At 50.6% G+C, this 70354-nt stretch overlaps 2 long non-coding RNA genes and 1 pseudogene across 4 annotated transcripts in view; 1 reads left to right on the top strand and 2 right to left on the bottom strand.

Moving 5' to 3' along the window:
* Positions 1–1310: 1310 nt before the first annotated feature.
* Positions 1311–27757, bottom strand: LOC143684506 (uncharacterized). 3 transcript variants are annotated; one of them, XR_013176056.1, is made up of 6 exons: positions 24100–27757; positions 21482–23702; positions 18553–21315; positions 6613–6744; positions 6347–6498; positions 1314–5052 (listed from the first exon to the last, which is right to left on the bottom strand). It is a non-coding gene; the product is annotated as an uncharacterized LOC143684506 (long non-coding RNA). The 3 variants fall into 3 exon arrangements; XR_013176055.1 differs by having other exon boundaries at positions 1311–5052; positions 21482–27757; XR_013176057.1 differs by lacking the exons at positions 1314–5052; positions 6347–6498; positions 6613–6744 and adding an exon at positions 8582–15586 and having other exon boundaries at positions 21482–27757.
* A 12-nt stretch (positions 27758–27769) lies between these two features.
* Positions 27770–31132, bottom strand: LOC143684505 (small ribosomal subunit protein eS6 pseudogene; annotated as a pseudogene).
* Positions 31133–64507: 33375 nt separating this feature from the next.
* LOC143684507 (uncharacterized) overlaps positions 64508–70354 on the top strand; it is a 14292-nt gene continuing 8445 nt past the window's right edge. Inside the window, exon 1 of the long non-coding RNA XR_013176058.1 lies at positions 64508–70354. This exon is cut by the window's right edge and continues 4116 nt beyond it. This is a non-coding gene — a long non-coding RNA (uncharacterized LOC143684507).

Consider the following 70354-nt stretch of genomic DNA (forward strand, 5'->3'; position numbering starts at 1 on the left):
TTCCAAGTACACAAATTTTCTGAACACAGGACACAAAAATGTTGCCCGAAGGGTGGAAAATTTTTGATATTTCAGAATATATTAAAATGTCAAACTTCTCATCAAAGAGATCATTAAGAGTAAAAAGGCAAGACATGAGGTGGAAGAAGATATTTTAAATACATACAACAAACAAAGGACTGGAATCCAGAATATGTAAAGACTTCCTATAAATCAATAAGGAAAAGACAGACAATTCAATAAAAAGAATTGGCAAGCCGAACAGGCACTTCACAAAAGACAATGCCCAATTGACCGATAAACATAAGAAAATGTGCTCAACATCATTAGTCATCAGAGAACTGCAAGTTGACATATAAAATACCACAACCCACCTGCCGGAATGGCTGAAAGGAGAGAGAGATCTTTGGAGAGGGTGGGAAGCAACGGGAGCTCAGAAGCTGCTGATGGAAGTCTAAATTGGTATGGCCAAGAGGGAAAATCATTTGGCAGCATCTGTTAAACCCTAACACATGCAGGCCCTGAGATGCAACAGTTCCACTCGCAGATACATACCCATCAAGAATGGGTACAAATGTCCACAGAGCTCCATGTTGTAAAATTTCCAAAGCATCACTATTTTCGATATCCCAAAGCTGGAACCAACTCAACGCCCATCAACAGTAGGACACATCTACATTGTGGCGCAATCATAGGCTGGACTACTACTCAGCAGTGAGAATAAATGAACCATAAATGTACATAAAAACATGGATGAATCTCACAAACACTGTTGAGTGGAAAAAGACAGACGCAAAAGTGTCTGTACGATTCCGCACATACGGTGTTGAAAAGCTTGCCAAACTGATCAATGCCGTTAGAGGTCTGATTGTGGTTAACCTTTCAGGAGGTCGGGATTGGAAAAGGGCATGAGGGGGGCTTTTGAGAGGCCATTAATGTTTCTTGATCTGGATACCCATTTTTACAAACACGTGTAATTTGTGAAAATGAATTGGGCAATTAATTTCTTTTTGGGGGGGGGGAATGGGCAGGCTCCGAGAATCGAACTGGATCTCCAGCATGGCAGGCAAGAATTCTGCCACTGAGCCACTGGTGCACCGCCCAGCAATTTACTTCTAATCTGCACACTTTTCTAGATTTTCGTATCCACTAATAGAACTTATGGGAAGAAAAAAAAAAAAGGACCCTGAAGATGTAGATTTCTACGGGCCACCCCTGGAGATCCTGATTCACCCAGTCTTGGGCAGAACCTAGGAAGCAGCATTTTAGCAAATTGCCAGGGGAATTTGCTGCAGCTGGCGCCTGAGAATTGCACTTTAAAAGCCTGGCCCTGCCTGGGGGTGGGGCATGGGAGGTAGTAGGAGGTTAGCCGTGCTTGGCAGCCACCCGGTCATCTCCAGGTGCTAGGGGGATGGCTCAGGGTCCTGAGCAGCGGATGGGGAGGTGGAAGGGCAAGGTGGAGGGCTGGTCAGGAGGCTGGGGAAGCTGCTCCTCTCTGGAGCTCCCTTAAGAAAAGACAGCGCCTGAACTCTCAGGCAATACTGGCTAGAGGATAGGGTGTGCCAGTCTTTCTCTGGGTGAGGCATGGGAGGCATCCCTGGGCCTCTGTTTCCCTTGTTTGGCATGGGAAGGTGTCTTTACAGCCTCAGAGGCAGTTTCTAGCCTGGGCTCCACTTCACAGTCCTACCCCTGGATAACTGTGGGCCTTGGGTTGTTCACCCACAAAACGAGGAGTTGGGACTAGATGACCTCTGCACCTATGGCTTATATTTTATCGCTGAGCAGCTCAGCCCTCCCCAGCTGACCACGAGCTCCTGTCTCATTTGCCTTTGATCCCGGCACTCCCCTTGGGTGCCTGGCACAGGCATAGCCCAAGGAAGCCTCTCTGGATCCCCCTGCCCTGTGATATGCTGGGATTATGGTCCCTTCCTTTCTTGGGGTTAATGCAAGGACACTTGGGTCTCCAGATGTGGGGGGTGTGTGTGGACAAGCCACCATGCCCTCCCACCTCTGGCGACACTGTCCTTCCTGCTGGACCAGGGGGTCCAAGGAGGCACCCCCGCCCCCCAAGCTCGGATGGTTTGGCTGTCTCTGCTGAGTTCATTAGAGGGTGAGTTATTAACTCCTGGCTTGGGCAGGGCAGCCGGGGCCCTGGGCACCCCCTGGAGCCGACAGGGGCAGGCCTGTGCTAATTGAAGGCTTAATTAATTTTCCCAGTGGAGGCTGCAGCCGGTGCCTTCCCTCTGCCATCTGGCCATTTGTCTTCTCCTGGTGGGATCACCCTCTGCCTGCCCGGGGAGCCCTGGCTGCTCCTCTGTCTGGGAAAAAACTGCCCTCCTCCCAGCTCATACCTCTGCCCTCCTCCCTCCTTCCTCTCCACCCAGGGGCTCCTTCCTTGGCCCCTCTTCCAGGTGCCCCAGGGGGTGCTTCTCACTCCTCAGGCGTCAGGATTACTTCTAGTCTTGGACATTTCCACACAGGCCCTGGGGCTTTACCAGGTTGACACTGAGTGGCCCAGCAGAATGTTCCTGAATGGGTGGGGCTGGACTCTGGCCTCCCTGGTCATTCCTGAGCTCAGTACACGGATGTGCGCAACCCCCCACTATTGGTGAGAACAAGGCACCCCTCAGGCCACATCCAAGAACTCAGTGAGGGCTCCTGAGGGATTTGCTGGCCATCCCTAGCCAGGTGGGGGAGAGAAGGGGCTGCCTGGAGGCGACCTGTCCCCAAGACAGGTGATGCAGACAGAGAGAGGGAGCGACAGCCAGAAAGCTCTTACAGGGAGCCTGCCCTGAGGGTAGGGCCCTGCATCCTTCATCAGATTTTAATGCACAGCAACAACCTGAGGTAGCGGTATGGTCCCATTTTACAGATCCATATCCCACTGCGGGTAAGGGGGGATGCCAGGGCTGGCCGCTCTGCAGTCCACACAGCCTCGGGTCGAAGGCACCTGTGAGTTTGAATTGGCCAATGTGGGGCCCAGCCACGCTTCCAGCACTTCTCCAGGGAGAAGAACTGGAAACTGGTGTTCTGCAGCCTGTGTCCTTATGCGATTTCCTCCTTTATTTCTTCTTCCATACCAGAATCCGCTGCCCGGGCCCTCCCAGAGTGGGAAGAGGGTGGTATGGAGCAGTGGTGAGAGCAGAGGAGAGAGGCTGTCAGGAGACGTGGGCACTTGCCTTGCTCTGCTTCTGGCCTGATGAGGGACCTTGGGTTTTCCCCTTGGGCTTCCATCTCCTCATCTGCCCTCTCCAGCAGCTGTGAAACTCCCATACGTCATGCACGGTAAGTCCGAGAAATGTTGCAGACCCAGGACCAAGTAGAGATGAACCCCGGAACGTCCCAGGCAGGTCTTTGCCAGAGGGCAGGTGTGGGACACTCACATGCAGGGGCCAGAGCTGGGCTGGGCAGGGCTGCGGTTAGGGTCGGTTTAGGGACTTAGATTTGATTTGGGATTGAGGAAGAACTAGGATTTTTGTGAAATTCAAGATTAGGAATGAAGCTTCAGTCCAGGGTTGGAATTCATGAATCAAATGCTGCTCAGTTAAGGGGTGAGGCTAGGCTTGGGTGGGGTTGGGGTTTGCATTAGGATTGCTGCTTTAAAGGCCAAGATTGGAAATGGGGCGGCCCTGAGAGGAATGGGACGCGGGAACTGGAGTGTGAGCTCTGTCCAGCTCTGCCCTGACCCACTGTGGTGTCTTGGGTCATTTTGCCACTCCCAGCCTTGGCCTCCTCATCTGTGCAAAGGGAGTCACAGCTCTTGCCCTGCGCCCTTGGCTCTGACGAACACCAACCACCGTGCTACTGAGCGGGTCCCACACGTTAGACTCCCTGCTCCTGTTCTCCATGTGTGATTATGACAAGCAAGGGAGAGCACTGATGCACAATTACTATTAAAAGCTACAAGCGACCAAAAGCTAGAAGATATGTGAGTGTCTGTTTGTGTTGGGATTAGGCCTCTCCTGTTCGCAATATGAGATTAACCCCTTCCAGCTCTGGCTCCCAAATAACATGACGTTTGTCCTTGGGGGGATTATGGTTGTAGAACTGAGGCAGAGGAGACAGGACTGAAACTGGGTGCCCCCACTCTCTCGAGGGATGGTGTGGAGTGCCCCTCCCCCAACTACCCCTGCCCGCCCCCCACTACCCTGGCACTTCTTGGAGGCTTCTAGAGATCCTTCCAGTGCCAGCTATTAAATAGGAACATCTGGATATCCAGGCCCCAGAGTGCCTGGCACAATCCCATAAGTGTGCTTGGCTGGCTGGTTTCAGCCACGTGGTCCCCTCTGCTGGCCCAGCCTCTAGCCACAGGGCCCTGGACTCCAGAAGAGAGCGTAGGGAGCTGGGCTGGGCGCCCATTTCTTCTTTCAGGCACCTGGCATGCTAATCAGAGACCTCTTGAGCTGGCCTCTTAATGCCACCCCTGAGAGTGACCCTGACAAAAGCCACAAAAAGAAGCAGGAGCCTTATTTCTGGTCCTGAGTCCAAGGTCTGGGGTACACCATGCCTACCCATCCCCCAACCCCCTTCCTGCACAAAGTTTCAGATGCGCTCCTTCTTCCTGCGGGGAGGGATCACTGTCGGTGTGGCCCAAAGGTGGACACGGGGCACTGACCTGGCCCTGGCCCTGTCTGGAAGCCTTGGCATCCTTTCCATCTGCTCTGGGTGAGTTGACACTGCGACTGGCAGTGGTGGCTTCTAGGAGTCCACCCTCAGGGCCGGCAGAGGCCTCCCTGCTGGTCCGTGAATGGGCCACACACCCTCCCCTGCTCTGCCTTTGCACTCGCAGCTGACTCTTCCTAGGATGCTGTCGCTCCAGATCCACTCTCAGGGGCCCCAGGGACAGACGCTCAGGGGTACCAAGGTCAAGTCTCTGTCAACCAGATGTGGGTTCTGTGGACCAGAGTGAATCGAGTATCTGCTCTGTGCCTGGGCAGGGATACAGACCTTGGCCGCCACTTGCCCCTGTCACCTCGGTCTTCACATCTGTGATGGCAGTGAGTCACTAAGCCCATTCTGGTTCTCACATTCTGGGTCAAGAGCAGCTGGGATCTGGCCAGAGAAACAGACACAGGATGAGAAGAGGGAGGAACGGCGTGGTTTGTAAGAGGGCAACTCGAGGCCTATGGGGTGGGAGGTAGGCTCAGGAAACACATGGCCCGGCCTTACCACTGTGTCAGGCATCTCTCTCCTCTCCTGCAGATGAGTTGCCATAAGTCTGGGGAGCCTGGGTGTGTCCTGAGTGGACACTAGTGGGTGCTGGTCTCCTTGTGAACTTGGCTGAATTTGCACCCTGGGAAGGGGGAGATGCCAGGAGGTGCAGGTCCAAGCCCTGCTTTTGGGATAGGGCAGGCCCAGGTGACTGGCCAAGCTGCTGGTGGGGGACAAGCCGCAGGCTTCCTGTTCTAGCGACTCCTCACCATGGCCCCTGAGAAGGGTCTTGGCTCATTCCAGCTGCCTGGAAGCATCAGCCTTGGATCTCCTGGCTGGGCATGAAGGACCCTGGGGCTCAAGGGGATAGAGACAGGGTGAGGGAAGATATGGGGCGGTGAGGCTAGGGTTAAGCAACCATCATGGGCAGTGGGTGTCTTGCTTCCACCTTGTGCTGGGGTGTTAGTATTTGAATGCCACTTTTCAACACCTCCTTGCAATACTGAGTGCCTAGGCAAGGGCCTGTCCCCCACGTCTGCAGGGGACTTGCTGGTTTGGGGAGAACATGCTGGGCCTAGCAGATCTTTTATACCCCACATCCCAAATTGGGGATTATTTTTCCTTTTGTTTTTGGCATGAGCAGGCTCCAGGAATCAAACCCCGGTCTCCGGCAGGGCAGGCGAGAATTCTGTCACTGAGCCACCATTGCCAGCCTGCAAATTAAAGATCTTTTTCAAATCAAGCTGGGGCTCATGAACTGAGAAGGGGTTTTTGCTCTGCTCTTGGGATGAAGCAGGCCAGAAGACAGAATCTGAGTTCTCAATGTTGGCATTTCCAGGACATTTAAAGACTTCTGGGAGCAAGGGATGGGATATTTAGGGACACGCCTGTCCTTGCAGATGCAGTATCCCGGACTCTGGCTTCCAGCCCCAAGGGGGAGGGCCTTACGGCTGGGACCAGAACCTTCAGTCTCCAGGGATGGGGGAGAGAGGGGGTTCAGGGTGGCCCCTAGCCCCACAGAGGAACATCAGGCACACATGGCAGCTGAAGTGAGCCCCTGCTGTGGCCCTGACGTCGGAGCCACACTGCCAGTGGCTCTGCTATGGGGGAGCCCGTGGAACTCCAAGGGACCCCCTGTAGCCTCCTGCCACAGCACCCTGTCTGCTGGCCCTAGTCTGGTGTTTGAATGTCTTACTTGAGTCCCTCTTCGTGTGGAATTCTCCCCTCCCTCTGGAGCCTGATGGTTCAGTCGTATCATTCTGGCCTGAAGGCCATAGCCGCTACATCTCTCACACTGAGCCACTGGGTCCCTTAGAGCCGAGCATTTGGGCGCCTCAGTTTCCTCATCTGCAAAATGGAGAGAATAAGAAAGCAGCTTCCTAGGGTGACTGTAAGGACCACAGGAAATAAGGTAGGCAAGGCCTTTAGCAAGTACCAGGAGCATCATCAAATGCCCAATACCTGTTAGTTTTAACTTTTGGCTGATGTGATGGTGGAGAAAAGCACAGAAATTGAAGTCGGAAGAATCTGGGTTCAATTGAAACTTGTTGGCTGTGTGACCTTGGCCAAGTCTGTTAACTTCAGTTTGCTTATCTGTAAAATAGATTTTTAAAAACAACTTACTTTCTAAGGTCCTTGGGAGAATTGAAGGGCTCATTTATGCAACTCGGCTCTGCATTTAGCACACAGCTGATGCTCAGTGTCAAGTTCTCCTACCCACCTCCTCTTCCCAGAATCTGAACATCACCTCACCTGGGCAGGTCTGGTCCCAGTCTCTACGGGTTGTTTTGAAATCAGATGAGACAACAGGTGGAAAAGCTCTTTGTACAGGGGTCTGCATGTGTGAGGACTTACAGCCCAAGAGGACAGGCCTGCCACCCGACAGAGCCCTACAGAAGCAGAGTCCTCAGCCTACCTCCCCATCCGAGCCAGGCTGGAGGCTGCTCCCAGCAGCGCTCTTACCTCTCCATCCTAAATGCCATTTCCCCCGTCTGAGCTATAGCCACTGCCTGCTGTCTGGGGCGGCTGGAAATTTCTCAGATGTCGCTTTGATTTATGGCCCTAGTTAATTCTCGAGGAGGCCCGTGAGATGCGCTGAGCGCTGGAATCTCAGTGGGATAAATCATTTAACAGGTGGTTAAATATTCCTTAAGGTCTGGGGAGCACAGGCAGGGTATAGACGGAGGGGCAGGGGCTGCTTCCGTTGGTAGAGATTTGGCAAATTTCTAAATGGCAGAAGAGAAGACAACGCAGCCACAGCAGAGCCGGTGGGGCCAATGTGTCCTAAGCCAAGGCTGGAGGCAGCCACGGGGGTGACCCTCCCTACCCACGGGCTCAGAAGTCTGGGGTGCTGAGGCAGTGCAGGGTGGTGGGCCAGGGGCAGGCAGCAGAGGCACCATGCTGTATGCTAGCACAGTCAGGGCTCCCTGCCAGCTGGGTACTCCAGAAGAGGTCCACGGGGCCTCAGAAGCTTCTGGCTGGAAGGGAGAACTCTGATGCCGCCAAACAGCCGGTCTTGGAGAGCAGGCAATGGGAGGCAAACTGGACAGTGCGTGCCCTGCCTGGTGGCATTCAAATAAGAAATCAGAGTGAGCTGCCAACCAAAACAGGGCTGAGCTGGTGGTTTGGAACCCCAGAATTACTCCTATATAATCCCTGTACCTCAGTTCTGCATGGAGATTTATGGTTTCAAGGTATATTGTCATCCTTGATAAAATTTAACTCTCACTACAGGTTCCAAGATCAGCAGGGCAAGGGGCATTTTCACATTATACAGAAGAGGAAATAGCTCAGAGACGCTAAAATCCTGCCTAAGGTGGCATAGCTGGTTAGAAGTCAAATGAAGTCCAGGCGAGGGGATGGGAAAATGCAGTGCAGCAAAAGGGGGGTGGGAGGGTCACAGATAAGGGGTTTTACACATAAGGAGACTGAGGTTCTGAGAAGTGAGGAGACTCGCCCCAGGGCAGGGACTCTGTGAAAGAGAACTGGAAGTAACCCAGGTGGGAGATGTCTGCGGCAGCCTCATCTCCCTCCCCAGTTCCCTGTGCTCACATCTCCCTCTGGGTCGTCCCTACCACTCGGCCCCCCAGATGTCCCATGCAGCCCAGGTTCTGGTGTGGGCTGGAGTGAGGCATCACTAGATCCTACAGGAGGACAAATTCCTCTGGAGCCAGGGCCGAGGTCAGGTGGCTGGGGAAGGGCTGGCGAGGCCTGAGGCCTGGGCTTTGGACCAGCCCTGGGCTCAGCCTGGGCTGCAAGGGCCAAAGGAACCATTCTCAGGGAAGCAGGCCTGCTTGAGGGCCTCTACGGGCTGCTGGGGGTGCAGTCTGTGCCTCCCAGAGGGTCTCTCTGGCCTACAGCTCTCTAACCAGGCCAGAAATACTTGAGCACAGCTCCAGTGGGCACAGGCCCCATGTGGGTCCGCATACAGGCTGCAAGGGAGGAGGTTAACGTTTTGGTGAGTAAACGGGACCAAGGCTGATGAGGAGCCCTGGGCCTACATTAAAATTGCCCCTCAGGAGGTTCTAGGGCTTGGTGAGGTAGTTGAGGAAGCCGCAGCTGCCGGGGGACGACACTTGCTTTGTCAAGACAGAGCCTACTCTTGGCTCTGACCAAACCCTCCTGGGGGCCTTGGAGCTGCCACTGACCCGCGCTGGGCAGGTAGGGGCTGGATGATCTTCAGGGCAGCGTGTGTGTGTGTGTGTGTGTGTGTGTGTGTGTGTATCTGTCTGTCTGTCTGTCTGTGAGGGGTTGGCAGGCAAATGCGACACTGTAAAGGTCAGGCCCTGCCTCTCCAGCCAGGTGTGGCCCACCCGTGCTTTGCTGTTGGCGTTGTGGTATGGTTTGGGAGTTTATCGTGCCTGGGGTTATTTTTCATGGCAGGGCAACGTCTTGGTCCCTGCATTCCCTGGGGGTTACCTGGCCCCAGGCTGGCCCCTGGTAGTTTAAAGGAGATAATACATGTCAGAGCACGCAGCCTTGTCCAGAAGTGTTGTCAGGACTAGCGAGGGCCAGGGAGGAGCCAAAAGTCCAGGGAGTCCCCCAAAGAGCCTGGCCAAGTCCCACCTGGGGCTGGGCCAAGGCAGCGGGTGGGAGTGAGAGGGCCAGGTCCTTCTGGGTATGCTGTGAAATGGCGCCTGGGGCTGCCCCACCCCCACAAATGCTGATCTGGGGGCCCCCATCCTCTGAGATGTCCCATCACTCTCACAAATGGCGGATGAATAATTCACAAGCGGCTTTGGCTTTATGAAGCATTCATTTGTCCTGGGCCTCCAGGGTAATTAACTCTGGAGCCAGCACCAAGGAACATCATCAACAGCCCATTAGCAGCTCTCCGCCCTCAGTCCCTTGATAAACTGCCTGCCTGGGCCCCTGGGGGTCAGGCTGGGCTGCAGAGGGCGATCCAGTTGTGCAGGGCTTTGCTCCCATGGCCTGGGGCACAGGGCAGACTGTTGCTCATGGATTTTGCAGTAAGCTAGACAGTTGGATAGACTCTTAGAGGGGCTTCCAGAGGAAAGAGCTGAGGTTAAGGAGGATTTGTGGCCTCTGGAGCTGGTGGGGACTTTTGAGATCTTTCTCCTTGTATAGCTGAAGGGCGTGGGTCCAGCTGGAATGGGGAGGTTGCTGGCTCCAAATCATATAGCTAGTTGGGGTGATAGGGGGTGCCAGGCAGATGGGGAAGTCCCAGTCTAGTGCTCCTCTCATTAATTAGGAATGTCTCCAATTCAGGGCCCAAGAGAGAGCATGGAGGAGGGGACCCCTGGGAAGGGGATCCGGTCTAGAGGTTGGTGAGTGAGGTGCAGCAGAAGTTCCTACCATGTCCCCAACCAGGAGCTGGGGCTCCTTCCTAGTCATTTCTGGGCCCCCCATAGGGCTGGGCAATCACGTGCTGTCTCTCTTTGTTGTTCTCTGTTGGGAGACATCCATGGTTTCTTTAATCTGCCATCTGCTGCTTTGGGGCTCTCAGGGAGACTGAGCCCTCTGCAGCCTGACTAGCAGTTCTGTCTCCCCTCCCCAAACGCCAAGGAGCACTAGCTCATCTTGAAGCATGGGCTGTGACAGAAGACAGGAAGAGCTGAGCCTTCAAACAACCTTTGCTTTGTGCTTCCACTTCCTGGGCCCTGGCTACGTATGTTTTGGTTTTAGTTATTTTTTGTTTTTGTAGGCAGTGGTAGGGAGTCAAGAATGGGCAGAAAGAATGCAGAGTAATACCTCAAGCAACTGTCCCACCAAAGGGGGAACAGTAACAGCACCTCCCTCTTTTGGTTGCTGAGAGGATTAAGTGGGATAATACATGCCAAGTGCTCACAGAGAAACTCGTTCTGTCTGCAGAGCCAGCCAATACTGTAGCTGTGCTGCTGCTATGTCCTGATCTCTCTCCCTCTTAAAAATAAAAAGTATATTGAAACAGTTTTTAAAATCCAGCTCTTTCTGAAGCTTCATAAATCATTAGATGGCAGCTCCATCCTTCCAGTTGATCAGACCCAGTCCTTGGAGTCTGCGTTGACGCTTCCCTCATGCCCCAATCCAGCAACTGAGCCCATCAACTCTGCCTTCAAGCATAAGCCTGGTCTGGCCACTTCTCACCTGCTCTGCTGCTTCTCCCTCTGTTCTGGCTGGTTCATGTTTCACAGAACATTCACTGAGCACTCTCGGTGGACTGTACTAACCCCTCATTGCCTCACTGCTTCTGCCCCCCACATCCCTACTTAAAAGCAGTACAGAGATATTATTAAAAATCTAAGATCGTGCCATTCCTCTGCTCTAAATCTTGCAGTAGCTCCCATCTTCCCTCAATGTGACAGTCAGTGTCCTCACCAGGGCTTGAAGGATCTGGTCCACCCTCTCCTGCCTCTCTCCCTGGCACTGTCCAGCCACCCTTTTTCCTCAAACACACTGAATATACTCCCACCCTGGCCTTTGGAGCTGCTACTCCCACTGTCTGGAACATTCTCCCTCCAGATATCCCACATAGCTTGGTCCTTTCAGTTCACCTCTTGAGGGAGGCCCTTCCTGATGTCCCTAATCATGCCGACCCCTTCTCTCCCTTGCCCTACTTTGCTACCCCCCCTTAGCACTGGCCATCAAATATCTCTGATGTTTCATCTCTTCGCTTATTGTCCACCTCTCCCCTGCAGCTCCATGAGGGCAGGGAGTCCAGGGTTGCCAAGTGACTCACTCGGGGGGCACTTTTACAGGAGGTGCTGACAGGGTATCTGTTGTCTTCATTGCTGTACTCCCATCACCTAAAATAGTGCCTGGTCTAGAGGGGGTATTCAGTGTATATATACTTAAGACTGGAGGTCTCTCTCAGAACACATCCACTCTGCATTGCTCTGTAGTTGACCCTAAATTGGTCTCACATCTGGTGCTGGTCCCCTGTGCACTAGGTGCTGTGTGCAGTGGGTGGATCTGGAGAAGCCAAGGAGGAAAGCACGGTTCCTAGCCTTCAGGAGCTGCACTCTGCTAGGGGGAGTCACACCAGCGAGCGAAGAATGACTCTGGCAGGCCACGTGCCACAGGCGTGGTCCCCATAGCTGGGGCTCAAAGAGGATGCAGGACCCTACAGGTGAGGGACAGGGGTATGGGCCACCAGGCCCAGCTCATTGTCCTCTTACACATTTTCCAAATTCAGATGCACCCCTTGTCCCTGCCTCTGTCTCCACCGGCCCTGTTCTCGTCCTTATCTCCCTTTTAAGGATATCTCCCAACAACCTCACTAGCTGCCAGGTGGGTCCCCTAAATCAAGGATCCTCACAGCTGCCAGTGACCTCTTTATAAAGCACAAGGCCGAGCCTGTTACTCTTCCCTGTTAAAGCATCTTCACCACCCACCACGGCAGAGCCTCAATCTGGTGGCCCACAGGTTGAACACAGCCTGTGGCCATGATTTGGGAGGCTCCCTTGGCACAGGCCTGCACAATATGTGAGAAATTTAAATTGCTGATCTCTTAAAATGAGGAGATTTCACACATGAATTGATTTCTGGCTTTACTGGGAAAAAGCCAGAGGCGGCCCCATTGGGTCCAAATCTCTGCAGGCAATGGTGGGATGGGGCCAAGGAGGGAAGGCTCCTATTAGAACTTGTGTTCTCCAGTTGGCCCCAGTCCCCACCAATCCCAGTTCCCCCACAGCACCACTGGGCTTTCTCTGTTCTCTCTCCCACAGCCTGCTTCCCTTGTTTAGGTCTCATATTTGGCTTCTTTGGCATTTGGTTTGTGTTCCTCAGCCCAGAGAATGAATTCCCGACTCTTCCATATGCACAAGTCTTCTAGACTGGCCTCATCACTTGCTGCTGCCAGCTTGGTTTTTGGACTCCAATAAGGGGCAGCTTCTAGCTTCCTGCCATCACAGTCACATTTTCCTCCTCTGTTCCTTTGCCCTCTCCCTTTCTTGGCTGAGTTCTCTTCGTCTTTTAAAGCTCAGCCCCTAGTGGCTGCCCAAAGTTGGGACTGGGGGTATTGACTGGAAAGGGGCATAAGGGAGCTTTCTGGGGTGATGGAAATGCTCTCTCTCTCGATTGGGGTGGTGGTTACACCTGTGAACTTTTGTCAAAATTCATCAAGCTATTCACTTCAAATGGATGCATATTACAAATTATACCCCAAATAACTTTATAATAGCCCAGTCCAATGTCATTATGTCCTGGGAGTCATCCTGGGATGCCCAGGCTGGACAAAGTACCCACCAGCAGGCTTGGGAGGCACCAGGACTCCTCTGTCTCCTCACTCACCACCCTGGATTCTCAATCTCTGGGTGTGGCTGCCTCCCACAGGCTGCGGCCCATTTCCCTCTGGCTCCTTAGCTACCAGCACGGTGCTAAGCATGTAGCAGGGGTTTAAAACAGGTGTCTCTGTTTGGTGTTGACCTGCAGAGGTGGAGGAGGGGGAAGGGGTGAGCATGCATTGAGCTCAGCCACAGGAACCACCCCCCTTTTTCTTGGGCTTTGGGGCAAGAAGTCTATGGAGTCAAACAAACCTGGGTTCAAACTCTAGCTCTGTCACTTACTAGCTGTATGACCTTAGTAGGCGAGTGACACCTCTCCTCGAGCCTGCTGGAGAGACACTAAGGATGGTACTTACCTCTCAGACAGGTGGGGCTTAAATGAAATAATGCATGCCAGCATGGAGCTGTGTGGTGGGCAAGCAAAGGCACTGCATCGAAGCGGCCACTTTGTCCATACCAGGCCCTGAACTAAGGGCTTTTCTCACATTAACCAAAGCAAGTCCCACACATCGTTTTGAGGCGCACCAACCACTATTACTCCTGTTTTATCAGTGAAGAGATCGAGGCACAGAGTGGACAGGCACTCGCCCAGGGCTCATCCACGCTGCACAATCCGACTCCAGCTGGAGCATGTGGCTGCTCAGCTGCTCTTTGTAGTGTGTTATTTCTTCCTCCTCTCCTCCCCTGGTCACAGAATCATCTCATCTTCAAGGTCACGGTCACAACTATCGGGACACTTGCAAAGGCATGGCCTTCTCACTCTTTCTGGATGGAAAACAAACTGACCTCATTGCCAGGGAAATGCCTGCGGTGTGTTGCCAGGAGCTAGGCACGGATTAACCATGTAGATGTCACATTTAGCCAACAGCCATGAAGTGCAGGAAGTAAGCTGGAAGCAGGGAGGGAGATGGGCTAGGAAGCAGGCAGAAAACCCTGAGCCTGGATGGGGAGAAGAGTGTTGAAGAGGGCTTGGGGTCCTGGGTGAGACGGTGCAGCCGGCCCTGCTCAGACCCTAGATGCCAAGTTTCTTGGTTTTACCCCCATCTGGTCCAGACTCTGGGGAGCTGGAGGTGATGCTTGTCATCCCCTTCATCTACTCATACCTTATGAAGTTTGGGGAACCCTCCAAACCCATGAGACCCTGTCTCCAGTCTGGAATATCAGTACTTGCCCTCCCAGATGCCCCTGTAGCCATGGCACAGGCACATGATCCAAGTTCCACGAATAAGAAGCCGTGACCCAAAATGCAGGCTCTCGAGCAATCTGTCGTGTGAGGGCCACAGGCACACCAGCTTTGCGAGCCCACGCGGCAGGAGTTTTAGTGGCAGTGTGCCCGGTGACGGTTGTGATGCCTGGCCTGCTGCAGTGGCAGAAACGTCCCTGCAATCCAGCTCTCTGCAGTGATTTTGGCCGACATTCCTGATTGTACAGCTGCCAAGCCTAGCCCTCTGGCCCTCCCAGAGACTCTGTGACTTACCAAATATGCCATAATGAGCTCCTTTTCTGCTTTAACTATTGGGAGGTGTTGTGGCCAATAGGCTCAGTCCTTCTGGTACCATCCCGTGACCATCTTATACACCTGCTGCCCAGACCACCCCAAGGGGTCAAGGGCAGGACTCTGCACCCCTCTTGGGAGCCCCCCGCCCCGCAGAACTGACGAGGAAGGAGCGTGTGCTGGGTACGGTGGGTTGTTCCGTTCAATCCCTATTTCTACCTTCTCCTGCCGTGCTTTCCCTTTTGCACTGCAGAGGCTGGAAAGCTAAAAATCCCAGGCTCCCTTGGGTTCTAGATATGATTGAGAAAAATCCCAGTCAGATGCATTCACACATGAGACTTTGATTTGCAACTGAGAATGGAGAGGAAGGGCATGAGGTTTCCATTTCACTAAAGCCAAGCGTAGCACAAGTGGCGTGGTTCTGTAACCAGATACATATGGCAGCTTTCCGATCCTGTGACTTCCTGATGTGGCAGAGGCAGCACCCACTGGCAGCCCAGTTCTGGGGGGTAGTGTTTGGAGTGGTTCCTGGAAACTCAGCTAGAATCTCTTTGGATTTTCTAGTACTTTTTGAGCTCTCTATGCCCCGTGATCTTTTTCTGCAAGAATCATGGGATTCTGTCATCTGCAACTAAGTATACCTCTCACCCTGCCCAGTTCTTCCTCCATGGTTTACCCTCCCCCAGGTTAGGGGGGTGCCTCCTGCTGCCACAAAAGTCAGTTAGCTTTGTCCTCTGGGCAGAGACTTCCTTGCAGCTGTTGGCAATGCTTATCTGTCTCCCTGGGATTTTAAAGTCTAGGGCTCCCCCAAGGACATACAGGCTGGGCCCTGCAGCTGTTCCTTGCCTGCGCCTGGCTAAGAGTCCACCAGCAGGTGAGCTCTCTACTGCAGCCATGACTCCTTGGGTCAATCAGGGTTCCTCTGGAGAGAGCAGATGCCTCTCTAGCTAGTTCAAGCAGAAAAGGATTTACTACTATTTGTAGTATCTAATCATCAGTATTAGATGACAGAACTGTTGAAAGGGCTGATGAAACAGACTCCAGGGTGAGATTCCAGGAGCAATTCCTGAAGCTATGCTGCAGAACTGGGCTTCCAAGAAGGCTGTTGCTGATCCTGCAATCAAGAAGCTGTAGAGTCTGGACATTTCCCCCAGCTGACAGCTCCAGAAACATACCATGTCTGCCACAACAAGGAAACCACCAAGTCAGGAACCATCTGTTGGATCAGAAAGTGGCCACTGCAGTTGCAGGCTCCCAAACCAGACTGCTTCTGCCATAACCCCCACCACAAACATGGGTGCCCCAGACCCTGTCTCTTTCCCCACATGATTCAGCTCTAAATCAAGGTCTCATACAGGTGCATCTAAAGTGGTTATTGGGCTGGTTTGAGATTGTTGTGTACCCCAGAAAAGCTGTGTTCTTATTCCTAATCCAATCTTGTGGGGGCAGCCCTATTGTTTAGGGTGGGACCTTTTGATTGGGCTGTTTCCATGGAAATGTGATGCACCCAACTGTGGGTAGGACCTTTTGATTAGGTGGTTTCCATGGAGATGCATCTCTGCCCATTCAAAGTGGGTCTTAATCTGCTTACCCGAGTCCTTTAAGAGGAACCATTTTGGAAAAAGTTCAGACCTGACATAGAGACATTTGGAGATGCAGCAAGAAAATGCCCCCAGGGAAGCTGTTTGAAATCAGAAGCCAAAGACCAGCAGATGCCAGGCACATGCTTTCTCAGGTGATAGAGGTGTTCCAGATGCCACCAGCCTTTCTTGAGTCAAGGTCATTTTCTGGATGCCCTAGTTTGGACATTTTTGTGGCCTTAAGACTGTAAACTTGTAACATAATAAATCCTCTTTATAAAAACCAACCCATTTCTGGCATATTGCATTCCAGCAGCATTAGCAAACTAAAACAGTGACCCTCAACCACCTCTGGAACCTAGCTGCAGGGTAGTCTGAGAATTGTAGTTTTTGATATGTTAGAATGGAATGCAGTTGAAATCCATGTTGGATGAGGTGAGCTACCAAACGTACTTTCTTACCCTCCTGCCACCCTGACAACGTCTCCAGGATATCCAAGACTTAAGGGACAGCCAGGGGCTGGAAGCATCTGAGGAGGGAACTGAGGCAAAGGTTTCCCAGAAGGACTGACATTGGATGAATGCATCGGTCAAGTGCCAAGGAGGGCAGCAGAACGAATGTCTGTTGCTGCAGAGTGGGAAAGCAGGAGTCTCAAGCTAGCTGCTCCAAATGCAAACACACACATGAGAGCTCATCCCATCACAAAGAGGCTCTCAAGCCCAGAGGCCAGAGCCCTGCTGAGGCTGGGATGGAACTGAGCAAGTGGGCTGGCCATGTGAATCCATAGAGATAGAGCTGTCTGCACTGGAAAGATCCAGCTCCTTATGGAATGGGGGTGGGGGTAGATCCAGTCTGCTGCCAGGGGAGTCCCTCTACTATGGGCACAGGCTGCCAGGAAGTGGTAAAGAAGTAAAGGACCGCCAACTCTCTGCTCCAGTCACATGTTCCACTGGGCCTTGGTCCCTAAGGTCAGGGGGATGCCTGGTTAGAAAGGCCAAGGCAGAGATGGGGATGGGGTGGTGGTGGAGATGGGCAGTGAGACCCCTCCTGGGTCTTGTTCTCCACAAGTGGCCATTTTCCCAAGTGATATTTTTCAGAAAACAGTCTATTGATAGGAAGGTTGTGAAGACTGATGAAGAGGCATTAGAAGCCACGTAAACGTTTGGCCAGGATGTAAGAGATGAAGGAACATGAGGGCTTTGCCCTTATCCAGGCCTCCGAGCCCTGAGGTCAGAGCCTGGCCACACCTACTTGTGTGGCCACACCTACTCAAGTGTGTGACCCTGAGCCATTGCTTATCCTCTCTGTGCCTCAGTTTCCTCATAGACATAAAAATAGTCTTGTCATCATGCCTCCCACAAAGGTTTTTGCAAAGTTGGTCTTAGGAGTTAACACCGGAATGTGCATAGGACAGAGTTTGCAACAGACTAGGTGCTCAATAACTGTTACCTGTTATTATTGCCATGTGCACTGATCTACTTCTATGGTCTCTAACAGGTTAAGCCCGGAAGCCTGGGCCTGGAGCAATGGAAATAGGGCTTCAGAGCTCTGGCAGAACTGTTAAGTGTCCCTGGGTTTTGGAGGGGCCTAGTACGCAAGATTCTTTCCATAGCTCCATTTATCTTCCATTGTTTGGCTTCCAAAGATGACACTTTCAGAGTCACCAGATAGCTGAAAACACAGCTTCCACCCCTCTACGGTCTGCATGTCCTGCAGGAAAGAGGGTCTTGGTTCCAGCATTCCTAGTGGATGTCTTGAGACACATTCTGATTGGACCGATATAGGTCACGTGGCTAGCTCTGAACCAATCACCATACCAGGCCCTCAGTGTACCAATTGGCTTAGCCCAGGTTATGTTTTCTACCCCCGGGGTAGAGTGTGCCTCCCCAAATGCCCAGGATCCCCAAAAAAAGGGATCAGGGGCTGCTAGGAAGAGGGAAAGAGGTAGGGGGAAGCTGGGAGAGAACCAGGATGTTCACCAAGGATGCCCAGAGGGCACTCTCTAGGACCACCCCCCTTCCCTGGGCCTTTCGTCCTTTCTGAGGGGACGGAGTTCAGGGAGGGCCCAGAATCCTTCGGGAGAAGGACCTTGGACCTCTACATGCACATGGAGCAGCACCAGGAGAATCTACCCCTTTCTCCTCTGTCAGCTATTGCCGGTCTGTTCGTTCTAGAGGTTGGGCATGGAGGCCCCACTCCCAGTGGCCCTCACTAGGATTCCTGGGCATGAGGTGGGGGTGGGAAAAGCAGATTTAGAATACATAGAGATAAGGAAGCTTGGGAGAGAGGCAAAGCCGTTTTAGGGAAGGGGTTCTCTTCCACTGGTGGATTCCTTTGGACCATCCCGGAGCTTGTCATCCCTTTTCAGCCACATCCTCCCGAGTATGTGTGTGTGCGTGTGTGTGCTCACACGTGCATGCCTGGGGGGCTTGTGGGGGAGGGGTCATGCTTTATGCATGACAATTCCCTTTCTGCAGCGTTCAGTGCAGTGCCTTGATCTCTGCATCTGAGTATCTCCCAGGTACCCTTTCTTACCTCCTCCCCCTGCCTGCCACACCCCACCCAAGGCACCCAGTTCTTTCAACAACTTCATGTGGCTCACATGGACTTCAGTCATGCTATGGGTTTTTCTGAGTCCTCTTTGTTGTGACAGCCATCCCTTCACACTCCAGTCTGAGCCAGGCTTTCACAAGCGACTGTGCCTTTGTGTCACGTGCTGTCCTTTTGCCGGGAATACTCTCCCACCCCGCCCCTCCCTCCTCTGCATGCCCACGGTGGTGGAACCCAACGCTAGCCTTCCGCTTAGGGCCTTGTGTTATCATGGGAGCCCAGGATTTCTCAGGCACCAGAGGAGGCAACACGGAGTCAAACCTTGGCTTTGACATCTCGAAGTATCCAGCCTCTAACTCAGTGCATGGGATAGAGTAGGTACATGAAACAGGTTTGCTGAATGTATGAATGAGTAAATGAATGAATGCAACATTGCACAGGGATGGTACTTTCTCTACCCTAAAGCTCTCCTTGACAGCCTTGGGATTAGTTGATCCTCTCTGGCAGCTACTGGAGCTCCTGCTTCAGCATTTCCTTCCTGTGGAAGTTCCCAGTGACAGAAAATCAATTACAGATGCTTTGCATGTTTGTGGGCTTTTAACGAGAGCGAAACCAGCTGCCTGGATTGCCCCTTTCGCTAACATTTCCAACAGGGTTTGTGCAGGCCAAGTAAATGCACATAGAGAACATGTAGACAGAAATATGCCCTGTGGGTCTCTGTTGGTCTACGTGTGTGTGTGTGTGTGTGTGTGTGAGAGAGAGAGAGAGTGTGTGTGTGTGTGTACAGTGAGGTTTAACCTCCCCATCCCATCCCTGGCCCTCAAGAACACATCCTGGAATCAAAATCGAAATTAACAAGGTGCCAGGGTTTAATATCCCCATTTTCACTCACTTTTAGGAACTGATATGGAAAAATTAAAATCTGGATGAAACCCTTGAGCTATAGCCTTCCTATTATTTTGAAAAAATATTACCAGGACTCACACATCCGTGCACTGCTTTGCCATGTATTCTGATATATTCCGTTTGATTTTTTTTCTTCTGTGATGCTGCTGGTCGCAGCCCATGAAATTGATTTCACTACCCACCAAAGGGTCTCATCTTGCTGTTTGAAAATCACTGTTTTAGAACATGTCCCCCAATTCTAGGATTTTTATAAAGGAGACAACGAGAAGCCAACTGTCCTGTGTACTTGGTGGAGAAATGAAGACAAGGATGAGATGATGGGACAGGTGCCGACTCCAAGGGGAGACAGCTGCCTCTCATAAAGCCATCAACAAATAAAGATCCTCACGGGCAGAGGCTGCCTCGTAGAAGGGGAGACTGGCATTCAGTGTCAGCCTGGGGCAGAAGCTTTGCAGTCACGTGAGTGTAGGGAATTTTCCAAGGCAGAGGTCACCTTCCATCCCTACTCCCTTCCCTCTTACCAGCCTGCCTCTCCACCTTCCTTATTTCTTTTCCCTCCCCACTCCATCCCCCTCCACCCTTTCTCCCTCCCTCTCTTCCTTGCCTTCTGTGATTGGCCTTGGTGAGGGCCCCTAGGCCAGCAGGGACCCCACGGTGAGGCAGTAAGGAGTACGCTGTCACTGTCCCAGGCCCTGGCCGAGCTGACCTCCTGTCTGGACCCTTCCCTTCCCTGACTCGTGGCCCTGGCTGAGCTCTGTTATAGCTCAAGGCCCTGGGGTGCCGGTCCTTGCTTTCCCTGTCATCTCCCAGAGCCCTCCAGGGTGGCTGATGGCTGGGGCTGGACTGGAGCCCCAGAGACCTACTCATTGCCCAAGGGGAAATTAATAGCGGGTGGAAGCAGATGTTGGTGTTTGTTTTAATGCTTTCTAGAGCTCAGCCCATCCCCAGCATATAATTTTCATTATATGATATCAACATTTAGCTTCAGCAATGGAAATGCCAACTTTAATTATTTTCAAGGAGTCTTGATGGCTCTGGGAATAAATCAATATAAATAATGTTTTCATAAATTCTGAATCATGCTCCTAATAGCGTTATATCTATAATTTTAATATTCAAAAACAATTTTTCCTTGTGTCTTTAGCAATTAATTGCTGGCAAGTGCTCATTTTTATGTCCCCTTGTGGCTGCCAGCCCTGAGTCCGGGGCCATATAGGTGCAGAGGCCACATCTCCGGCCCCGAGGCTTTTCCCAGCTCTGCTTCCAAAAGGGTCAGGCACAGGATGACTATTCTTCAGAAAACCACTCTTTTCCTCACAGTCCCTTTAGAGTCTACTCACTCTCAGGCCTGCAGTCTCCAAGATGCCTCTTCTGGCCACCATGGCTGGCCAGGGCCGGTCCCTCTTCTAAACTCACCGGCTCCTGTCTGAGACCCCCCCGGGCTTGGCAGTGAGCAGTGCAGCGAGCGCAGGACAAGTCCACGATGAGCCACTCGCCAACTCTTGACTCTGGCCAATTGATAGGTGACAAAGCCAAGGGCCCTCTGGCAGGTTGCAGTGAGTGATGCCAGCGGAGAGAAGCAGTACTGGAATTTATTCAAAGGTCTGGGATAGCTCAGATTCTGCAAGGGCCGGAGAATTTGGCCTGGAGGCAGCCACCCGGGAACGACGTCGGAAATTCCACAACAGAATTGGTCCTGAGTGGACGCCACTGGCAACCGCCAAAGTCCCGGCCCCTGCAGTTTGTTCAGCAGACAGAATAGGGCTGGACCTTGGGGATCTGTTGTAAGAACAGCTGCCTTTGAAACTGCTGTTGCCGAAAAGGAGTCTTCTTCCATCCCCAGCCTCCTGCTCGAGGTCCAGGAAGCTGTACTCCCCTGGCACAGCCTGGGGCACGCTGCATAGTCCAGCTGCAAAAAAGTAAGGAAAAGTGAGTATCTGGTAGTTATTAAAGGAGACAGACTTCCTGCTAACTGTAGGGGCGAGGGGGTGTGTTCTTAGACATAAGTATTCAGATGGTGGGCAGCCAAAAAGAAGGGCAGACAGCCTCTACTGTGGCTACAGATATCCTCCTACCTGGCAGCCCTAAGCTCCTCCCAGCTCCACTGCTTCCCAGTAAGGAACGTAACAAATGCAGCTCCAGGCACCTCCCTCTCCGGTCCGATTTCTGCGCCAAGCATCCCTTATGCTGCACCTTCTCGCGTCGGCTAGTCTACAGGGAGGATGTGCTGGGTGACCAACCACGAGGCTCTGGTCCCTGTAACAGTTATATTTCTCAGTGTGAGTAAATAATTGACTTTCCAGATTTTACAAACTGTTCTCTCGTGATATCACATCCCGTGAACCAGTTCCCTGGGGCCCGGCTCCTTCTGAGCTACCAGCCACGCGGGTTTCCCTTTTCCAAGGCCTGTGACCTGGCCTGGCCCCTGGCGGCCACGTGGGGCTGTGCGGACGGCCCCGGGCTCTGCCCTTGACCCTGACTCCACTGAGATTTTCCATCCACACAGTTATTCAGAAGGAGCATGGAGTCAGTGTCCTCCCTCGGTCATCACCAAGCTTTCGGAAGCAGAAATCAGAATTTATAACCTTTGTGAATTCACTCCCACAAAGGTTTAAGAGAGCAGGCCTATTAAGGGATTTATTGAAGCATCACCTTCACTTTAAAAGATGAAATTAGATTCAATTGGCACTCTCAGGGAAATTCCAGAACCCACCCTTCCTCAGTGCTAGTTAGGTGTAGGATGGATGGATGGGTGAATGAATGAAGGAAGGAAGGAAGGAAGGAATGAGTGGCAGTCCTGCCCTCCCAGCCCACTACAATCCTGGAGGGAAAGGAGTCCGAGAGTCTGGGTGAGGGAGGAGAATTAGGGGCAGATGAACCTCAGCCATGGAAAACCTTTAAGAAAGACTATTCTCATGTTGTTGGGAAGGCTGGGGGTGGGGCTAAGCAAAGGTGGAGGGATGGGTAGGGTGACATCCTGGGTCCCTTTTTAGGAGAGCAGCAGGTGATGGACTATTATCTCCTGGGTACCTTGTTTTAAAGGATCTACCAGAGGCATCAGATTATTTTTCCTTTATGCATGAAGAGAAAGGAGAGAAATTGAAAAACTCTCTTTACAAATTTTGTTTCTTTTAACCAAGAAAGGATACAAGTCATTATGCTATGCATTTGAGTATTGTATACCCAGGGAAGCTGGTTTATATCACTACTGAGCAGGAGCTGAGCAGATTAACTTTATATTCCACAGGGCATTTCACTCCAGCATCCAGAGGCTGTGTGCCGACGTGGGCTGCGCTGGAGAATGCTGTTCTTCTCCGACCTTGTCCAAGATGCTCTCGCTCATGCATTGTTCCCAACTTCCTCTCCTTTGCCCAGCTCTGGTCCCTCTCCTCTCCCTCCTACCTGTCCAGATTTTTAATTGTAAGCAGCTAGGAGTGAGGAAGACCTGTAGGCTGGAGACCCCAAATAGGAGTCTCTGTGGAAGCCCCACAGCAAGGTGAGGGGACGGGACTGCACTCCCACTCAGCTGCCAGGAGGGCAGTGTCCTGCTTCAGCAAAGCGACAGGGAAGGAGAGGGGTGAGCAGAGGGGCCAGGTGGGGGGACCAGAGGGAGGGAGGCTGTGCCTCCTGCTGCTCGACAGGCTTTGGGGGGCTCAGGGAGAGCAGTAGGGCTCCAAGTGTGGTTCTTTGTTCTGGAGCTGGCCTGAGAGCTGCTGCCGAGGGGTGGAAGAGAGGTGAGGCTGTGAAGAGCTGCCTGGGCCAGTGGTGCTTGACGAGGTCTGGAGGATACGGCCTTGCCTTCAACTCCTACCTCTCAACCTTCCCTGGCAGCTGGGCAGGGGGGAGCTCGGGAGCACCTCTGGGGCAGCATAGGAGAAGTAACCTGGGGCTGGGGCTGCGGTGGGCACAGCAGGCCTGTCCAATGGCCCAGATCAGCCTGCAGGGGCTCCAAAGGGAGAAAGGCTCTGTCCCCTCCTGCTGGCACTGGGCCCTGGCCCAGGAGAAGCCTGCTGGTGGCTCCCAGGAGCTTCTGGTCGGGCCGTCCCTGCAGGCCGGGAGCCCCGCTGCCCCTGTGGCGCTGCCCCGTCCCTGGTATCTGCTCCGAGGGGACTCTGGCAGCCTTCTGGGCCTGGAGGTCTAGGCTGGGCCAACTGGCGCCTTACCCTGAGCAGCTGCGCCCAAGGTGGGGTGGGTGGGTGCTGCAGAGGAGTTCCGCGGAAATTCTGCGTTATTGTCTGCCATCCGGGGCTCTCACCAGGACCTGCTTCCTCTGTGCAGGGCGTCCCAAGTTGACCTCTGCAGGGAAGAGGTAGGAGATGGGCGGGGATCCCAGGCCTGGCACAAGGGCCTCTCCCTTGGCCCGGCCCATCGACCCTTCCACCTCCTTGTTGGGGAGCAGCTTCCTAGAATGCTGCCCTCCTCGGGGCTCTCCTGCCCACAGGGCTCTTCTTTACCCACCCAACCACCACCTCAATTTAAGTCCTGCTCCTCCCCTCCAGCCCATGCAGCCGAGAGGTTCCAAGGTACGGGAGCCAGAGAGCACCCCCCAGCCCCCACATGAAAGGAGCTCTGTGGTGCCCTCAGGTCCCCTGTGACGTGACTGTCCCAGGCAGTGCTGGGGTGGAGGCTGCGCTGGATGGAGAATCCTGCCCCCTCCCACCCAGGCTGAGTGCAGGGCCCCAGGAACACCCACCTTGGCCATGCTCGGCTGGGCCTCAGGCCCTTCCCGGGCCGCAGGCTCCCTGCAGGTCCATCCCGGTCTCTTCTCTCTGGCCTCCACTTCCCATCCCTCATCAAGCCCTAATTCAGACATCCCCCCCTCCATCCCTTTTCTTCTGTCCTAGTAAACACCCTTCCCAGAGAGAGCCAGAGGCCGTCTTCTAAAGAAAAGGTGGGTTGTCCTATCCTGCCAGCTCCTTACACTGACGCCCCTTCTCCGTAGGTTTGTGCTAACGGGTCCCACCTTCTGGGGCGCCAGGGGGAGGAGCAGGGCAGCGGTCCCAGGGCAGGGGGCTCTCCCCATAGCCTGGATGACCTTCAGCAACTCAGGCCTCTCCTGAGGACCTGATTCTTATCTGTAAAATGAGGGGGAGAGTGGACCCCACCAGCTTTAGAGTATGTTTCCTGGACGATGTTGGGGAGCGCATAACCCCAGTTTCCTTTGCTGAATAAACGCAGAGACTGATAAATCCATAGAGATGTGGCATGTTGAGTCAGAAGAGAGCTCCCTCTAGGATGAACACTGTTCTCCACCCATCAGAAGAAGGGAGGGAGCTGACCTGGGCACAGCGACCACATGAACGACGCACCCTGGCTGGAACTTGGGGATTCCTGTGACCGGTGGTCAGAGCCCATTCCCCACATCCCAGCTGCTTCCTCCCTCACTGCCCCACAGCGTTGTGGTGAGATAACACGAGATGATTCATCTCAAAGTGCCCTGTTGACACAAAAGACCCGTGCAGATGGTTGGAGATTGTCCATTCAGTTCAACCACCCAGTAGGTATGATGACCAGAACACAGCTCTGCCTTCCAGGGAGTGAACTGGGATCTCCCAGTGTCCTCAGATGGGGTGGGAACACAGGTGTGAGGATAGGGAGGGCCCCCCAGGGCTGGGCAGTCAACAGGGGCTGTGCTTCCCTAGGGAAAGCATAGATCACCCAGGGGAGGCATCAGGGAAGTGCCAGAGGGGACAGTGGGCTGCCCATGGAGCCACAGGGCAGGGCTGGGAGAGAGGCAGGAAGGGGTAGGGGGAGGAGCCTGAGGAGAAGCTAGCAAGGTGTCCCTACAGCCCCACGAGGACTTTCATAGAGTTTTTGTAGAATACAAAAGTAACGCAAAGAGTGCAAGGGATGGCTCTGAGGGCAGAAGGTGGAGTTGTGTTTGGGTCCAGAAGCAAAAGGGCACAGGGTAGTTCTGAGTTGAAGGGATGGGAGAGGGTGACCATGGGGGTAAGGGTGGGACCTCGCGAGTACAGCTTCCACATACCCAGGTCACTGTGCTTTGTACTTGTGACCCGGCCAGCCTGGCCTGCCCATGGGGCCAAAGGGAGCATGAGATCAAAGACAACCTCCCCTGGGGTGGGCAATAGCCAGAGCCCCTGGGCGTGGTCAAGTATTGTGAATAGGTTGAAGGTCTAGCGGCTGAGGAGGAAATCAGTGGAAAAGCAGTCAGTAGGCAGAGACACGGTGTGGTCTGCCCTTCCAGCTCCTGCTGCATCCCCAGCAAGCCCCATCTCCAGATGGCCAGCTCATCTGTTGACCCCAAGAGCCCCATCTCCCAAGCAGCCCTCCCCGTCTTTCAGCTGCCTCAGTTTCTGCAGGTTGCACATGGCAGACTCTTGCAACTTAAGCAGCAGAACTGGGAAGGCCCTTAGAATTAAGGTGAGAAGTCCACACTGCCTGGAGCTCAGGGCTCCTTCCACTGCTTCCCCTGCCGGGGCCTCCCTTCCCTACCTCCTCTCCCAAAGACCAGCCCTCCCCATTCCCCCGTGGAGTAAAGAAGGATCAAGGATTGACCCCTCCCTCTGGCTTTCCATGCTGTGAGCTCTGGATGCAGGTCAGGATTTACCTGAAAATGGAGGTGTGAGCGTCAAGGGTTCGAGTGCCTATTATTAGTAGCAGTAATATAATTTTTTACATCGTCTCACCAGGCCTTGTGTCAATGCAGGGTGGTGACCCTTGTAAAATCTCCATTTGACAGTTGAAGAAGTAGGCTTCAAGAGCTTACAGACTTTTGAGACCAAAGTTCTATTGGTGGAATAGGAGGCAAATGGGTTGACATTTGAGAGGCAAGGGGACTCTTCAGTGACCCCCACAATTCACTTTCCTCAGGACATTCCCATATGTCTTTTCTTGACCCTCTGCACAGTCACAACAGGAGGGCTTAGGAGACATGTGTTGGCCTTCATGTGTCCTCAAGGAATTTCTCTTCAATAAGCCAACCAAGAGGCCATTCAATATGCTTGCAGCATGACTCCCAAAATGTGTAGAGACATGGCATGCGTGGAGGGGGGGGTTGGGTCATTATGGAGAGGCCGCTTGACTATTCCTGACATTCTTTCATCTTCACTCCGTAGCATCAACTCATTTCCTGCACGGAATGAAGATAAATCGCTCCTCTCCAGAAAACTACATTTAGTGTCTCATTCTTTTCGTGGGGCAGGGAGATTTTCATCGACAAAGCGTTTGTATTGCAGATGGCTTGCCATATGCCACATTCCCTCATGCTATCACCTTGTAAGCAGATTCTGTCAGGTTTTAGGAGTAAAAGCTTAATTAACGAGTGGTGTGTACAATTATGTACTTAATTATCTACTGCTTTTATTTCTTTGTTGTTTCTTGCTTTTCAGAAGTTTGGTAACAATTACAGGCAACTGTTCCCTAATGCAGTTTCTCTCCACACTGCTCTTTCTCTCTCTGTTTTTTTGCTATTCAGAGACTGACAGCCTTGTGGGAGGAAGTTCTCTCTCCATTCCTCCCCTAATCCACAGCTCAGGGCAGAGATCCGCAGCCTGGGCCTCACTCCAAGCTCACTGACCAAAATCCCTGGGGGTGGCCTGGGCAAGTGTGTTTGTTTGGAAGTTTCCTATGGGATCTATTTGAAACCCTAGTTCGGGCCTCCATGTTGCTAGGTGGGCACTGAGCACCCCCCTCTCCTTCCTTCTCCTTCGCACCCTGTAGGTCCATCCTAGAGGCGGGTGGGGTGGCTGGTCTAAAAGGTGATGAGGAGGCAGGAGGCAGCAAAGGGATAGTCCTAAGGCACGATAAGGGCAGTTTGGGGAAACTGGGTACAAAAGCAGGAAGAATGAGGATGAAAGTACAAAAAGCAGCAAATTCTTTGGAAAGAATTTGCTGGGTTGAAGCCAGTTCCATAATTTGGGGCTCAAAAAAAAAGCGAGTGGATTCACCGGAAAGCATTTCCTCTCACATCCTGTATGACCTGAAACCCATGACTCTGCCTCAGCCTTGTGTATGCATCAGTGCCGAGGTGTGTTCTGTTTTAGGAAACCTCCTGCAGAGTTGAAAGCTCACTTCCCAATATGTGATGACAGAAGTGGCCCAATCGCTGACAAGGGAAGACTGTGAAACGTCGGGGAGTCAGCCCATCTAAGCTCCCCAGCAGGGCCAAGGTGCTCTGGGCTTCACAGCTGGCAGGCGTGTCCAGCAGGAGGGCCCCAGGTTCTCAGTACTTGGCTGAGGCTGGTGCAGTGTAGGGGAGGCCTGGGGAGGATGGGTTGGAGGATGGGAGAAGATGCAAGGGCAGAAGAATTGCAGAATCAGGAGATCAGGGCTTCCCTTTCTAACTTGTCACTGAAATGAAGAAAAATGCAGAGGACTAACCACCCCCCCCCGCCCCCACCACAAACTTGAGGTCTCCACTGCCTGCATCATGTCGCTCAGGCACTCCAAGAAGTGGCCTCACCATGCATTGGTGTCCTTATCTGCAGCAAGTGGTGAGGCTTGGGTGGTTTCCTCGGGCTGGGCCAGCCCACTCTAAGATTTTATGTTCCTCTAGTGTCTCCAATTTCTTAGAAAAAAGTCCTCCAGACTCTGGAGGATTGTGCACTGGGGAAAGAATGGCAAAAGGCTGGGCTGGCCCATCCTTTCCCTTGTGGCATACCCAGAGCCTAGAACAGTGCCTGGCATACGGTAAATGCTTAAGAGGTGTCTGTCAAATTAATGAAACTTCAGTGGACAAGTCAGTGGCAGCTTTGCCATGCTTGAGGTCCCCTTTAAATACAGCTTCCTTGCCCCAGAGAAAGCCACAGTTACTAGGTATCCTGCTAGACACAGGTGACCTAAGAGCAGCCCATCCGTGTAGGTCAGCTTGAGACGTGGCCCAAGGTGCAGAGATGCCACAGGCCAAAGGATTCTCCTTCTCAGAAGGTTGATCTGGGAAGGGCTCAGAGCATGAGGCAATTAGCAAAAGGAGTTGAAAAGAGTCGCTGGAAGGAAGAGGTAGAGGTGGGGACATGAAGAGCTCTGACAAGTGGAAATCAGGAGTGAGCAGGGACTTGGGCATACACTGAAGTTCTGAGGTAGAGAATTGACTGTCAGCTTCCCTGGAGAGGAGGCCTGGCTCTACGACAGAAGACACTCTTCTCTGAGTGCCATGCAACCCCTGAGCCCCTAATTTTTCGCAGTAAATCCATGTCAAAACTCCCACCCTTTTCAACATTCCTTTGCAATTTCAGTTAGCTTCAGGAAAAGCCTAGAGAAGAAAAGCTTGAAAGGATGGAAGGATTTGTGGATGGGCTGTCTCACAGCCAGGGCCCAGGAATCAGAATCTGATCAGCTTCAAAGGCCAAACAATAACAAGTGAGGGAATCATTCCCCCAAACTGGGACTCAGGGAGAAGCTCCAAGCATTACTTGGAGGGTCCCAGTAGGAGAGTTAAAAGATAATCACCGGTACAACTTTCCCACTGATGAGTTGGGGCAGGGGGGCAGGAACCGGTAGGGTGAGGATTAGAGACTCCTGAGGAAGGAGTGGAACCCCTCTTCCCGTGGGTAGGGTGAAATGACTTCTTAACACCTTCACTGGACAAGGAAAGACCTGGTCTTTCTAATAGGAGGACACTAAATCTCAGTGGGATCCTAATGGAACGACCCACCTAGATTTTCAGCTATCTGAGAAAAAACTCCAAAAAGCTAAGGACAATGGAAAGCAGAAACCAGACATGAGCTGGAGCTGTGGAAAAGGAAGGCGGGCTCTTCCTTTGGTCCTACTTCCACTCCAGGGACCCAAGACACACGCGGGCCACAGAGTCCTCTCCCAAGTGATGTTCGACCATGGATGACAACTTCCATCATCACATACCAAACACCCGATCTGGCCCTCTCCATCAGTCCTTCACATCTCCTACCAGACTTCATGGCTTAAGGCCACCATCAGGGAGTGGCTCTGGAGGGTCCAGGATAGCCCCCTCCTGAGGGTTAAGCAAAGTGGGTAACAGGAGGATTGCCCCCTGCCCCCCCCCCACTCTGGCAACAGTCCAGGGCCACATCAGTTCTTGCAACAAACCTTCCTCTCCCATCCCAAGTCATTCCTCAGAAGAGCTTCATTCCAGAGGATGCCAACTGCCTGCTGCATATATGCACCGTGGATGCTGCTGGGGAGGGGTGGCTGGGAAGGACAGGGCAAGATATCAAAGAGAGGGGCAGTCTGTGACAATTTGGGGCACGCTGGTATAAGGTTTGGAATTCTTCCTTCCTTGCAGAGGCAAAGGTGGGGAGCATGCCTGGGGGCCAGGCTGTGTTCTTGGGGGTTGTGCTCTCCTGCTGTTCTTTTTTTTAATCTCTGATCTTATTTATTTGTAACTCTACTCTCAATCTTATTTTTGACTGGACTCAGACTTAGAGGAAGAAGCTCTTAGAGAGGGCAGCCTCTGTCTCTTGGCAATCTGTTCCTGGCGTTTTTCTTTGGCCTCCTTCATCCTCTTGGCCAAAAGTTTAGCATATTCTGCAGCCTCTTCCTTATTTTTCTTAGTGCGCTGTTTCTTCAGGGCAATACGCCGACGTTTATGTTGCAGGACCCGTGGAGGGACAAGACGCTGAATCTTGGGTGCTTTGGTTCTGGGTTTCTTACCTTCTTTGTTCAGGGACTTTCTCACAACATACTGGCGGACATCATCTTCTTTAGAGAGATTGAAAAGTTTGTGGATTCTGCTGGCTCTTTTGGGCCCGAGACAACGAGGCACAGTAGTATCAGTCAGTCCAGGAATTTCCTTCTCTCCTTTTTTTACAATAACCAAGTTGAGAACACTCAGATTGGCATCCACAATGCAACCCCTAACAGATTTGTGCTTTCTTTCTCCAGTTCTTCTTGGTCTGTAACAGGAATGCCCCTTACTCAGTAAAAGGCGCACACGACCATGGGTCAAGACACCCTGCTTCATGGGGAAACCTTGTTTGTCGTTTCCACCACTGATTCGGACAACATAACCCTTCCACTCTTCGCCCAGAGCATCAGCAGCAACTTCTGTTGCCATTCGCTTCTCATAAAAGGTACGTAGTTTGCGTTCATCGTCCACTTCAATGAGCTTCTGGCAGCCAGTGGCTGGGAAGGAGATGTTCAACTTCATGATGAGGCAGCCGACCGCCTCCGAGGCGCCACGAAAAAGAGACCAGATTTCAGCTTACAGCAGGTCACATCTCTCCTGCTGTTCTTAAGGTAGGTGACAGTGGTATTCTCAGCTATGACGTCAGAACAAGGAGTACTGGGGGGAGCATGGAGGAGAAAGTCCCATTTCCCTCTCACTCTTGTTGGTGCTTATCATTTCCACGTACCTCCCTCCCTCCATGGGGCTGGTTTGCCTTCTCATGTCAGCCCCTTCCCCTGCCTCTTCCCCTGGCATGCTGCTGCCACCTTTGGAAGGGTTTCCCCTCCTGAGTGCACTGTGCTGGCAGCTCACACTGCTGCCTGCCCTACCTGGAGCTTTGTTGCCATGGTACCAAGGGGAAGAAAGAAGGGGCTACAAGAAGAGCCGTGCAGTCATTTGAACAGCAAAAGAGTCACTCCACACTCTCCTTCTCCCCTTGAGCCTTGCCCAGCCTCCCCAGGCAAATTCAATTGTTCTCTCAACTGATTGTCATTTACTCACATCCACAACTTCACTGCCTCACACTGCACTATGCTAAACTGAAGACACTTATGTCCATCTCTCTTCAGAGCGGGAGTTCCTTGAGGGAGGCCCCTTGCCTCAAGTGCCAGCCTGCTTCTCGCTCCAGCCTCCTCTGATGCTTCCACACACCCCCCCCCCCCCTCCCCCCGTTTGGGACTCTCTGCTCCGAGTTCCTACGCAAACCACATAGAATTGAATCCCTCCCACCGCCCTGCTTTGTCCCAGCTCAAGAATCACCTCCCCCATTGTTGTCTCGCTGGTGGCTGGTTAGCTGATGGCTGGGAGTAAGTGGCTGTACTGAGTCAGTCACACAGACACAGAGCACACAGCACACGACTCAGGAGACAACCCTCGGGGGTGAGTGGAAGGCGTCTGCTTTATTCAAGAAGTGCACAGGCTTATATAGGCTGGGAAGCATGCAGAGACACGTGTCGGGCTGGGATTGGTGGTCGTTGTTGCTAGGCTGGAGGGCAGGTTACCGGGATTGGTCACCATTGTTGCTAGGGCGGAGGGCAGATTGGTCAGCCATTTCATGTTGCTTTGCATCAGCCACAGCAGCCATGTTAGCAATATTGTATGGCTTCTCCAACAATTCCTTCTTTTTTGTTTTTTAGCTTTCCAGGTAACTGTGCCTGTCTTAGGTTGCCCCCTCCGGAGGTCTTACCCGTCTTTGGCTACCAGCTAAGCCACCAGAAGTGAGGGGCAGCAGCGCCTGTCTTAGGTTGCCTCCCCAGGAGGTCTTACCCATCACTGGCTGCCTGCTGATCATAACCCAGGAGGATTGTACTGCACAGCCTAGGCTAGCTATATGGAGACCGTGGAGATGCAGGCAGTGCTACTTTATGACAAAGCCAAAGCCCAGACAATGGGAGTGCATGTGGGAGGGGGTAGGCCAAAAAACACTGGTAGTCGGGAGGGTAATGGGGGCCTCAAGGAGCCCGAGGACTTCCTTGGGACTCAGGGGTACACAACAGCTGGTGGGAAAGCAGGTGGGAAGGGTGCACAGGGGGTTGTTAACCGCAGCTCGCAATACAAATCTTCAACATGTTCCTCCAGTGCTTAATGTCCTCTTGGCCGCATCTGCAATAAGTCTTAAACAAATGGTTTAGCAACAGGCCTTTAAGCTAGGGGGTTTGTCATATTTTGGTTGCAGCATCATCACACATAGAGCTAGGGGAAGGAATAGGTTGGTATTGCTGCATAAGCACCATAAGGTGGAGAGCATTAACTTGTGCTTTAACAAAAGCTAGGGGGAGCTTGATTACACATGGGCCTATAGATATAAGGAGAAGGAGAATGAAAAGGGGTCCCAGAATAGAAGAGATTAGGGTGGTTAGCCATGAGGATTTATAGAATAATTGTTGGTACCAGGTCTCTTGGGCATCCCGCTCACGCTTACAGGTCGCAAATCCTTCCCTGAGTTTGGTCATGGACTCCTTAATTACACCGGAATGGTCAGTGTAAAAACAACCTTCCTCGCCTAAAGCGGCACAGAGCCCTCCTTGCTTGAGGAAAAGCAGGTCTAAGCCTCTCCTGTTTTGGAGAACGACTTCTGATAGGGACATAAGGGACTTTTCAAGGTGGGTGATGGAGCTTTCTATGCGGGTTAGGTCTTCGTCCACCACAGCTCTTAAGCTGGAGAGGCCCTGTTGTTGGAGGGTGATAGAGGCAATGCCAGCGCTTAGGCCAGCTACACCGAAAAGAGAGGCAAGAGTAACGGCTGTGACGAGTTCTCTTTTTTCTCTTAGCATGGCTGGAAGCCGCGCATCCCAGTATTGATAAAGCCGCGCATCCCTCTTCCTTTATGGAAGAGGACATGGGGCAACACAGTCACTAAGACACACAGTTCTCCTGTCTCTGTGAAGGCCTTTTTAGCTATGCAAGGGGTAAGCCCTGTGGAAGAGCACAACCATTTTGCCCCTACTGGGGGAATATAGTATTTACCATGTGATGGAGAGGACAATTGAGCACAGACTGTATTTAGGGAGGTGGAGACGTTGCCAATGCAATGCCCAGAGTGAAGAATGGATTGCATGGTGAGACTGATTTTTCTGCCAGTCCAAGGGCATTGGGAGGGATTGTCCTCGTCAGAAGTAGTAAACGAGGCATTAATAGCTATGGCATCATAATAGGGGGGCTGGGCAGCGACACACAGCCAACAACTGCGAGTAAGGTTAGGAAAGGAGGAGTTTAAGGAAAGTAAAGTAGCTTGGAGCATTGGCCAGAGTGGGGTAGAGGGGGTGGGGAGCAGAGGAAGAGCTTGTTTTGTTTGAGGGAGATAATGTTGAGATGGGAATGAGATTGGGAGAAGGAACAGCCTGAAGCAGGGGTACAAGTACTCTGTTGGGCCCAATGGCAGAGGTCTGCTGCATTGCTTCCTTTTTTATCACTATAAGAGACCCCCTGGGTCGACCCCTTCCAAATAATATCTGAAGCCCCATGTTTGGCCAATCAGCCAAGAGGGATCAGTAGGGAGCTGTACGCTCTACGTTGGGTGCCACTTGTTGTCTCGCTGGTGGCTGGTTAGCTGATGGCTGGAAGTAAGTGGCTATACTGAGTCAGTCACACAGACACAGAGCACACAGCACACGACTCAGGAGACAACCCTCGGGGGTGAGTGGAAGGCGTCTGCTTTATTCAGGAAGTGCACAGGCTTATATAGGCTGGGAAGCATGCAGAGACTACGTGTCGGGCTGGGATTGGTGGTCGTTGTTGCTAGGCTGGAGGGCAGGTTACCGGGATAGGTCACCGTTGTTGCTAGGGCGGAGGGCAGATTTCAGGTCAGCCATTTCGTGTTGCCTTGCATCAGCCACGGCAGCCATGATAGCAATGTTGTATGGCTTCTCCAACACCCCATGAGCTCTTCCCAGCAGCCTCTTCTGAGTTTCCAGAGTATTCTGACCCTCTAAGAAATCACATCACATTCTGTCATTTTAAATTATTTATAAGTCTATCCTCTGCAGAAATTTTATTCTTATTCAACTTGGTGGCGACATCCCTTGTGTCTAATAAGGGCTTCCTTTGCAAATGATGGCCATGGGTGGGGGGTGAGGCAAAAGGGCCCAGATGTGTTCTGGAGCCAGGCCTGGGAAGGAGGAGCTTGAGGGAGAGCAGGTTTGGGGACCTAGGTACCCATGAGGTGGGAGGGCAGCCAGTAGGAATCAGGAATGGAATGGATGACTTTCTCCGCTCCCTTCCTAGTCAGATGCACCGTCCATGTGTTCTTGAGCATCCAGCTTTTAAAACAACTAAACTCACCTGGAAGTGTTCAGAGAAAATTTAGCATCTGGATGTTGGGGCCTCAGTGGTGCCATGGGAGGTCTCCTTCCTAGATGGCTGGATGAGGTCCCCCTTAGGACTTTTCCTGTGGAGGAGGGGTGGTGCCTAATGAATGCCAATGTGGGGAGGGGAGACTGTGTCATTCTGTAGGGCTAGGTTAGAGGCCACAGGAAGCAGATGTTCAGAGCCATCCAATTGTGGACACAGCTCTCTAGGTCATGGAGGTGAGCAGGTGTCACAGTGGGGCTCTGGTGGAGAGGGGAGACAGGTCTAGGTGAATTCAAATTCTTTTCTTTCTGAGTCTACCTAATCTTCACGTCCCCCATTTGCTGTTTGCTTTGAGACTAGCCCTAGGTTCTTCTTTGATCTGAGTTCCCTGCCTCCCAAATCTAATCAGAATCAAACTTGGCTTCTCTTGCTTAATCCATGACCTTAACAATTCTTGGGGTCAGCGTTTATAAAGGCAGCCCCCATCTAGCCATAATTTGGATTAGGCGATTCTTCATGGAGATGGCTTGGATGGATGGGTCCCCAGTGTCCTTAAAACCTAGACTGTCAGAGCCAAAGAAAGACTGTGGGAGTGGGCTGGAATCCAGCCCTGGAGGAAACCTAGACTTGGAGGCACTGACTACTCCTGTGAGGAATACCTCATAAGTCCTTAGTGATGACAGAGCTGGAACTTGGGCCCAGGCTCTACCTTTTACCCACTCTGCTATGGTGAGAACTTGCATTTCTTGGCATGTAGTTTGCTAATGCTTGCTGGGTGGTGAGCATGTCTGTGCCCAAGAGGCAAAGCAAGGCCTCTTAGAGGGGAAAGGTTACAAAACAAGTGTTGAGGATACAGGCCCTGGGAGCAGGTGTCTAGAGCTAGAAGAAGAAGAAAAAGAAGAAAAAGAAATATTTAAAGGCAGCGAAGACAAGTAAAAGATAAAGAAAAAGGTCCCTATGGTTTGCTACACTGCCTGCCCTCAGCCAGAATGTTGCCTTTGGTTAAATTCCCATTCGGATTTGTGCAAAAAGGAGAGACTTTCCAGGAGGGCTCCAAGTCCCCCCGCCAAGATGAAACATGGAAGGGAGCCCTAGCAATTAGGGAGCTGCTTTGCAAACTGTAAGGCTGATACAAGAGTGAAGAACTAAAGGGCCCACTTTATGAACCTGCCATTGCTGACGTGTCCAGGTCCAGCTGCTAAGAAGAGAACATAGTACTTAAGGCCACACCTGGCCAAATACCTCGCAAGTCCTCGGGCGGTAGCAGTGAGTAAGCATAGCTTCCCCATTTATTTCCTTGGTAACTTGCAGGTTTTAAATCACATCCCATATTATTTTGAGCCTCCTATTAACTGTGGATGAGGAATCAGGGGAAAAAAACCTCACTGTACAGATGGAGAGATCGAGATCTTGTAGCCACTCAGTGCTGACACGGAGCAAAAGGATTCCAGGTCTATTTGTGTCTCAGTGCCATACCATGCCCCTTTTTGCTTAGAGGAAGCTGCCACAGGAGGCTGCCAGATGATCAAAGTGGACTGCTTTGCCCACTTTTATCCCTACAAATAATCATTCTTCTGCTTCCCATCAAAATCTCCATCTCAATTCCAGGTGCCCCTGCCCAACCCCCATCCAGACCCCAGGCCGCTGTCCATGGTACCCATTATAGAACCTGCCCTCCAGAACCCTGGCTTTTCAGGAACTACAGCTAGCCATGACCTCTGTCACCAGACTGGGCAGTGCGCATGCTCAGAAGAAGCCTTCCTGAGTTGGCAGAGATTAACACGTCAACAGAAACGTCAGGTTAACACAAAGGGAGGTTAAGGGAAGTATTTTTACTCTGGGATGAAAAAATCCAGGTGGCCGTCATCTGGAGAACAGCTGGACTCCATTAATTCAGGCCCCACTTATTAAAAATCACGATGATTCAGACCTGGCTTAGGCTGAAGTTTGCTGTTATTCTAGATCTAATGAGAAGGGTTTGCAAAGCAACTGCCTGCTGAGCTGGATCAGCTGGAAGCAAGCTTTTGTACCTGGGGCCCCACTGGTACATTGTGCACATGATTCCTAGCTATTCCCTTCTTAGGGCTATCTTCGCCTTGTGTTCCTTACCAGATTGTAAGCTCCATGAGGACAGAGACTGGTGCCGGGAGCCCCCTGAGCTAAGCACACCGTGTCTCTCTGCCATGAGCACCTGGTAAGCACCTAAGGAACTGCCTTGGCTTAACTCTGTGCAGCTCAGCCATGCAGTCAACCAGTGAAAAACACAGACGTTGGGCCCCTTGGGCTCGAGGGGAGAATGCAGGCCCCTAAGGGGTGACCAGCAGTCCACATGTTCATGCTGCGAGGAGTAATGGGAAGAGTTACAGTAGGTCTCCAAAAGCGTCCTGGAGGGCTATCAGCCTGGTGCCCACAGCCAGGGAGAGGGAGCATCTGCATGACCCCAGCTGGTCCTGTTTCTACAATATCAGGAGGATGGAAAAGAGTGGGCAAGTTAGCAGGGTGCCAAATGAACAGATAGGTGAGAAACTCCAGGAAGCTCATTTCTGGACTCTGTGCGCAGAAAATTCTGTTCTTCACCTTAGAGAGTTTGGAAAAATAGTTTGGGAGTTTCTTGATGATATGGCTCCTCTGTAGAGGTGTGCATAACTGGGTTTGTGTTGATTTTCCCTCATGCATCCTTTGGCCACGTCCTTAAAAAGGAAGGAGGAGGGAAGTTAACAGGCTGGGTGAGCATTCCCAAGTTCAGCCACTCTAGGGCATGGCCCTGTCTAAGAGGCCTACCACACTGCTGATTTTCATTCCTCTGGAGAAGTCCTCAACCCCCACATTCCTTGTGTAAATTACTTGGAAACTGGACTATATTCTACCTTACCTAACTCATGCCAACACACTGATGTAACAGAGTAATAGCGCTGTGTTGTGGGAGGGGTTGTTACAGAGAGAGAGAAAAGAGAAGCAATTTTTGGAGATTTTACGGTATAGGTGGGCATTCAAGACTTCAATAGGAGGGGCTTTTGTGTCTGGGGAGCGAGGGAAGGCTGCTGCTTAGGTCCCTGGTGATGGCATCCAGGTTCCCGAAAAATCGCTTTGAAATTCTGTGCCCTGGGTTGACAAAGATTTGTTCTCTCAACTACCAATTGCTCGAAGGAGTTAACTTGGGTAAATAAAGGAGAGCAGCCAGGCTGAGGAGTCTGGGGATCCTGGGACAGATTAGGAAATCACCATTAGAGAGAGGGTCAGGGCAGCTGCTGCTAGGTGTGGCAACCAGAAGGGGTCTTAAGGGCCTCTGGGAAGGGCCTCTTTCTGACTGCAAGGCTGAACAGCCTCAACCCGAGACAATAGCTCCCAGGCCCCGTGTTGAAGATGCCTGGGGTCTTTGCAGTGATCTGTTCTTGAGAATGAATGGGGATCAAGACAATTAAAGCCAGAGTTAGATTAAGAGGGGCAGAGAGCAGTGTTCTAAGCCCTAAGACCTCCTCTCCTCTGGGCTTTCATGGGAAAAAGAGTAAAAAAGATGGCAGGGATGGTGGTCTTGGGAGGACATTCTGGGACAGTGACCCTTGGATTCCCCACCTTGTTCTCATCCACATCAGTTGCATTTGCAAGTTTTGGGCTTGCTTCCAGGGCAGGAGCACAAAATTGTGTGGGGCTCTGACATGGAGGGGACATGGTGGCCACAACAAGCCCGAAGACTGGTCATAGATGGCCTCAAGACTGACGGTAGCTGGGATGGGCCTGCTGTTGACCTCTTTGCTCCTCCAATGATAATTACAGCATCCTGCAACTCAAGGGCACTTGATGACTTACAAAGTCCTGTCATATCCATTACTCATAGGAGCGTCCCAAGGGCACTTCAAGATGGGCAGATTAAAGAGAGAGGCCACTGAGTTTCAGAAGGATGACTTCTCTGGGGGCACATAATCAATTAATGGAAGAACCATCACTAGACTTTAGCCCCAGGGCCCTCGTCTCGGGCCATTTGTCCTCTCTTCTGCCAAAGCATGAAAGGATGGTGCTACAAAGTCAGCTGAACAAAGACAGCTACTGGAATGTGAGGTTGGCCAGAGTCTGCTTTCAGGCACCTCCTCTCACATTTGAAGACCTTTCAAACGCAGCCTGAAGGATGAGCAATATTCACCCAGTTGCTGTTTGCCTTCACTTTTTGAACTTTGCAGATTTAGGGTGGGAGGGGCTCATCACCTCCCCCACAGGACAAGAGGTTTTCACCACTGGCCAGACCCCTGGGAGCAACTCAGCCCCAGCAGTAAGTGGGGAAGGGGCTGCCTTGGCCCCTCAGATGACCTGGCCACGGGGCCAACCCAGCTCCTGGGAGTTAAGGACAGCCCACGAATACAGTGACGCATAGGAATGACACGCCTTGATGGGGGTGATGGAGGGGCAAGGGGGAAGCTTGCCCTAATCACAGCCCACAGGATCTGATGCCAGGGAAATTTGCTGGCCTCCCTTTGGTGTTGCCCCTCAGCTTCTCTGGGCATGTTAAGGAGGAAGCCCTCTAGCCTGGGCTTGGACTCCAGCTGCTGGGGCTTTCCTGGTCAGGAGGAGATTGCAAGTGGGGAGTAGCCTTCATTCATACCTTGATAGTAAAGGATAATGGGGGTGCAGGGGTTGAGAAAGACTTTGATCTTGAAATAGGAAGCCCTGGGTCTTGGATTTGCCACTGACTAGCTGTGTGTTCTTAAGCCAAGCCCCTAATATCGCCACAGAAGATTCCTCCCAGAGTTTCTGTAAGGATCAAATGCGATAATGGGTGGGAAAGTGGTTTAGGATCTGTCAGGAAGTGGATTTTATTATGAACAGCTTTGGAGTGTCCCGGAGGGTGGGAGGGTAGGTGCCTTTGCAGAGCAGCATAGGTAAGAGAACGGGGGCAGAGGGCAGTGAGAGCTGTCTGGGTCCCTGAAGATGGCCTTTCTTTTTTCTTTTTTTTATTAATTAAAAAAAATTAACAAGCAAAACATTAAGATATCATTCCATTCTACATATACAATCAGTAATTCTTAATATCATCACATAGTTGCATATTCATCATTTCTTAGAACATTTGCATCGATTTACAAAAAGAAATAAAAAGACAACAGAAAAAGAAATAAAACGATAACAGAGAAAAAAAAGATTATACATACCATACCCCTTACCCCTCACTTCCATTTACCACTAGCATTTCAAACTAAATTTATTTTAACATTTGTTCCCCCTATTATTTATTTTTATTCCATATGTTCTACTCGTCTGTTGATATAGTAGCTGAAAGGAGCATCAGACACAAGGTTTTCACATTCACAGAGTCTCATTGTGAAAGCTATATCATTGTTCAATCATCATCAAGAAACATGGCTACTGGAACACAGCACTACATTTTCAGGCAGTTCCCTCCCGCCTCTCCATTACATCTTGAATAACAAGATGATATCTACTTGATGCATAAGAATAACCTCCAGGATAACCTCTCGACTCTGTTTGGAATCTCTCAGCCATTGACACTTTGTCTCATTTCCCTCTTCCCCCTTTTTGTCGAGAAGGTTTTCTCAATCCCTTGTTGCTAAGCCTCAGCTCATTCTAGGGTTTTTCTCAATCCCTTGATGCTGAGTCTCAGCTCATTCCAAGATCTCTGTCCCACGTTGCCAGGAAGGTCCACATCCCTGGGAGTCATGTCCCATGCAGAGAGGGGGAGGGTAGTGAGACTGCTCGTCATGTTGGCTGGAGAAAGAGGCCACATCTGAGCAACAAAAGAGGCTCTCTTGGGGGTGACTCTTAAGCCTAAATTTTAAGTAGACTTGAAGATGGCCTTTCTTTACTTTTCCATCTTGATGTGGGGCACAGGGAAGTCTCCAAAATGTGGGGGCTGCCAGGGTGGACAGGGAACTAACTGCTTAGCATGGTTAAAGATCCACCAAGCCAAGAGAAATGAACCTCCACTGGCTGCTCAGTTTCCCCAGATCTTTTTACTGCATATCATAAATTACCATCCTGTTTTATTTTCATTTTATAGCCTCTTCCAGACCGTTTCTGGCAATTTACTCTCTGCTCTGGGCCAACTATGTCAGAAACGGTTTCCTGGTCTTTATCTTGCTGTGTTGAAACAGCAGCTGGGGAAGGTGTAGGGTGATGGGGTGGGGTCCATGACCACCGGCTGGTCAAGGAAGCATCAGAAGCTGGGTGCTGAGGGCTGGACACCGAAGGGTTGGGATGGCTTGGACCTGCCCGCAAGATGCTTAGACAAGCTGGAAGAACTGACACTGAAATGTTCACGTATTCACGTGGACCTGCCCAGCCTGCTTCTGAAGAAGATAGTTCTCGCCTGGAGGGAACCAGACCTCTAATCTAATGCAGGTAGCTGTCAGGAGGCGGTGGCAAATTCTTCAGTGTAGTTGGCTTTCTCTAGGTGTGTATGGATAAGGCTTTTAGTATTTAGAACAAAGGTTAGGAAGACGTCCAAGGTCCTTTCCATCGTGACCACCCTATTGTTCTACCTCTGAGAGACGGTATGGACGGGAGTGTCATGAGTCACACACTCTGGTCCCAGTTCCGTTACTGGTTAGTGGCTCTCGACAAGTCCCTTCCTCTCACTGGGAGTCAGTTTCCTCATTTGTAAAGTTCAGGGACCAAAGAGATCACTTCTGGTGCCCCTCCTTGTGCCTCCAGAGACAGACTTCGTCCCATGCATGAGACAGCCAAGCTTTAATTTGCAAAGTGACACATTCACCTGGCAGAGTAATGTACTGGCAAGAATCATTCACAACAGGACCCGTTTTTACCGAAATGCTGGCTTTTCAAATAAAGGCAATGGACTAGGTGGGGGTTGAATTCTGCTCGTGGGCTTCTCATCTAAAAACTGTTTTTTCGTGTCCTGATTAAGCAGAAAACAAAGCAGTGGCAAAGTTGTCTCTCCTGTCATTATTCAAATAGAAGGGGATTTTTTTTTTGTTCAATTACAATTCTTTACAGTAAATTATCAATGACCACTCTCCCACAGCTGTCCTTGGTTGCAGCCCATTTTGTGGGTATGATGTGGTAGAGCTAAAGCAGTACACACTGAGTTTGTGATGAGTGGAAGGACACAGGTGGGGATCAGGGGGACAGCAAGTACAGTAAGTGGCAGGGGTGAGGGGTGAGGGGGGGCGCCTGGAGGGACTAAAACTAAGATGGTGGCAGGACACCTACTTGAAAATATTCTGAAAGAGTAATGCAGGAAGTGGGGCGAGGAGAGAGAGTTGGCGTTTTTCGTGCCAGAAGGTACTAGGATTGCAGTCAGAATAGAAAGGCAAGGAAGGTGCAGGGCTAGGGGAGGGTGAGCCTTCTCTGGACCTCAGTTTCCTCATCTGTAAAATAAAGGGGTTGAACTAGATGGGCTCTGTACTTCACCCTCTGTCGTCTAGCTCACTCAGAGTAAAGACGAGAGACAAGGCTGGCTGAGGGAAGATTCCTAAGAGTAGGTGCTTCTTAGCCCAGCTGCACCATGGACAGCTCAGAGAGTGCCCCTAACAATGGAGATTGGCACTCAACAAGGTTGAGAAACTGATAAATGTCGAAACAGTGTTATATGGGTTTTGTTTTTAAGATAGGGTTGGTGAGGATCTTCTGCTCGACATTCTGGGGTATTTTAGGAGTTACCAGAGCAATCCTCTTCAGGACAATGTAAAAAATCTGTTCAAATAAATTCATATTCCCATTTCAAGTATAAGCCACAAAATCACATACCCATTATGTGACGCCCTTAGGGCTCTATTCCCCTAAATAAATAGCCAAAGTGCTTTTTAGTTGTGTGTGTGTGTGTGTTTAACATTAAGGGCAACTTGAGCCATAATAAGCTTTTTATTTTCTTCTTCGTTTTTTTTTTTTTTTTGGAAAGTTTTTCTGCCAGAGTTTGCAATGGTAGAAGGAAGTGGGGAGGTATGCGTGGGGGAGAGGTGGGGAAGACATTCTACAATTTATCAAGATATTAGTACAGGTCCCTCTTCTTTTAAAAACTCCAAAATTTCTTTGAGCTTCTTAAATTAGGAAGTGATGTTCTTAATGGCCTCCCGAGGCAAGGCTATATCTAGAAAAGCATCTAGAATCATTAATGTTAAAACATGTTTAGATGGTTTCAGTGTTGAGCGAGCCAGGGGTTTGAAGACCCCAGGTGTGGACCGCTGTTCTAGAAAGACACATCTGGGACAAGGTGGGGTCCTGAAGAGAGGTGGGGGTTTCTGAAGAGGCCTGCCTTGAGACTTTGTCTTAGGACTGTCTCTTGAACCAGCCCCAACTCAGAAGGTGGGACCCTGTTGCTGTGAAGACCCTGTCTTCCACCCCCAGCTGCAAACGTCTGCTAAAACTCGGGTTCTGCCATTTAGCCTTCCTTCCCTTTTAGCAACAGACCTTAATCAAGCCCTTCCAGGTTTGAGCAGAGAATGCTCTATTATAGTCTAAAAACAGGTAAATGACATAAGTGAATAATAATGCCATCTTGCAACTGTATAGCACTTCACCTACTCCTAAAGTGTAATTCACATATATTACCTTATCAGATACTGTTAATTCTGAATTAAATAGCCAAACAAGCCAGTAAGTTTCATTTTCTGACAATTCTGGAAGAAAGGTTCTGTTCCCTCAAGAGGCAGAGGATCAATGAGGAGCCTTTTAAAGTGATGTGAAAAAAGGAATAAACTGAGATCTGAACAGATGAACTTGCAAATAAGCCATTTAAGGCGTGTTAAATGTTTCAAATAAAATTCATTCAACTTCGTGTGCCAGGCACTGAGCTAAGTGCCATCGGGAATAGAAAATTCAGATGGAGCCCAGGCTCCCGAGGGGCATACAGTCTAGCTGGGGAGGTCAGACCGTGTACAAATTCACATGACAGATCAAAGAAAGGAGTGATTGAGATAGCCATGCCGCACACGACCAAGCTTGTCTTTTGCCCAGACCCATTCATTCCTTCTCTTGTACCTCATGGTACACAGACCTCTGAGCCAAACCCTCTATTGCTGGGCTCCTCTGTCTGGGATATGGGTCCTGCCCCCATGATATCTCCATGGGCTTCCTGTCCTTAACCCTTGACCTCCATTCTCTGCCATCACTCCTCCAACCCACTGTTCCCTCTTGGTAGAGCAAGCCCCAAGGATTCCATCATTTTCCTTTAAGGTGGGACGGATCTGGCTCCCCTCAAGACTATTTCTTAAGACGGAGTCTCCCTGCTCCCCATACCCTTGCTGTTTTAAGGGTTTTAACTACAGAGAAACAAAGGAATTGACCAAAATAAGAACATTCAGAAATAACAAGATACGACTCTTCATAGCTTCTACCAGCTCTGGTTCCATTTACAGCCTCTGACTTCCTTCTGGGAGCCCCATTAGGGGTTCAGCCCTCTGCATTTAATGCCAAAATTACTAACCAAAATCCAACCCTCCCCTACACAGAGGCCTTCCTGACTCCTTCCCCCTGAGAGGCTGGCAGAGGGTTCTGGTGTGGAATCATGGTGAACTGCAAATGTCCCCTGCATTTTGAGGGCCTCCGGGCAGGCCAAGGCCTTCCCGAAGCTTGGGGCCCTGCTGTCCCTACTCTCCCAAGCCTGATTGTCCAGTGCTGATGCTTGCTTGGCTAGCCCTCCCCAAACACTTCGGTTCCTTTCCTACTATCACCAAGGTTTCCAGGAAGCTCTCGTTTGTAGTAAAGTAACAGAATGGAGCCCAGAGCCTGTTTTCAGGGATCTGAAATCAGCTCTTCTGAGAAAAATATCTGGGAGGGTGTGAATTTTCCCTCCTCCACCCCGAAGCCTCCTTCTCTGGCTTCCCTGCTGCAGTTCGGTTCACACCTGCACAGGCAACTCAGGTGACAGCACAACAGAGCACTTGGGAGCTCCCTCGGGACGCAGCTACAGATTTCCCCAGCCGCCACATCCTCCAGAGACAAGTGGTGCCTTCTAGGCAGCTATCTCCTCTTTCCCCTGCAGCTCCAAACCTCTACTTCTGGTGTGAACTTGACCCTCACATGCCCCACTCATTTGGCTTTAGGGAAGATTTTATCCACAGTGTGTTCTTTACATCTTGCATCATCTGCCCCCTTCAGAAAATCACAACACACATCTGCATTTTAAAGGTAAACCCCTCTGACGTTTGCTACTTTGAAATTCAAACACTAATTAAAAGCTGATTTCTACTCTTTCTTTCTCTCCTCTGGGTATATTCTCTTACAATTTATCAGGACTTTCTGTGAGAATAATAATCGTCAAAGACGGATTTTGGGGGGGAGTGGGAAAATGCAAGGGGTTTCCTGCAAGGAGCCGGATTAGAGTTGTCAATGAAAGCATAAGTGGTTACAAACGAACTATTTAAATGTATTTATACTGATGCAAATAGTATCATTTCTTTTTGTTTGCCCCAAGAAATAGCCAACTCGCCTTACTTTTTTTTTTAGAAAAAGGTCTTCAGTTATTTAAAAGGAATGATTTAGTGGGGAGAGAATGTTAGCAGCTACTTTTAATTTTTCTACTTGCTCTAGGTTCCTATTAAGAGCATCTGTTAGACTGAAAGGAAAATTTTTTTCCATCTTTCTTTTCAACCTTACTGCTTACTCTCCTCAGCTAGAGTTGTACCTGAGTAGGAGAGCAGGGCAGGGTGGCAGAGGCGGGATTCCAAGGGTTAAAGTTCCTCAGGGATAAAGTTCCTCAGGGAGAAGGGACTGGATGCTTATCCGAGACTTTAGTCTGGAATAGAATATGGAAAAGAAACGCAGCCCACCCACTTTTGGAGGAAGGAGAACGCTAGTGGAGAAACTCCAGAGACCTACATTTTTCTTGAAACTGAGAAATAGATGCTTTGACTTCAAGGGGGATGGGGAAGGATGGGAGCGTTTAGGAGAGGAGTGGAGCTCAAAAATTTCTAGGTGGGGCTTTTAGTCTGATTGATTGAGGTGAAAATAGTAGGTTTTGGGTCCATGCTACCCCCCCCCATCTGTCTCCTACCCACTCAAAGTCCAACTTGGCCAGACATTGTCGATGCCCCCTCAAGCCCAAGGACCTTAGAAGGCAGTGTCTCTAGATCTCTCCCCGCCCCCGACCTCCCCTCAAAAAAGACATTTCTGACTCCAGGGACAATCTGATGGATCAAGATTATCTGAATTAGCCAGACTTCCCAAGGAAATTCTCAATCACTCCTCTTCAACGCCATCTGAGACCTTTTAGGTGTCCGAAGAAGCGTTCTCCCGAGGGCAGGGAGAGTGGTGCAGTCTGACAACGGGACAGGATATTTGAAATCAGGGATGTGTCAGGAAGTCCTATAAATTGGTCCTCACGCTCCGCCCCCCTCCCACCCAGGAGTCGGGAGATGGGGAAGTCCGCATCCGCCCACCCGCAGGCTGCGCGGCCTCTGGCGGGGCAAGGGGCGGGGCGTTGCGGGACAAGCCCCACCCCCGCCCACCTCGCCCCGCCCACCCCCTCCGGAGCTAAAACCTTGGACTAACCGTTGTGCCCAACGGCTTCCGCCGTTGGTGCCGCGCGGGTTTTTGCGGGTCCCGAGCCTACTTAGCCGCCGTTCCTCCTCTGAGGACGGAAACGAGCCTTGGGCACCACAGGGGTCTACGGGAGGAGCAGCGGGTGGGGGGTGCTTTCCCGCGGGCGTCCTTTAGCCCCACAGGGAGCGCAGGTCCCGCTGGGCGCTGGGCGGGGGCTGGCGGCCGGCCTCCGGCGCTGCCTGCTCCAGCCTTCAGTTGTGCTGCTGCCGGGGGCGCTCCATTGTTGGTCGCTGCCGCATCCCAAAGCAAGCGGAAGGGTGGTTGCTTTGAAGGGAGGGCAGGGTTTGCGGGCATTTGAGTGTAGGAGTGACACAGCGGGGACATCAAGTTAAATGGAGTCCATTGCAGTGGAAGCCACTTGATCAAGGGGTGCAGAAATTTGGGGCCCCAAATGGAAAGCAAGCAATTGTCCCCTTCCGAACGGTGATAATATTAAAGGGTGTGTGGGGGTGGGGATGTGTCAACTTTCTACCTTCTAAAGTTTACATTTCAAGACTACAGAGATCAGCCTACTGCTTGGTTCCCGGCATGTGAACTTGCTGAGGCTGCCTCTTTAGGGGCAGCTTTGGGCATCTTGAAGAGATGCTGGCATGGAAGGTCTGCAGCAAGAGCCGAAAAGGAGCATATGTGATATAGAGAAGGGGCTGGAGCACTGTGCTCTTACCAGAGCAATCCAAAGTCCACCCTTACCACAGATAGGCCACAGAATTTGGGAAGTGTGGAAAATTAATGGATTTCGGCCAGCTAACCCCACTGGCAAAATCCAGGGGTGAGCAAATGCCAGCTAACCATTAAATAAAAATTAGACAAGGTGTCATAGGATATAATAAGGATGGAGATGCATTAGATTAGGGGATGGGGGTGTGGGGGGATGCTTCCCAGAAGTCACCCAGCACCAGCCATCCTATCAGCCTTTTGCTGTCAAAGTCCTCAGCTACGTTTAGGGGACATTTCCTGACCATGGGATCTGTTTGGCAGGGGAGTGGGGATGGGGGAAGAGGGGTAAGTTTGGAAGCTTTAACTGGCTTCTTGCTAAGATTCTCAGAGAAATGTCTTCCTTTCACAGATTAATCTAGAGTACAGGAAAATCTTTGAGTCTGACCCTGAGTTCCAACAGTGCAGGGTATATTAGGACTTGAGTCTGGCAGGCACGACTGTTGGTGGCTTAGCTTAACCATCATGAGGATTTGGAGAGGTGCTCTCTCCATCTCAGTATTCTCTCCTTTGGCTAGAATGACACCTACAGTCTTAAGGAAAATTGTTATCCTCCAAGCTCAGCAATCCAGGGAGAGGGGCCTGCCAGGCAGCCACAGCTGTGCTGGGGACAGTATCCATGTTTACCAAGCCCCCAAGGACAGCGTCCCCAGGGCCTGGCCCATTGTTGCAAATCAGGCAAATGTCTGGTTACCTAAGGTGATCATTTCATAACTCCCAGTGTGTTGGCATTTGAAAGAGTTCATATGAAGAGGCTCTTTCAAAATATTTAGGGATTTTTATCCAAGCTGATCATAGATGGGAACTCTCCAACTCTTTGCCCGGTCCATAATATGGGTTTATTCCTCTTTTGTGGCATCATCACCTCTTGATGACTGGTACCTGTGAACTTGGTGTCTAGCATACAGATGGGCAAAGCTGAGGCCCAGGTCCAACTTAGTTGACCAGTTAAGATACAACATGCCAGTTGTATGCTTTAGGCTCAGCCAATTTATTACTTACATAGACAGTAAAAGGAAGAGAGGCCAAAGGTGCCAGCTTCCTTGGTCCTTGCCAACACTCCAAAGGGCAACACCAAAACAAAAGGGACTGATGACTGCAGCAGGGGTTGTGGCTATCCCATTTCTAAGGAGCCAGTTCTAGATTGCAGCTAAGAGGTTTTTTTGTTTTTGTTTTTGTTTTTATTTTGAGGCTATATGCTGAGGAGAGGGCAGGGCAGAAAGTCTCATACTTCATCAGAACCCTGAGACTATGAGAAACTGTCTCCCAACAGCCTCCCAGGGGAGATGAAGAGGTGAGTGGGAGGTAGCCTCGGTGCAGCTACTGATAGTAAGGCTTCCCACTCCCCTGTGTTCTCAGAAGATTCCAAATCATTCTGCCAATCCTCACGTTGCTGTGGTTCAAAACTTGGCTGTGTGGCGCCTGTGGCTACGTGCAGGGTCACTGACGTGGCACCCCCTTTACATTCATCTGATTTCCTAACCTGAGGGCAGACTCCTGGCGGAAAGGAAATGCCTCCTTTACTTCTAGGCCTCCTGTGGCTTCTGGCATTGAACTAGCACATGGTTGACATTGGCAGTGAACATACTTTATTGGATCTTGAAGATGGCCAAAACCATAGGCGCATTTATAAGATCCACATCAGCAGTGGGGTGGAGAGTGACTAGGGAGCTAGGTGAAATCATGGGATGCATCTGAGGAGGTTAGATCAATTTGAACTTTAAACTACTGGAGTCAGAAGCCTGAGCAGGTCCCATTTGATCAAATCTTTAGATAATTTGTGTGTACTGTTGACCAATGTAAGAGCCGGTAGGAGCTCCCTCCCTTCGCCCCCCTACCCCTATGAAGGATTTCTGGGTGGGCACTGCATTGTTTATGGGCTTGGCAGTTAGCCCACCCCACCCACGTACCTTCCTGCTCCTTAAAAAAAAATAAAAAGAGTAAAAAGGGTACAGTGACTAAAGATTCTTGCCTGTCTCATCAGCATGGGCCAATTTCTCAAAGACAAGGGGCCATGAAAGGCCCTGGGCCTGACTGCCTGGCCTAACGGGATTAAAGCAGTAAGGGAAATGTCTTCAAGATAAATGACCAAATGGGCATCCGGATCAAATGATCCAGACAGTGCATGGAATCTTGAGTTTGGGGGAAAATGAAAACCCTTGCTAGAGATTGAGTCTCCTAGCTTCAGTGCTCTCTGGAGTTGCCGTTCCCCATGGTCAGTGGGGCCTTTGCTGGCCTCCCAGCCTCCATCCTTCCCTGGATGCTGTGCTGTCTCTGCTTCATCTTGTTTTCACTGGCTGTGGCAGAGCCTTTGGTCCCCAAAGCTCAGTAAACAGAATCCTCACAAGAGCATCCTTGATGGGACCAGACTTTGAGACAATTCGACATTCCAGGATCACAGGGCTCACGTGGGCTGGCAGGGCTTTAAGAGCTATGAGGCAGGGAGTTCTCAGACGTGGTTCAGGGCTGTGGTCCTCAGGACATTATAAGGCACCCTTAAAGGCCACATAAATACAGCTGCTTCCAGGCACTCTTCAGAGGCAGAACTCTCTTGCCTGCCCTGCAAAGTTCACTGTGGAGATGTTAAGGATCCAGGAGTCTCCCCCTTGGCTCAGGATAGCCCTGACCCATGGGTTGTAGGCCAGGCCCGCATTTGAACAATGGCTTCCTGTTTTGCCATTCCTCTAAATATGAGCTCTCCCACAGGAAGAGCAGAAGAGGAACAACAGGCTTAGGCCTCCAAAAAAACTTCAGAACTATCGGAGACTCCTAGACAGTGGTGTGAAGAGGCACCATGCTGGGGACTTGGGAGCATGAATGAGCTCATGTCACAGGGACTTCTGCGGTGACGAGTGACCACTGTCAAATATGGACAAGGCCAAGGGTGACTCTGTCATGTCCGAAGTCATAGTTCATGGTTTCCTCTGGACTTTAGCCCAGAGATGGAGCCCCACCCTCACCTCAGTCACTATCCAGCTCTGTTTCTCCCCTCTACCGCAGGAATCATGAGTTATGCTTTGGAGAGAAAAAAATAAAGTACAGGATGGCACCTAATCCATGCACCAGTTAAAATGGAACTAGGGAGTAAACAAACTTGAAATGTATTGCTCCTTGCATAACTCTCGTGGGCCTTAAACACCTATTCCTGCACAGACCCCTCCTTGGCCTCATTCCATGGGGGGTCAATTCACACCTACAGTTATTGCAAAGTCTTCCTCATTCCCTGGATATGTCTCCAATAGAATATTTACAGCAGGGCCCACAGTAGCCACAAAACACAAGACAGTGAGAAATACACCTAAAAAGTAGTTCTGAGACAGTGATATTCCTGGGGATCCAGGAAGAAGCAAAAGCACCACACCCCTGACATCCCAGATGAAGATGGGCTCACCTACCCTGAGACCAAAGAACCTCACACTGCAGATCCATCAGAAAATTCTGGATCAGGGGCTTAGAAAGGGATTAGCGCTGGGCAGATGGAAAAATTAATGGGCAGCAAGGCAAGGCAGATCACCCTGTCATGATGTCCTTTCCCTTGCCCCCTGACTCTGCTGTGTAGACCATTTCCCAGGTACGGCAAGTCCATTGAGCTCAGCAACTTTTGCCTAATGAACCTGGGCATGGGAATCCTGGTGGACTTCCAAAAGTACCTTGGTTTTTCCCCTCCTGGGGCCAGTTCAAGGGCCTAGAGTGGCCACTCGGTGGAAGCTGGCGGAGGGCAGAGAAGAAGAGGTTCCTAGGGCAGAGCTTTCTTTCCCTTCTTCACCCTGATTGGGCAGTAAAATGAGGACGTGGGCTTGGTTGCCTCCTAGGCTGTAAATTCTTTTGGAGAGCAAGGCCTTTGCCTGCCTGGGTCATTTGCTTCCTAGTGTGTTTTAAACTGTTCCCAGTACTTAGCAGGCCAACTTTGGATTTAGGACTGAGGTCCCCATGCTCCCTGACTAGCCCAGTAAGGAGTGTCTATGGAGAGAGACACAGAGGAACAATTTAGGCCTGTAGCCCTTGTTCATGTAGAATTTCAAGATGCTTTCTTGATCTCAGAAATTTAGCTTTAAAGGCACGGCCAGGGCAGGTGTGCCTCCTGCCTGGGATGGCATGCTCAGATCTCACTGCATCACCACTTAGTCCAACCCAAGGACTGATGTTTGCCTTTTCTAGTTGGAGAGGAGAGGACAGACAACAATTCTATCTCCTGATAAAATATTCTAGAATCCCTGGCATCATGGCCAGGATAAGGCCAGGCAGTAGTTTTGGGGTGAGCTGGAAATACCCACTCACACAGACATAGGAGCACAGGCTTCTAAGTGGCAAGAAAACCTCCAATTTAGTTTGTAGTTAATATGTAAACCTGCTAAAATAAATTGATTAGCAAAGGATCGCTGCTCAACACTCTTTAAACTCTAACATCTGGTCCCAATAATTCACATGGTAGATATTAATTAGAAGTCTTGGGAAGAGGGGATAGGAGCTTTCAAAGTGCACTGGGAGGCCTCTTTACCAAGAAATGCACACTCCAAATCCATACCCAGATGTGAAAGAAAGAGTGCTGTGATGGTGCCGCCTCTCTCCTTCTGTCCCTCGGCACAGCCTGCACATACCTACCCCTGTCCCCAACAGGCAGGCATTGTGACAGATGCCACCTCCTACCCTCAGTGCAGCAATGCCCCTGGAGATAAACCACCCAAGCACAACCGGCACTACCCACAGCCAGCCACGTGGGGGTGTCCATGAATTCTCAGAACTGTAGGTGGTGGGAGACAGACCTTCCCCGTACCCCATACCCATCCTATCTCTGAAGCAGGCAAACAGATGGCTGTTGGTTCAGGCATCAACTGGGGACTGGGAAAAGGACCATGCCCTGAATGCAGGCTGGTGGCTCTGCTGGTGTCCTTTCTAGGGCCTTCCCAGAGGAACACACACACACACACACACACACACACACACACACACACACACACACACACACCTCAGAAGTTGGGTATCAGTGATGGAAAGATCTTAGATCTTTTCCCTGCCCTTAAATATCCACCTCTCCACTTGGCTTTCTGGGGGCCAAAACCCCTTGCCTCCTCTTCTCAGCAGCTTCCTTTGGAGTTTTGACTTCTTTAAAGCATCATCATTGCTTTCAATTTTGGAAGTTGCAGGACTTCTGGGGACCCCACTGAAAGGCCTTGTATTCACATACATGGGGTGAGTGGGTAGCTGCTTTTTCCAGGTAGGGCAGTTCGGGTCCTGTTTCCATGGAGTAGGAGGGAAGTTGCCAGGGACTGGTCAGGAGTCAGGGAAAAGCTAGTTCATCTCATCTTCTGTGAGTGAGTAGTTTGCAATTCATTAAGACTAACTGGGAATTGAGAAGATGAGTGGAAAAACTACTTTATTCCCTCTGATGTCTACTTTCCATCAAGGACTAGAAGAGTTTCCTGAGGACTGGGATAGAGAAGCTGCTGGGTGTAGTCAGGTCCTTGCCCCCATCAGCTTGGGCTAACTTCTGTTGGCTGCACCTTCTTTCAGGCAGAAGAGAGTTCCCAAGGTTCTGTTGGTGAAGTGAGGTCACCAAATACCTCCTCCTTTGGCACATTAGATCAGTTGGACCCAAATGGGCCTTGGCTGGAATCAATGCCTCTTGGCAGGGGACCCAAACAATAGGTAGGAGACCACTGGTTCATAGCCATATGGCCTCCCAGGTGAAAGGAATCCAGAATTAACCATGAATCCTATACTCCATGAATTAACTGAACTTTTAATTCTTGAAAGTGTTTTGTTTTTTTTTTACCTCCTGAAGGGCATGGCTTGATTCTTTGTTTCAGAATCTCTCGGTGCTGATTTTGCAATAGTCATTTTCCTTCCGATTGCAGAGACGTCTTTGAAGTGGAATAGAACTATATGGAGGTCTCTCAGATTGAAAAGTGAAAGAGCTACAGAGTTCTCATTTCACACTTTCAAAACCAAAATCCAGCAAGAAGAGCTAGTGTCCCACACAGGCGCTTCTCTCCTAGTGATGCCCCTCTCTGCTACAAGTTCAAAGTTAGAGATCCAGCCCCTGGCAAGTCCCTTGGACTTTCTTGGGCAAGTCTTAGTGGTTGGTAATCAGTGTGGATGGACACAGGGTTGAACTCAAGTGATTTCAACAGTGGGTCACTACACTTTGCAAGGCTGCTGGTGGAGAGGGGGTGAAACTAGTTGGCCTCATTTCTTGGCTTAGGCTTAGCTTGGCTTAAGCTGCAGATAAGGGGATGGGATGGCCAGGAAAGTGTGGTGGGCTTTGACATTTCTTCTGTTGGTTGAAAGGGTAAGTTTGAGTCATCTAAGCATAGGGTTGACCAGGTGCTGTGGAGAGAAGGACCACTTAATATTTTATTTCAGACTTTGGGAAGGGGATTATTCAATCTTCTTGGTAATAGAGGGCAGGACATCCCTTCTAGGGAGGTAAGGAAATCAGTGTGGCCTTTCTGGGCACAGTGAATGGGTCTCAGCTGCAAGTCCAAGTGGTAGCTGAGATGGAACTCCAAACTCTGAGCCTGATTGTTCTTTCATTTAGAGTAGTGCTTATGGAAGCCTCTAGGTAGCCAGATATGGCAGCCAGTGGCGAGAGATATAATAATAGCTGGAGAATGGGGCCAGTGGCCTGGTTTCATCCACAGAGATCAACATTTCTTAGCATCTATTGAGAGATGCCCAGATTCCATGAGCTAAGTACACCCTGAATGAATAAAACGAAACCCCTCATCATGCACCCATGAGAATGCATTGCCTGGCACTGATCCTCTAGAAGTGGGAAGGGCATGCGAGTGGAGGCAGGGTGTGTGCTTGGCAGAGCAGAAGAGTAGATTTATCAGAAGTTAAATCCCTCCCACTTTTGCTGTAGCCCAGATGAAAATTTTTCTCTCTAGGATGACTTGTAGGAAGCTTTTGAGTGCCCAGTCAAGGAGCAGTATTGCTTCTACAAAGGCAGAATAGAGGGATGTACCCAAGATGATAAATAAAAGGCAGGTTGAAGTCCTGTGTTTCCTGCTTCTCACCCATCTACACACCCTAAACCCGAAGTCCTGTGGTCTGAGAAGGGCAGAGGGGAGAGGGATGAATGTTTTCCTCTTGTTATTTCCCGTGGAGAGAGATGACGGCAAGGCCAAGAACGGGAATCTCACAAACACAAATCTCATCTCCCCCTCCCCAAGACTTCCCAAGCCCTCAGCTCAATATCAAACGCCTTCCTTTCCTCTCAAGTTTCCTGGAATGTGCCTTACTCCTGTGTCTGGCCCAGGCCTTCTGTTCCAAGGTGAGAGATCTTCTCCCACCTTCTTCATCTGCCCATCTTTCAGATCTCAGTTCCAAAGTCATTTCCTGGTGGGGTGGGGGCTGCCTTTCCTGACTCCTCAGACCAGACGGCTGTCAGAGACATCTCCATGAGCACCTTGGGGCTTTTAGCACGAGTTTGAATTCATATAATTTATTTGTGTGATTATTTGATTAATGTCTCTCTCCCCTCCAAGACTGACCTTGCCGGGTCTGGCTTGCCATTTCCCCCAGCCTCTCTTGCAATGCTCCAGCACTTAATAGGTACTCAATAAATATTTGTAGAATGTATGAATGAAAGGGTCGATATGAGCTCTCCTTTTCCTCCCACTCATCTGTAACCCTCATTCACGGGGCAGTTTCACTTGAATTTCTTGGCTGCCCTGCTCCACAAGGCACATGGAGACAGAAGGGTCTAGAGCTGCAGAGAGTTTTGGGCGCAACACCCATTTGAAGCCCATCAGCATAAATACAATATAGGAGATCACTTGAAAAGCAAACACTGAGAAATTTAGGAAACAACATCCAAAGGGTAAGCAGAGGAAAGTAAGTGGGCTGGTATTGGGGGTGGGAGGATGGTTTGAGAAAAAGAGGAAGTAATCCAAAAGCAAACTGTCTGCACCTGAAGCAGAGGAGCAGAGATGGAAGGCAGAAGTGATGAAGCAGAGCCACTACTGCAGAAGCCTTAAAAGAATAGTTACCAAGAACTGACTCAGGGCTGGGTAGAGGCACCCTCGTTTAGTACTGTCGAGTATTTAAATATAAGAAGAGGTTCCACCTTGGAGATGCTTTCCAACAGAAATTCTCTCGTAACTTTGCAAGGATATACACACCAGGACAGTTGTGGCAGCGTTGCAGTGTTAAAACACCGGAAACAACCTAAGTGATTGTTAATTGGAGAATGGCTAAATTCATAAGAAATCCATAGAGCGGGATACAATGCAGCCTTACAAAGTGTGATGAGGATATGTGCACTGGATGTAGAAATATGTTGGTATATTAATTGAAATCAAGCGACAGAACAATATACATATAGAGTAGGAGTGCGTTTGTGTTTTTAAAGCTTCTATTTGTGTGTATAAATTACATATATGTTTGTGCATAAAGAATAGTCTGGAAGGATACTTACTCTACTTAAAACACTAGTTGTCTGAAGAGTGGATGCAGGGTAGGATAAGCGGAGACTCACTTTTTGGCTCTTTAGTGTTTTTTGAATAAGCATGTGTTCCTTCTGTAATAAAAAGGAAAAGGAAAGGTTGTAGGATGTGGCAATGCAGAGGGACTCTTGCCTCTGGGAGTTTAGATTCATAACACCAGTGAGAGTAGAGGCCAATTGCATGGGGCAGAGTGACCAGGAAGGGGAAGTAAACAGTCCAAAGACTGTGGTATTCCTTCCAGAAATCTTCTGGTGAGCGGCATTTGTGAAAGAGGATGCCAGCTTAAAAGGAGAATCATGGTGGAGGGAAGGTTTATGTCCAGTGGGGAAGTGTGATTCCATGGCTAGGCTGAAGGCAGGGAGGCAGAAAGCACAAATGATTTAACAGGCTACTTGGGAGCAGGGTAGTTGGCAGGACCCAAGGCCCAAGTAGAGGAATTGTCCTGAGAAAGGTTGAGGAGGGAGGAGCACACTCAAGGGAAGGGGGAGTGGACAGATTACATGACCCAGCAGGAACAGGGAGGGAAGCCAAAGCGGATGGCTCTGATTTTAATCAGTGAACTAAGAGGGGGATATTGTCAGCTGAAAGTAAGAGTTCCAGGAGTGGGGACAAGGGTTTGAGGGTGATCATTAGCTCCGGGAATGGAAACATTGGCCAACAGAGGTTAGTAAACTTGACTGATGAACAGCAGCAGAAGACGCCCAGCTAACCATCCATTGGTAATGGAGCAACCAGCTGTTCTCCATTTTTCTTTTAGCAGAGCTGAGGTGCAAGACAGAAGAAAATGAAAGGTCACATTGATCCAAGGTTGGGGACTGGGAAGGCAAGCCCAGCATAAAGGGAAGGGACTCCGGAGTTTTAAATAGGTTGACTGTGAAGTAGTGAAACAGCATGATATAGAACCAGAGATTTTCAAGTCAGGGGTTAAGCAGCCATGGAAACATCTCTAAAGAAGTTTTGGGAGGGTTAAGGTGGAAGCTCCTAGGGTTGTCAAATTTCAAGGTTTGCCTGTGGTGGGGTGGGGGCATGGGTTGCAGAAGTGAAGAAGAGGGATGGTTCCTCTTCCTCAGGTTCCCTGAGGGTTGACACATTGCCTTGATGGGAGCAGCTTCTGGGGTAGAGACAAAATCATTGGATCTGAGGCCAGAGCTCTCAATCCATTAATTCAACAAATATTTATTGAGCATCTACTATGTGCCAGGCACTCTTCTTAGCCCTGTGGGAAGGTAAATGGGAGTCCACCAGGTGGTTGATAGATGAAGATGGGAAGAAGAGGGTCAAGTGACATGGGGTGTGGGGCTCCAAGAGGAAGAGGAAGGATCAATGAGGAAGGAGTTAGAATGGTCAGGAAGATGAGGCAAGAAGTCACAAGGACACTAACTTTGAGGCCCAGACTCAAGGTGGGCCGGGGTTGGATAGGAAATACCTCTCCCTTTTAGATGAGTTGTAAGAGGAGCTAGCATTGGGAAGAAGCAAGTTTCAGATAAGGTAAAGAGACCACAAAGAGCAAGTGTCTTTTGTAGCTTTCTCCCTACAGCCCTGCCTGCCTTCCCCCACATCTTGGGCTTCACATGGCTGATGGGAAGCAGAGAGACAAGAGGAAGGACAAGTTTTTGCTCAGACATCGTGAGGCCCCATCCCCAGGATGGTGACTCTCTTTTTTGTGACTTCAGCTCCGGATTTTGGCCCACACCCATTATGTAAAAGGGGACTGAAACTAGAAGAGCCCAACAGGAACAATAAGAACAGATACAGTGGTAGTAGAGAGAGAGGTTCAAGAGGAGACAAACATGAATGGAAACAGAGGAGGAAAAGCCAAAAGACATTCTTGAGGGAAGGGGGTGTGGATAGATGCACACAGAGGGGACAGGGCTGGAAGAACATGATACACAGAGGGAAATGTGACTGGAAAAGAAGGGGTGATTATGGGGTCACCAGCAGATCCCACAGGTTCCCACATGTCTTAAGCATTTCTGTTAGCCAGCAGATTCCCTTGATGGCTTCTTCTTACCCTTCAAACCACCTTGAAGTCATGGGGGAGGGAGAAGTCTAGGTGGCAATGGTGGGGCCATTGGTGCCGAAAGGGCTGGGAAGGAGGGGAGTGGTGATGACCTGATGACTTGAGTTCACTTTAGGGGTGCTCAGGAAGCACAGCTTTCCTTCCACCCGAACACCCTGACACTCTCCCATTATACCACCTTCTAGATTGGGCTCTACCTTCCTAGGGTCACCTGCTCTTACTCTGTCCCATTCCCTACACTACTGACTTAGTCATTTGACTTGAGCATTCTGGTCTTCATTCCCCCTCTCCTAAGGAGTGGCCCATGGGGCTCCCCTCACATACTCATGATCTGCCCTTGGGCATGACATTTGACAATCAAATAATGCTCATTTTGATTCCAAAGGAAGCTCCAAGGCAAAATGACCTGGAGCCTTTGGCTTCCCCTAAAGGCCGAGAAGACTCTAGCTGTGGACTGCTCTGAGTCTGGAATGGTCTTTCTGGAATGGCTGGAAGCAGGAAGCCATTTGTGGGGTTGGGGTATCTTTTACCTCCATTTCCCCTCACTAGTCTTTGGAATGTCAACACAGGGCCTGTGGAGAGGCCAGTGATCAGAAACTGTTGGCTTCTACAGAGAGAAGACAAAGCCAGCTGAGACTGGCCTGGGAAAGGGAGACAAGGTTAGCAGGAGGGAAGGGAAAGGGACAATCATACTTGGAGGAAAAAGCTACTTTTCTATAGGTAACTATGAGTAGTGGTAGATAATTCTAGGGGAGAATAACGGAGAGGGTAAAAATGCTTGAAGTTGCTTAACAGAAGACCCAAAGTGGAAAAGTGGAAAATAGAAAATCCTGGAAATGGATCTGCTTCTGGGGGTGGGTAGGGTGGGATGGAGAGACATGTATGCCCAACCTTGCAGTTACACTCTGATGGAGGCTCCTATGGGGGAGGAAAAATGGAAGCAGTTTGTGTAAAGCAGGTACCCTTACATTTTCCTGTCTGTCCTCACACTCTTCAATTTATTTCTCCTGAGTGCACGCTGGTGGACTTTCTGTGTTGACAGGTCTCAGATAGCTTCACAAACCATGCTGGTGGTTTCTCTCAAGATCTTCAAGACTGGACCATGAAGTGGAAATGTGGAGTGACCAGGGTTCCCTCACTGCTTCTTGCCTGGCCACCCTCCCCACACCCCTACCCCTACACCAGGTTTGACATTGGTCAAGGCCAATTTCCAAGATGGGCTTAGCTCGTACCTGATCTCTGCTTTCTGCTGAAACCATCAGGCCAATGGTTGTTTTGAAATCACTCTGGTTTCTAACAGACCCAAACCTCTTTACCTGCATTTTACTCATCACACATAGGAAGAGCCCACAGATGATGATACTGCACCCTCCACGGTGGTCTAAAATTTTAGTAAGAAATGCCATGGGTGGGCCTTCTGCTGAGGGCAGAGGAGCTGAAGATGAACCCATGGGGAAAGTGGGGCTCGGCCCTCTGATACTGACTTCCAATGTGGCCCCATAGGCGCCTCAAAAACTCATCGTGGTACTCTCGTGCCCTCAGTATGTACTTTCACCTTTAAAAAATCTCCTGGAGAAACTACCTGAGGTGAAAAGGAAATGCTTTCTTCAATCGGTCCCTACAGCCCCGAAGATATTCTGGCCCCAAAATTGCAGGGTTTCATAAACTAAGTCATGGCCTCTGCTACACACAGCTCAGCTCAGCCCTCTTCTTTTTAGAACCACTTGAACTTTTCAGCACCCTTCTCTGGACTAGAAGAAGCCTTTTCATATCTTTCTTGAGGTGAAGTGAACAGAACACCAAGTGTTTTCAGGTGTGGAAACACCTGGTTTTCGGTCAGGGTCAAGGTCAGATGGGCTTCTAGTTTACTTCCGGTGGGCACTGCCACCCTCTTCCTGGTCTCATGTGCTCAGGCACTCCTGGATCCTTGTCCTTCCTCAAAAGTCTACTTGTGGCCACACTTCTCCCACATGCGCCATCTTAGTCCACCCCAGAGGTCAAAATTGTGACTTCCCTAGGCCCAAACTGTGGCTTCTGCAGCCTCTCCCCGATGTGATTGAGAATTTAGCTGCCCAGAGTTGGGTGTCATTATTCTCTGTGCATCCCTTATCCCCCATAAAACTTGTAGCATTAAATAAGACAGGTTCTTTAGACCATCCTACTGCTGATTGGTCTACATTCAGAAACGTTGGCATTCGGCTCTGCTTTTGAATTTTGCTTTTAATGATCCATTGCTCTTATCCATAACAATTTTGGACACATCTTCTTTCTGTCTCAGATTTCCTCCTCCTTAAAATCCAACCCCAGGTACCTGCCAATTTCATCTCTTCCCTGCTGCCTGCCTCAACCAGCTTTCTCTTTTGGGAAGCACTTTTCCAAACAGGTTGGGGCGCATGTTTAAGGAGGTAAACTTAGGCTAGTTTTATCCTGCCTAGCTGTCACCATGCACAGCCATCATCACACAGGCCTGTCTAAGCAAGGGTCTAATCAGTGATTGCTCCAGACCATACCAAAGAAGGACGAATAAGGAGAAGGTACAAAGACTCCAAGTAAGTCCCTTGGTCCTCCCGGCTTTACTTCCTGGTGTCTTTGGCAGTGGCAATGGCAGTGGCAGTCCCCTGTCTTCCTTTTGTGTCTGGGGTGGAACTGACCAAGTCACCCTATCCCCTGCTCCTCCTCACATTCTTCTCCAGGGCCTGTGCCCAGCTGGGTCCTGGGGTCCACTATGAGCCTCTCCTGAAACATTCTCCAGTTCTGTCCACCCTGCTCTGGGCTGCAGGGGGCTGACCTGAATGGCTACATTGGCATCTTCTGGTTGGACCGAGATCAGGAGGAGAATGAAGTTGGAATGAGATGTATCTCCAGGTGTCTCCCTGCTGGGTGGCAGGGACTGGCTGCGTCTCTCAATGGAAAGACACCCCTTCGGCCCGTCTGCCCTCTCCAGACAGCTGCCCTCTCTGGGTCTCAAGCTGTGTGTGCTTCCTGCTTTTAGGTCTTTTATTTCTTACTGCAGCATGTCCTAAATCCTACCGTGGTAAATAGTCAGATCACTGAGCTTTGCTCAAAGGACCCCGGGCAGCCCAGCTTTTGTTCCTGCTGTCTCCTGGGCTAAATCCTTATCTCCAGTGTGTTTTCTCCACATTTAAAACCCCTGTTTCCTTTTGATAAAAACAGAAATTCTCACACTCTGCCAGAAATTCTGATGCACCTCTTGGGCAGTGTGGCAGGTGCCGGGTTCCGACTGGGCCCCGGGATGCTCAGGAGGGACAAAGTGGCAGCTATCGACCCACCTGTGAGGTTTGGCTGAGCTCTGCATTCTGTAGCTTGTATTGCAAAAAACCCTGTCAGTTTGTTTCCTAAATGGAAAATTATGATATGCTTTTATTCAAAGGGCATCCCCTGGAGATTCTGAGGCTCCTTTGGGACCTGTGACTGGAATAGCAAGGCAGGAGGCCTGAATTCAAATGGAAGGGGGAGGCTGGGACTGGGGCTGGGAGGGATGGAAGTTCTGCCATTGGGTGTTGATGAGAGGAGAGTGGGGAAAAGAAAGATACTCATTGAGACCTTTAGGGAATTTCAAGCTCAGGCACAGGAAGAGAACCAGTGGAGAAGGAAGAAGAAAAGGCCAGGCTGGTGGGGGATTGGGGAGGAAAGTGGGGAAAACTGCTGTCCTGGAAGTCAAGGGGAGAGCCTCACCCTAACCCTAACCCTCAAGGAGAGAGCATGGGGACAATGTCATATGCTGCCTGGAGGTTAAGTTTAAAAAGGTCTGGCTGGTACCCTGTGGACTTAGTGAGTCTGGCAGTAAGCCTGGAGGCACAGATGCTAAAGCCAGGCCTGGAAAGGGAAGGAAAGGGCAGATCCCTCAGCGGGAGAGGCCCAGGATTTCTGGATGGGGGGGGAGGGTGGTGACAGCTCCCCCCACCCCTCCAGCCCCGCCTCCCCGTAGGGTGGCAGAGATTGGCTGCATCTCTCAATGGAAAGACACCCCTCTGGCCAGTCTGCCCTCTCCAGACAGTTGCCCTCTCTGGGTCTCAAGCTGTGTGCTTCCTGCTTTTAGGTCTTCTATTTCTTACTGCAGCATGTCCTAAATCCTACCATGGTAAAATGGTAAATAGTCAGATCACTGGCGAGGCCTGTTTGGCCGCAGGTTTTGTGGAAGTGTTTAGGGACCTGACCTGTGTGTTTGCGGGGCTTGGGTAGTGGGCATGTGGGAGGGGCCAGCAGAGGAGCGGCCTCTGGGCTTTCACTTTTCTCAGTGGAATACCTGCTGAGGACATTATCAGAGGTTTCCGTTAGAGACTGAAAAGGCTGGTGTAGGCTTGCAAGAGATGAAGCAGCTGAGTGAGGGCCACAGGCACAGCCTGAAAGGAAAGCAGAGATTCCTGGGACCGCCGCAGCCGCGCATGCTGTTTGGCCGCAGGCTTTGTGGACGTGCTTAGGGACCTGTGTGTTTGCAGGGCTTGTTCCCGGACTTGGGGTTTGTAAGGAGACCTAGATATACGGGCCAGGGCCCAAAGAGTGTGGGCGAGAGGGAGGACGTGAAGGGCCTGGGTATATTGGAATCTGGAGCTCTCCAGGAGATTGAAAAATGGGAACATTTGTACACTACTATTTGATTATCTTTGTAACTAGAAAGCCGATCAAAAAGAAAGTCAGACTGTCCGTCAACAGTATAATGGATAAATAAATGTTGTTATATTCTCAGCATGGAATACTATACAGTTCTATGCAATAGCACAGATACTTCTCGAAAGCACATAATTGTAGAGCAAAAAGAGCCAGATATAAAAGATTAGATCCTGCTTGAAATCATTTGTGTAAAGTTCAAAAAACAGGCAAAAGTAAAGCATGGGTTGAGCTTTCAGGATGGTGATCACTCTCATGGGAGGACACACGGGGGAGGACCTCTCCTGTGGGACTGGGACTCTTATTTGTCAATCGAAGTATGCTGGGTTACATGGATGTCTTCAGTTGGTGAAATGCATCGGCCGGTACGTTTATGGCACATGCATTTGTCTGTGTGTTTGTTCTACTTTAAAGAAAAGGTTACTTAAAAAACAGCAACAACAACAACTGTCTAACACAAAGCAATTCCAATGGCCTTTGAGGTCAGTTGCCTCTGAGGGCACTTCCAACAGATGTTGGAACTTCTCCCTTCCAGCTGGAAGGGGCAGCAGTGAAGTTGTCCCAGCCCTACCCACCCGCCCCGATCCTCCCCTCTGCCCTCCAGCCACAGTGAACGATGCTCCAGAAATTCAACCACATACTAAAGGCATGCTTCCCTCGGGAATCCTTCAGGCTTTGGGATCTGCTATTTTCCCTATGGCCAGACCTACACATGGGGCTCTACAAGTTGTGCCCTGCACAAGGATGTCCCCCCAAGAGACAGAAATCTGGCCACACTCGGGGGGCCAAGCAGGCGCCTGCTGCCCTGAATCTATCTAAAAGGGGGTGCCTTTCCTTATGTGCCCAAAGATGCCCAATATTTCTGCAATAGAGCTGTTAGGGGTTGCTGGGTAAACATCCTTGAGCTCTTATGATGTTTGGGCCAGATAAAAAGGGGCTTGAGGATTTAACAATAGGTAACGTTACACTATCAGTGGTAATAGTCCTTGGATGGGCATAGCACCTTTTATTTTCCGAAGCACTGCAGCTATATTAATTATCTCCAGCCAAGGCTTTGCCCAAGTTTTGGTGTGAAAGCTTAGAAAGAAGCATCTCTCTTGACCACGGTTCCTGCGGTTCCCCCAGAGCCGTCTCTAGGCAGCCATGCGAGGGGACCAGTTTAGACTGTTTGGTCAACAGCCCTTCTTCCCCGCTTCTGTGTGTCTATCAGCAGACCGGGTGGATATCTGTGAGGTTGCAAAATGCATATGTTTGTGGTTCTGCGCATCCTGCCCTCATTCTATCATTAATGGAATCCTTCTGCCCTCCAAGGATTCTGCTGGTGTTCGTGGAGAAGCTGCTGGGCGGATGTGCATGGCTGAGTCTCCCTGGCTCCCCGGCCTTCTCTAGAAGGCAGCAGGCTTTCCAAAGCTCACAGTGGCCTCTGTGGCTTTGCATTTAGCTGCCCATGGCCTGCGGTCAGGGGCCTAATCTTTTTGTTTTGCAGAACACGTTTTCCCTGTTTTCTGATATTCTCTGAAGCTTTCTGTGGGTTTTTTGCTCTTTAAACCATTTCCTTTTGATTTTTGTTTCCCTAATTAATGGCCACATTTCATCATAGCTCCTTTGCCTGAAATTGAGCACTTGAGAGGTGAAAATCGGGGGCTTTCCCTCTGCGTCCCGAGCGTTTAATGTTTACTGTGTGGGCATTAGAGATTCTCCGTGCTGCCCCAGCTGAGCCCTCCTATTCCAGTGTCTGTTCACTTTTGAGAACAAATGGAGCCTATTTCCTCTGCGTATGGATTGAAAAATCTGTGTTTGAGGAAGCAGTCATTTATCTTAACCAAGCCATGCCTCAGTGTCTTTTCCGACTGAGACATTCAGCAGTCTGAGAGCCGAGAGAGGGAGCGTTATCCTGAGTAGAGAAATGGCAAGCTGACGGGGATGACATCCTGAGCTCATCATCCAGAAAAGTGGTTCGTTTGGAGAAGATAAAGTTCTAGGAAGCTCTGAAGACACTTCAGGGCAATTAGTAAAATGAGATTTAGTTTGTGAAAACAAGTCCACGTTAGTTATGACTGCTTATTTGTGTCCAGTAGGATTGTTTATTTAGCCCCTACACGGGAGGAAGCCCCCTCCCCTTTTCTTTCTTCCTGTAGAATTTCTAGTCCGTCACAGCTGCTGCCAAGTCGGTGGCCTTTCACCTGGCCTCCTCCACCTACTCCTGGAAAGCCTTGGCACCAGCCATCGCAAGTTGTCCTTTCTAATTTCTAACTTGGGGTATGCATGTGCAAACAGTGACAGACTTCGTCTTGCTTCTCTGCCACTTCCTAGGCCTGTCAGTTGTCAGATTACATGGGTAATTTTCTCTATCACCCCTATTTTCTTCAAACTCCTTTACCTTTTCCTCTGACTACTGTCTCAGGGTTCGTGTCAATCAGAATCTCATCCAGGTTGACAGCGATTGGAATCTTCTCCCATTTTAGTTGAGAAATGACTCCAATTCCATTTGTGTCTCGCTTGCAGCAACTTCGATCTGTGCATCCAGACCATGCAATGAGTCTGTGAGGCATTGCAGGGCCTGGGGTCACACAGCAGAGCCGAGGATTTGAGATGAGCAGGAGGGGTGTGGGACGAAAGTGCCGAGGTTACTATGTTTACCTGGCTAGCATCACGTGGGAGGACCGCGATGAAATGGTAGGGATACCAGCCTGGAAGGGCTGGGGGCTTGGGGGCAACGCAGGCACTGCTATGTGGGGTCAGTCTGGAGGTTGGAATTTCCAGAACCCAGGAGCAAGTTAATAAGGGGACTAGGAAGATGGGGAGGATGAACCAGAGAGAGAAGTGACAAACTGAAGCCAACCATCAAGATGTGAAGAGAGTGGGGAGAGCATGACCCTCCTTCCTGGGGCAGGAAGGAGGGTCATTGGAGGGGCAGCCCTGCCTGGGGGAGCGGGGAGGGAAGGCATTCCAGGGCATGGGAGTGGAGAAGGGGTTTTGGATAATAACCAACTCTTGGGTCATGTCGGCCAGGTGATTGCAATCTGATGGGAACCTTCCTTCTGCGGCTGTTCTTTTGCTGCTCAGTGGGCTTGGGCCTCCTTTGGGTCTGGTCTCTGGCTGGGGCTCCAGCTTCTGTCCATCCCTTCCCACCTCCTAGCTGTCTTCCCATGTCAACAAGAGAACCCATGGTCAACTCTCTCCCAGCCAGGCTAAAAGAGCCCCTTCCCTGGACAACGAGGTGGACACACACTGCTACTTTCTCCCTCCTGTGTGCCCCCAAATCCAAATGGCCTGCACCCCATGGCCAGGGCCATTACCCAACTAGCTTTCTTATCCCCAGCAACTGTTCAGCCCGCATCTGGTTTGTCCTGACGAGCCAAAGGGACGAGAAAGCTGTTCAGGCTTCTCTGCCCGAGACTCCCGGGGCCTTCAGGAAAGCCATTGGGGTCAGTAGGACACAGAGCCTCATTCCCTGCCAGGCCCCTTTGTCCCCAGCCCTGAGGATTCATACTGTAGTGGCATTAAAGGGTGTTATGGCATTGTTTTTGTTGTTTTTTTTTGATACCCATGTATCTGCATCCTTTATCCCAGCCCTTACTTCTCCTTAGCATTCTCTGCCCACTCTTCAAGCCCTGCCTGAAGCCCTCCTTCTCCACAAAGCTTTCTCACCTGCCCCAGCCCATTATCATCTAGTCCCCTGACCACATACAGCACCTATTATCTGCACCCCATATTTGATTCAACACTTCTTTACTCTCCATTTAGGGCTTCTCTCTGCTTCAATCTCTAGGGTTCATTGGGCATTCTTTTTCTTTTCCTAGCGAGGTAATAAACTCCATGAGGACAAGGCTGACTATGCATTTCTTTCCCATGCCACCCCAGCCCCCACGCCTCCACCCACAGGGGGGTAAAGAGAAGAGTTTCCATGGTGATCAAGAAGCCCCATGCTTGCTACTAGCTCTGCAGAGTGGACTGATGGGTCCATGTTAAAGGATAATGAGTGAGCCTTGGCATCTGCTGGAAACAGGAATGACACCCACTCCCACAACTGATGACAGCTAAGAGCAGGCATACGGCGAGATGGAAGGCATTAGTTCTCCAAGGTAATGAAAGGGCTTAGATGTGGTGATTAGAATTCTCCAGGGACCAAGGGAATGTAGGGAGGGCCTGGGTGACCCAGCTTGGAAGTGAGGTAATCGGGGCGAGGGGACCAGGAAGGGAAGGCTGCTTAGGAAGGCTGTGGACTTGGGAACTGGGCCGAGGAGATGGACCCAAAGAATTTCCTAAGTCAGACCTACTGTCTAATGTGGGCAAATCTGGGCTTTGGAATCACCACTTTGCACTTGACTTGTCCTTATCCCAACTGGGCCAGCTCAGAGTACAGGGCTGTGGAGGGAAGTGCTAGCATTTGAGGTTCAGGCTGGGGAGGATGGAGGTCCTTTGCCAGGCCCACAGCTGTGCTCCACAGCCAGGCCCTTGTACACTTGGAAACAAAGGGCTTGCCAGGCAGCTGGTAAATACGGGCACTGGTAAATTCAGTTCATCAACTGATTAATAGATCATCCCTAAACTGTTTTAACAAAGGAGGGAACAGAAGACTCCTAGCCAGGGCTTGTCTTCCTCTTCAGTGATAACTCCTCTGAGTCAAGGGCAGAAGGCTCCTTTTTGGGTGACAGGGGCAGAGTTCCCATCAAAGATAGAAACCAACAGATGTTACACAGTGGGCCCTCCAGCTGCTTTTCCCTAGGGAGCTGGCCTGCGCTCCTCCATCCATTTGTGCTCCCTTTGATGCTTTCCATGAGGCCTCTCTCCACCTCCCAGTCAGGATCTTAAGCTCCCCCAGGAGGTATAGGTTAGCTCCCAGGACAGAAATCTCCTGGTTCCACGTGAAATACTTTTTCCTCTTCTGTTCACTGCTGGCTCCTCCACACGCCTGGGGCTCAGATCAGATATCCCTTCAGAGAAGCTTTCTCCACTGTGCTGCAGCTCCAGCCCCCAACTGTACCTCCCACCCTACCTCCACTCCAGCCCAAGTCCATCCTGTCACCCCATTTTACCTGTTTCCTTCATACCACTGATCATTATCTGGATTTATCTCGTCCATCTGCTTCTTGTTGATTGTCTGTCTCTCCTCCCAGGAAGGGAAGCTGTGTTGCAGCCAGGGGTCTTGTCATTTTCTGAAGATATATTTTGAGCTTCTAGAACTGGCCCTGACATAGATGGGCACTCAATGGGTATTTGTTGAATGGATGAATGGGTGGGTGGATGACAATAGACTGAAAAAACATCAGGACTCAGGTGGGATGGCGATCATATCAAACCTCTCGGCTCTCATCCTAGGACCCCCCCCCGGGTGAGCTGCCTGGTTGGGGAGAGGGGCCTGCTGGGCACTGGGGAAGGATGCATCCTGGGCCTGGGGCTGGCCAGTATTAGCTCCCTGACAGATGGCATGCTCAAAGATTTGTGGAGGAGGGCGCAACCCCAGTTTGGTTTGAGCCTGAACCCCTGGAGGCAGGGAAAGGAAGGAAGAAAAACGTGTCCTGCTCCTTTCCTAGTCCTGAGGATTACTCTTAGGCCAGACAATGGAGAGGGGCCTCTGAGGGGAGGGGGGAGGGAGAAACATGGTCCTGGGCAGTCTGATAGAGTGGGACGTGTGGCACTGTGCACAGTCCTTGTGAGACAGTGGCCGGTCCAGTGATGGCAATGGGAAGGGCAGTGTGCCCAAAGTTAGGGCTTTGTGTTAGGGGCCAGAATAGGCAGGGCCATCCTCATTTTGCCCCCATTGTCCCTGAGCATTTTGGATGGAGGCTTTACCCTGGATCCCTGTTCCAGCTCCAATTTCTTCTAGCTAACCACACTGTTGCTACCCCATCTAAGCCTCCAACACAGTGGACACAATATGAAGTCAAAATTAGAGAAGACATCTTGAGATTTCCCCATGGCCCATGAGCTTCCACCACCTCAACAGTCCAGGAAATAGCAGACATTGGAGGAAGAGGGGAGGGCAGGGAAGCTCAGGATGAACTTAACTTCACCTTGAAGGTGGAGTTCTAGAATAGGTTGATGATACCTTTTCCTCTCTTCTAAGGGCTTCCTTCCTTCTCTCTATAGTTGCTAGGGAGCTCAAATTTTTCACTTTTAAAAGAGAAAATATCTGAGTTTTGGAAAGGAGAACCTCAAGCTGCACTAGTCTAGACGAGGTATTTGGGGTTGGACCCTTCTCATAACACGTGTGTCTACTGGGATAACCCTGAACAAAATTTCAGAAGAAGAGAAAGGATGGGAGGAGTGGGTTGGAGGGAAAGATTGCCCTTGACCCCATCTCTGCATCTTCTTTCCCTTGGCCAGGCCTCACACCTCTGATGGAAGGGCTGTCAGCATCCTATCAAATCCCCAATTCCCCATTCAAGTCTGAGTCTTGGGGAGCTTCTGGGGCTTGGTGTCTGGGCCTAAAAGAAACAGAGAGTGAGCCATGGCTTTGAACGCACCACCCTGGCCCAATGGGCATTGATGCAGTGAGGTTCTGCAGCCTCCCACTCTGCTGGCCCCACAGAGCAAGGTGCCCGTTGGGCATTTTCTCTTCATGGACCCATGTCCTCCAGACCTGCCCTTGTGTCACCCCCAACTCCCCACCATTCATTTCCTGCTCCCTGTCCCCTGTCCCCTGTCCCCCTATCTTTGGGACTCTTTCCAGTTAAGCCTCAGGCCTGCCTCCTGGTCTTGGGTTCCTTTCTTCCTTAGGGTCTCAGGGACTCAGCCTACTCTTCTCTTCACAGTGGCAACCACCCTCGCTGCTGCCTGAGGTTCCTCTCCCTGCTCTACAGCTCTCCACTTTCTGTCACACTCATGGTTAAGCAGGGAGATCCTATCCATTTTAGATGCTTCTCTATTAAGATCAATTAAAAAAAAAGATCAATAAGGTAAAAAATAATACAAAGATGTTCAGAAGGTTCAAGCAATCTAAAAAATGATCATGAAGCATTTGTCCATGACCACCCAGGAAGGTTGCTGGGTAAGAAGGACCTCTTTCTCTAGTTGAGTTTTTCAGTTTCTGCCTTAGCTTTTTTTTTTCAAAGCTTAACAGGTTTATTGAAAGTGAGGGAGCAGGAAGCAGGAAGACGGTAGGTGGGAGAGCGAAAGAGAGAAAGCAGGTGGAAGCCTGAAAATGGCTCCTGCCTGGGGAACCAATGAAAGGAAAGAGAAAATGGCTCCCTCTGCCTTAACTTTTGTACCTCTTTGTGTTTTCTCTCCTGAAGACCAGCTTAGGAATAATTTGTCCACAATGCGGGTTCACAGGCTGCAGGGGCCAGGCAAAGGGCCAGAATCAGCCAATCCGAGCAGCACAGAAAGACCCCATTGAAAATGAAACAAGCAGTCTTAGATGATGGGAGCTGAGGCAGAGAGCCTCTAGATCAATGAAAGCAGTGTCAAGTCCACCCATCGGTCACTTGCGTCTCCCTGGCAGCCCCAGGGTCAACACAGGTTCTGGCAGACCTGGAGAAGGGTCTTATACAACCCTCAGTGTGTGGCACGGGTGGGAGGGGGCTGTTGACCAGGCAGGCGTGCCCACACCAAAGGTCTTCAAAAGTAAGACCCCCTATGGGGACCCATCATGCCTGACAGTCTGGTTTGTAAGTGCTCCTGGGTGAGGCTAATGGTACCTGAGCTGGATTATCTGGCTGCAAACGTTTTGGGGGTACCATTTTTGTAAGAAGCAGGGATTCGTTTTTCTGCTGTGTGACATTAATGCAGTTCTGGTTTCTGGGGTACTTAGGCTTAGGAAATCAAAGCAAGTAAAGTTAAGGGGATGAAGCAAGAAGGGCTAGCTCAAAATAACCACTAAAGCAGAAACCTCTGTGTGGCACTCAGGACACTGACAGTGGGAAAGATGGAGGAGAAACAACAAAGGGAATTCGGGGCTGTGTTAGCAGAATGGGGCAGTAGAGAGGATGAGAATTAGATTGGGGCCAGGGAGGGGTCTATAAAGCACCATCCTTGGTTGAACAGCTTTTGGAGATATGTAGGTGCTGGTGGTTGGGCCGTGAGTCAGGACTGTCCATGGGGCCAGAGCCCTCTGGGGCACTGCATCTTTGCCTTATCTTGAACTGGATGGCCAGAAACTCCTTGGCCTTTACAGAGAACTTGTGTTCTGCTAACCTCAACTTCTTGGAAAAGATATACATAGAGCAGGAACGGAGGTAGTTTTGGGGTGGGACAGGGCTTCAGAATCCTCATGGGAGAGGGTGACACCAGCAACCAACCATGCCATATTAGCCAGTTTCTGGGTCAAAAGGCCATTTGGGAGCAAGGGAGCAATTCCAGCAATAAAACCCAGATAGAGAGGGGTCTCAACATTATGTATGGCTAAGTTTGGCATATGGAAGAATTCCAATTTATCCTAGAAAGAATGAAATAGGCAACAGAGGTCATCGCCAGCTTCTGATTCTGTAGCAGTGCATTAGACCCAATTCCAGAAAGCAGCAAACTAGGCTTTCTTTTTGAAAGAAGAGGGTCTAAATTCTTTAATCATATCTTTAATAGTATGTTGAGAGCCAAGCTTGGTAAGCTAGTTGGACTATGGAATTTTTCCTTAAGTGAGGTCCAAGTAGGAAAAGGAGGGGCAGAGCTGGCATTGCTTGCACCGGGGGATTCTGGGAAGGAGGCAAGAGAAAGAGAACAGCCCCCCACCCCTGCTCCTACCGGGTTTCAGCTTTGTAATAGGAAGAGCATTCTGAGCTAAGTGAGGTCAAAACAG

This window comes from Tamandua tetradactyla, chromosome 5, assembly GCF_023851605.1.
Source record: "Tamandua tetradactyla isolate mTamTet1 chromosome 5, mTamTet1.pri, whole genome shotgun sequence".
In the NCBI taxonomy this organism is placed as follows: Eukaryota; Metazoa; Chordata; class Mammalia; order Pilosa; family Myrmecophagidae; genus Tamandua; species Tamandua tetradactyla.